Source organism: Lemur catta, chromosome 3 (assembly GCF_020740605.2).
Source record: "Lemur catta isolate mLemCat1 chromosome 3, mLemCat1.pri, whole genome shotgun sequence".
Taxonomy (NCBI): Eukaryota; Metazoa; Chordata; class Mammalia; order Primates; family Lemuridae; genus Lemur; species Lemur catta.
In genome coordinates this window covers 46,146,565-46,207,512 of record NC_059130.1, presented here as the reverse complement: position 1 = coordinate 46,207,512, position 60,948 = coordinate 46,146,565, and the positions used below count along the sequence as shown (strand labels likewise).

General features: G+C 35.5%; 1 protein-coding gene across 1 annotated transcript; it reads right to left on the bottom strand.

Annotated features, from left to right (window-relative positions):
- Window positions 1-1,453: 1,453 nt before the first annotated feature.
- Window positions 1,454-39,660, bottom strand: DPH5 (diphthamide biosynthesis 5). The gene is made up of 8 exons (XM_045547432.1): window positions 39,554-39,660; window positions 39,195-39,352; window positions 33,436-33,560; window positions 23,841-23,949; window positions 11,802-11,922; window positions 6,495-6,534; window positions 4,625-4,728; window positions 1,454-3,145 (listed from the first exon to the last, which is right to left on the bottom strand). The coding sequence occupies exons 2-8, from the start codon at window positions 39,327-39,329 to the stop codon at window positions 2,949-2,951; spliced, it is 831 nt and encodes a 276-aa protein (XP_045403388.1). The 5' UTR covers window positions 39,330-39,352; window positions 39,554-39,660; the 3' UTR covers window positions 1,454-2,948.
- Between the last annotated feature and the right edge of the window lie 21,288 nt (window positions 39,661-60,948).

The window sequence follows — 60,948 nt, the reverse complement described above, 5'->3', positions numbered from 1 at the left end:
GTGATACAAACCTACAGATTCAAGAAGCTTGAGCAAACCCAAAATAGAATAATACCCAAAACACTGACACCATCTCAAACAATCCCCATCAAAATCTCACAAGCTCACAAAATGTCAGTAAGCTCATTCTAACATTTATATGGAAAGGCAAAGGGAAGGGAGAGACACATAGATCAACACAGCAAGAGTCCAGCAATAGATCTACACAAATATGGTCAAATGATTTTTGACAATGGTGCAGAACCAATTCAATGGAAAAAGAACAGTCTTTTTAACAAATGGTGTTAGAAGCAACTGGACATATATGCAAAAAATGAACCTCGACCTAAAACTCACACTTCACACAAATATTAATCTAAAATGTATCACAGATATAAATGTAAAATATAAAACTGTCAAACTTCTAGAAAAAAATAGGAGAAAATCTATGTGTCCTTGACTTCAGTGATGGATTCTTAGGGTATCAGAAATATACTCTATATAATAAAAAACTGATCAATTGGATTTCATCAAAATTAAAAAACTTTTGCTCTACTAAAGACATGGTTAAGGGAATGAAAGAACAAGCTATAGACTGGGAGAAAATATTTGCAAATCACATAGCTGACAAAGAACTTGTACCCAGAACATATAAAGAATACTCAAAACCTAACCACAAGAAAAAAGTCCAGCTAAAAAGTGGGCAAAAGACATAAAGAGATGCTTCATCAGATAGGATATAAGAATAGTAAATAAGCACAAGAAAAGATGCTCAACATCATTAGCCATTAGCTAATATGCCATAAGCTATACTTTCTTGTTTTTTCGGATACTTCATAATATTTTGTTGTATTGGGGTCATTGATATGTTATGGAGACTCATTTTGTTATCATACTCTGAAGAGTGCTAAGCTCTGTTCTAATTTAAATTTTTGACTAATCACCTTGATTTCATGGAGGCTTGATTTTACATTATGTTAAAGCTTTTGTCCTTAGTTCTAGCACAAATCCCTAGTCCTCAGCACAGTCTTTACTAATAGATGGGCAATCTGGGGTTTTGATGGGAAGCTCAAGGTTCTTAGCAACTTGTCAAGGTTGATATCAACTATCAAGGGTCTTATTAGCCCTTCTAACGTGTCAGAATTCAAACTCAAAATTCTATCTTCTCTTGTAATAGAGAGCAGCAATCTCTGTTCAGCTTCTTCAGTCTTCCAGCTGTGGCTTTCCACCAGGGTCCTTGGAGTCTTCCCTGGGTATGTACAATTCAGGAGTTAGCCAAGGATTTAAGGAGAGATTATAAGCAGATTGGAAGGATCCGCCATCTTTGGCACCTTCATTTCTAGGCTCTGCTACTTCAACTTTCAGCTCCTCTAGCAGCTCCCAATTCTATTCTCCAACAGCTCAAGCCCAGTAAGACTGCAACTTCCTCTTGAGTTCTAACCAACCCTCACCAGTCTGGAAATGACCTGAGGAGAAAAGCCACACAAGCATACTTTTCAGCCTGCTTTCAGTGACTCCCTAGTATCATTAGACAATTGTTTATTATATTTTATTATATTTGGTACAGAGTTTATCACTGGGAGGGTTTGTACATTGCAAGCCATTCCACTATTACCAAAATCAGAAGTCTTTCATTTAATAACTCTTAAGTGTTTAGTTCAACACCTCAGAAGAAAATAATATGAAACTGGTACTTAAATATACTTGGCTCTCTTCCCTTTTGTCTAACAGATTGAAAATGGAATGTTTCATATACATTAAAACATATTTTATCCAAAATGAAATAAAATCAGTCAAAATAATCTTTAGCTAACTGATGATTCCAGGAAGCAGGAAAATTTTTGTTCAACTTTCAACAAATTTACTAAGCAAAAAGCTCAGATAAATTGATTAAGCCGTGAAAATACTCAGAGTTGGACCAACTGAACTATCATGTAACAAAGCTATTTTTATTCTGAACTGACAAAAAGTATAAAACTCTATGGCCATGAAATATAATAAATGGAGTGTTATTTAAAACTATAAGAACAGTATGACTACTTTGCATGTGTGTGTGTATGTGTATAGATTATCAATATATAAATGACATAGTAACTGAATTAAGTGCTATGACAAATCTTGACTAATCCATTATTACCTTCAAACTTAAATTTTTTTAAATTTTATTTTATAGTCAGCAAGTTTTCCATTTAACTGCTTGGATGTGAAAGACGCTATTTAAAAACAAACAGCATCTATACATGGCTGGCTAAACATTTATAATTAAACAATTACATAACCTCTAAATACAGCAGAATATGAGCCACATAATTAGGATGTCAGCTAACCAAGACAGCTAATTCAGAAAGGTGTCATTTTGTGGCACGTACTGAGCTGAGCTTTAAGTAAGTAAGACAGCTGGGTAGAGACTTATTCTTGCAGCTGCTATCAGGACAACGCATCTTGCAGTCAGGACAGCTGACTTTTTAAGAAAGAAGAAAATTATAAAAATATTATGTGAACTGTTAGTATTATCTTTTATTTGCTTTTCTTGCCACTCTTCATATTTCTTACCCTTTAAAACTGGGATTTAAGTGATTCACATTCCAGTTAATCTCTAAGTTATACTCTGTAACAACCATCTTGTATAAACTGGTTTCATAAGTAAAAACTGCTTTTAAATGATCTTGTCTAATGGCTGTCAATCCACTAGTTTTCCAGCTTGGTCTGCTCCTTGCGTGTGTATCCTCAAAAACTGTCGAAATAGCAGCAACAATGAATGATATCATAGGGAAAAACTCATTGCCACAGCAAACCAAGCACTGTTGAGTCAACTTCTTTTTTTTTTTTCTGTCGTTTGTTTTACACTTATTAGATACACTAAAATACCTGTTTTATTTGTTATACAAACGTGTACACCCATATAGGGCTGAAATTAACATAAGATTATAGAAAATGTCTATGTTCAGAATCCATCGATGCTTTGGGACTCAGCTATTTTCTGGTATGGAAAACAGACTTAACATCTCCATCTCCAGCGGATGCATGCTGCCTCCTGTGATTATCAAGGAATGCAATGGTTCTCCCAAGTCCACAGTACACATTTGCTGTAAAGTGCCTGCTGCAATTTTCTGGTCCTCAGCTCCAACTCTGGCTAAGCCAACACAGAGTGTCTCCTCAGTAACTGCTATTTAAAAAAAAAACAAAAACAAACAAAAACAAGATACTGCCATTCAATTCAACAAATGGATCATTCTGTCAATCATACACTCAGACTTACATTAGTACCACAAGTACATTTAAAGAAGCCCCAAATACCTTAAATATCCTTAGCTACTCATGAACCAATTATCCATTGATTCATCTAAGGTTTTTTATAATCATTTGTGCTACCTGACATATAAAAAAGTACTTCCCAATTTTACCCTTTCAGAATTCCAAGGGCTTATAACGAGTTTAAGTTTTAAGGACTTGATAAGCTATATCCATACTCATTACAATTGCATGGCATTTGTCTTTAGATTCTGAGTAAACAATGTTTATTACATATGTATATTTTTAATAACTTGCTTGAGATATGTTCCTATCATAAACACACAGATTTGAGTTGCTACTTGGCCACATTAGACAAACTTAAGTCTTCTCATTTTTTAAAATGTATACTATCTTAGATAGTGGTTGTGAGAGCTAAGATAATGGATATGAGAGTATTTAGTAAACTATAGAGCCCTTAACAAATAATGGGCATTTGGCATTACTTATATGTTTAAGCTCAAAATAGCCAACCTTAGTGAACTTCAGTATTATTCAGTCTGGTACCACAGCTAAAGGACAGACCCTTTTAATGGTTTTGTTTAGTGGGAAAAGTCCTGACTGAACAATGATCAACGGGGGCAAATGATTCAGTCAAGAACAAGCAGGAATAAAAGGAACTCTGTACAAAGTTATGGATATAGAACACCCTTGTTTCACAACTATAACAGGGCCTACTAATGAGAATAAAATAAGCAATGGCCACTCAAGAATCTCTTATGTATCTTCCCATTAGGGTACAAGTGCCCAAAGGCAGTCAGCGCCTTATGACAGAATATAATGACAGGTTCATTTAAGAACTTTTTTTTTCCTGTTGCTCCCCTAGAATATGACATTTAAGAACTTCTTAATAAAGATTTACTAACAATAAACATTTTAGTATATTCCACAAAATGTCACATATTAAGAATATAAAAATAAATTCTCTTATCTTTAAGCTGAAGAAAACTATTCCTAGTCTCAGTGTTGAGAATGATAAAAAGTAGAATAAATAGATTTTGCAGGATAGATCTCACCACTGATTAGGGCTAAAATGAAAGTTCTATATTTTATCAAATATATATTACCATATTCACATCAAATTTGATTTATATTTGTGAAAAAATCTTCACTTTCTGGAATGGTGTTAATTTCACTATATAGAACTCCATTATTTTTTTTTTTTAGTACAACTTGAAGCCTGTGGGATTTAAATTAAAGTTAGAAAAAAATGACAGGAAACAGTACAATGCAAAAGCACTACCTCTTGCTTCAGTGGTGGTGTATTTATGTCTGTGTCATATAGTAATTCATATATACATCTATATGAGGCAATAGAGGAATAATATGAGAGCCCCTATAGGGTTGTAAGTACCTGGTTCTTCTCCTCGTTTTCTCTGATTTTGAACAATCTCCAGAAGCTGCTGGGCTGCTTGGTTTACACTCATATACCGAGGAGGTTCATAGATCTTCCTTCCTCTGTAAGTATAAAACTAGATGCCACTGTTCTTATCCATGAAATTACATGACACATTATTAATGCAATTACTCCCCCAGATATACTCAAGTACCAGAGCCTACATTCTGCTTGAAGTTTTTACATGATAACCACTTTAAGTATATATACTATAAAGCATGCACACAGTGATTGTTTAAGTTTCATAAGCTTTTTTCATTGTTTTACTCCATCTGTCCTCTGATCTCACTGAAATGATGGCAAGTTTAAAAGTGCAACAATTTAAACACAGATGTCTAAATCAAAGTTATCTTTATTCAAAGTGATGCCTTATGCAAAAATAATTCAAAATAAGTAGCAACTTGGTCTATACTCCAACTTAATGAGGTTTTATAGTACTCCTTTTATTACCTCTAAGAAAAGTAAACTAAATCATCCTGGATTCTTGAAAATCTTGGATGGTTACTTCTGTATGCCTCAAAAGCCTACCGGGTTTGCCCAATGATCATAATAATAAAAATATAGCTTTTGCAGCTTATAAAACAGTTCATATAGATTATTTTACTGGCTTTCAAAACAACTCTTTAAGTCAGGGCTACACAGTAGAAATATAATGCAAGCTACAACATAACCTTAAGTTTTCTAGTAGTTACATTAACAAAATATTTCAAAAAAGGCAAAAATTTAAATATTATATTTTATTTAATCCAATATATCTAAGCTGTTGTAATTTAGCATTTATTCATATAAAAATTATTAAAGAGATTGTTGTATACTAAGTCTTTCAAATCTGGTTTGTACTTATAGCACATCTTTTTTTTTTTTTTTTTTCTGAGACAGAGTCTCACTCTGTTGCCTGGGCTAGAGTGCCGTGGCATCAGCCTAGCTCACAGCAACCTCAAACTCCTGGGCTCAAGCAATCCTCCTGCCTCAGCCTCCCAAGTAGCTGGGACTACAGGCATGCGCCACATGCCCGGCTAATTTTTTTCTATATATATTTTTAGATGTCCATATAATTTCTTTTCTATTTTTTAGAGACGGGGTCTCGCTCTTGCTCAGGCTGGTCTCAAACTCCTGAGCTCAAACGATCTGCCCACCTCGGCCTCCCAGAGTGCTAGGATTGCAAGCGTCAGCCACCACGCCTGGCCTGTAGCACGTCTTAATTTGGATAGTAAATTTTCACTGGAAATATTTGATCTGCATTTAAATTTCATAAAATTTACGGTTCTAAAAGTATACTTATATACTGAAGTTGTTCCAAACATATTTAAAAGTGTTCCAATAATTGAGTATCAGTTCTAAAATAACTAAAATTAAATGAAAAATTCAGTTCCTCAGTCACATTAGCCATGTTACAGGTGCTCATTGGTCACATGTGGATAGTGGGTACTATACTAGACACTGCCTCTCTCAGCAAAAAAGGATTAGTACTACATTATACATATGAAGAAAATAAGGCTCAGAGATGGAAGTGACTTGCCTAAGAGCACACGGCAGACTTGGGTCTCAAACTCGTGACTTCTGAATCCCAATGCATTAATTCATCCCACACAAATACTTACTGAGTGTCTGTTAGATGCCAGCCACTGTTCTCAGTATTGAAATCTATGAAATCTATTTCCACTCTAGAACACTGCTTATCATTTCATAAAAATAAAAGTATTAGAGTTTAAACTATTAATGAAAGCTGATTTTCAACAATCTTTAGAACTCATGTCACTTAAGTAGAATTTATTGAATTGTTCAAGTAATTAAAATAGATGTAAGCATTCTCAGAATAAGAACTTACTTGATTAGATTTTCCAGAGACTGCTCCTTTACTTTTATGTCTATAGGAAGTAAAAAACAGTTCTTTTAAGTACTTTATCCAAAACCCTATGTGTAAACATCAGTTAGGAGTCGCTTAAATTTTGGGAAACATTCTTCCCAAGTCTCCAAAATGCTCATCTGACAGTTTGTGACAGTCTTTCCTCACACTAATATCTAGTCACTTTCTTATAGAGAAGAATGGAAGCTTGTGCTTGTGTATAAAGGCCACAAGTTAGAGAACAAACATGAGCTTGGCCCTGAGACCATCCTGCTGGGATCTAATTTCCTGTTGGAAAAGAAGACAAAGGAAAGAATTAGATAAATATTGGCATATACACCACCTAACAGCTAATCAAAATCTTTGTTTTCATTTTTATTAGCTGGTAACTGCATAGACCTAACTGAAAAACCTTGTTATAATATATTCACTATTACTACCTATTTTTCAGGCACCAGACGTAAGCTTCAGTGGATATAACACAAATAGAAAAAATCTTCTTATCAAATTCTGAAAAGAGATTTTTTTGCTATTATGAATAAATACTTGAATATCAAGTATTCATACTTTTAGCCGGGCTTTAGAGCACCGACTGTGTGTCAGCCACTGCAGAGGTAATGGGATACCAGGGGACCTGACCAGACATAACATCTGCTCTCAGGAAGCTTGACAGTCCAAGCATCACAAATATTTGATTCTTTACACTTTTTAATCACTACTGCTCAGCTGAACTATTTGGTAAAAAGTAAAAAAGCAGAATCACTCTACATCCTCACAGGAACTCAGTACACAACAGCAAGAGCAACAGCTGCTTCCTGTTTTACATGCTGGAAACAAATGGTTCAGCCAAAGTTTGTTTTTGCAAAAATAAATACAGTGTAACTGAGGAGTCCTTGATAGACTTTAGCAGCTTTCCTAAGTGATTATAAGAGTTTTTCTTATAAAGGATACTAAAGAGTTTACTTGGAAATTATACCAGAGATTAATCTTATAGGTGTATCTTTAAATGTTCTTGGATCCAGCATTGACAGTATTTTTCAGGTTAGAGATATCATTACCTATTTCACTTTTCTATTTGTCTGGCACACAAGGGGAAAAAAATGAATATATGTTATTGAAAATGTGGCCTCCAATACAATTAATGGTGTAAGTCAACTTTTAGATTTCCTTTAAATCATGTAAGTTTTTTTAAGTTTAACACATTTACTAATTCATTTACCTTGAGTTTCTGAAATGTTGTGATAGTAAGATTTTTTCATATTTTCAATTTTTTTTTACTTTTTTAATGACATGCTCTAAAGAATCTGATTTTAAAAGTGAAGAAGGTTGAGAATTTTTTACAAGTTTTAAATCAAGCATAAGACTGCATTAGTGAATTAGTCTAAAGCCAGACCAGTCTTACTACTTTTCCCTTGTCTTCACACAGCCCATAATGTTTCCTCTCTATTTCTACTTGCTAGAATGTAAACTAATACACCTATTCATCTTAGTACCAGGACCTAGCGTAATGTGAAGTACCCAGAAGATACTTCACAAATGTCTACTGAATAAATTTACTCACATGACTATCTACCACCCATCTATGAGCACATCTTAAACTATCCACCCTGTAGGCAACATAACTCCCAATTCCTTCAGAAAGTTGTTGTTGACTTCATCTCAAATAAATGCTTTTTTTCCTAGAACAATCTATACAATTAATTTTATTAACCTCTCATTACATCACATATATTGGTCTTGCCTCTCTAAGTAAATTTTAAATTCTCTGTGGTTTCCTACCCTGATTTATTCTCATTAATCCCTACAGGGCTTGGCCCATAACAGGCATTTAGTAAATACCTACTAACTTAAATAATGAGAATGCCAGATGATTAAATGATGAGAACTAAGGTTTGAGGATTTGGAATCATGACATCCTATACTTCATATCCTGTTCCTGCTTTTGTTAATGGAACAAGGAAGATATATTGTTTAACCTTGTTTGTCTTTTTCCAGGAAAGTCAAGAAAAGAGGCACCTCTTAGAGAACTCCATAGCCAAAGTTCTGATTTGTCCTTCCTGCCTCTCCATACAAAAGAACTTAATTGTTCTTTAAACTTTCATGTGCATAACAAATTAGTTCCAAACTAGATTTCAAAATTCTGAGGGCAGGACCTGAGTCTCAGACTTCCATAGTATTCCAAAAGAGCCACAGTGGGCATAGACTAATTACTCAATACATACCTGTAAACTGATTTTCTACCTGCTTTTCCAAAGTTTTCCTAAAGATAAATGCTGCTTGCTTGCTCTCCTTCCCCCATTTTTAATGGATATATGGGGAGGTTTTCAGGTAGCTTGCCTCTCAGACTCTTTGCTCCCTGTTATATTTTAAAAAACTCTCTGTCCTCTTGTAAAACACACGCATGCACTTTTGGGGGGTTGGGTGGCGGGTAGGATGGAGTCTCACACTGTCACCGTGGCTAGAGTGCAGTGGCATCTTCATAGCTCACTACAACCTCAAACTCCTGGGCTCAAGCAATCCTCCTGCCTCAGCTTTCCCAGTAGCTGGGACTACAGGCATAGGCTACCATGCCCTGCTAATTTTTTCTATTTTTAGTAGAGACAGGGTCTCACTCTTGCTCAGGCTGGTCTCGAACTTCTGACCTCAAGTGATCCTCCTGCCTCGGTCTCCCAGAGTGCTAGGATTACAGGCATGAGCCACCATGTCGGCCTGTACATACACTTTTGTATCCAAGCTCCAATCCCCGTTTTTCATCCCTTCCAGTAGAAGTTACATATACTTCTCCTCCTTCCTTTAACAACAGTCCTTTTAATTGCTATGCTTCCCTCATCATTCTACTTTGACCTTCTACCAATTGCTGGCCTTAATTGGATCCAAGTTTGGGATAACAAGATGGATATATCTGATGGCATAGTCCATACCGATTCACAAGTGCCTTATAGTGATGTTCTTGTTAGTAAGGACTACAAAAAAGTAAAGATCAGCCTCTTTTCACATAAAAAATCCAAGGACAAAATTATGAAGCTATTAATTATTAAGAAAGCACTAAATCACACTAGCAATATACTAAAATAAGAAAACCCCATCATATCAGCTAATTGTGAAATATAGGCATAAGCCAAAAGTAAATGTGTTTGAGAAGCATTTATGGCCTGATCTAGACCTAAAAGTAAGTAGATGTCAACGTGAACAGAATAAAAAAAAAATGTACTGTGGCTGAAATTGAATGAACTAGAAAGAGTTAAAAATTTTTTGTGCCAATGGGTAATAAGACCAAGTCTGAGAAAATAAACTAAGCAAAACTTCAACCGACTGACTTCCATAAATATTTATTGAACAGCTACAGTGTGCCAGACTTCTGGACATTAAGAAAAGAGCAATGAGCAAGACAAAGGCCTTGCTCTTATGAAGCAGGGAAGAAGTCTACCAAGTTAGTAAGATAATTCAGATGGGTGGTAAGACAAAGAAAAAAATAATATATGGTAATGGAAAAGAGTCACTGAGGGGATTCAAGATGTAGCACATGACATTAGGATAAAATTTTACTCTACACCAGAAGTCTGCAAACCTGTCAAAGGCCAGATAGTAAATATTTTAGGTTCTGAAGGCCATAAGGTCTCTGTCACTCATCTCTGCTGCTGTAGCACAAAAGTAGCCACAGACAATACACATAAGTGAATGTGTGTGGCCATGTTCCAATAAACCTTATTTACAAAACAAGCAGCAGGCTAGATGTGATCCATGGGCACTAGCTTGCTACCTGCTGCTCTAGATATTAATTTCCAAATTCTACCCCATAAGAAAGCTACCATTAGTAAAACTGAGTTATCTTTTCTGTTAAGACATACTGACTGGGTTTCATACTGACTGGGTTGCTTAAAATTATATATTATTAAATAATAATTTAATGGAGAACTGGCTATATTATGCAAATAATGTAAACATTTTTGGCAAAGAGAAATCTTTTCTAATGTTCTGAATATCTGTACTTACTATAAGAGGCCCATATCATGGGTTCATTCTCTGCCCTGATCCTGTGCTATGTGGTAGACATTCTGCTGGGTGATTTCACACACAGTATCACTAAGACAGTACAATTCAAAGTATGATCCGAGGAACAGTGCTAGTATGTGAACTTTCTGTTACCAGTAAATGATGAAGTAATACAGGAGTGAGAATAAATACAAACATTTATAGTAATTTGACACTGACACGAAAGGTTAAAAATTAAAAAACTAACATATTGAAAAAAAAAAACACCCAACCCTAGTCCTTTACCACAAACAGATTGAGAAGTACTGCTCTAAACAACTCCATGAGGCAGGAGGGATTATTCCTATTTGAAGAATATGAAGGCAAAGGTTAAGGAATGTTCACAATATTCTCTAGCTAGTAAGTAGTAGCGCTGGGATTTTGCCTCCTGACTCCACATATAAGTATCATTTCAAAGTTATCAAAGATGTCAGTTAGCTGTGTTCTGTTCATCAATCACAGATTAAAGCTTTGCTACCAACATTGTTTTCTACAACATATACTAGTAGAATAGAGCTGACTAGCGAATGTGAATCAGTGCAATTGCAGTGCATCAGCTGGAAAGCAAACCCCATGCCCTTCTGAAGCTCAGTATCATTATCTTGGTATTCAAAGACAGTGCTCTCAGCTCTTTCTACACTAAATAGAAAACAGAATTTGGATGGGATAGTACAGTGAAAAGAGTGGTGAACGACAGGTTATCTGATTCTACCAGTTCTGTCACCAATTAGCTGGATGACATTGGGAAAATGATTCAATATCCTGGGCCTCAACTTCACCTGTAAAAAAGACCTCAATAAGATGATCTCCAGAGTCTCTTTCAGGTCTATCATTCCATGATTCTGATAGCATCAATACTGCAGTATTCAAAGAATATCCCTAGGAAGAAGCAGGGTGGTGCTTGGTAAGAATAAATATTCAATGCAAGTCTGTTGAATCACAGTAAAGTGACAAGAAGAGGGCCTTCATGGACACATGGGTAAGATATGGGAGATTGAAGAGGATATATTAGGGCATAAGGAGGAGCAGCATGAATTATGGCATGTATGCAGGAACAGCCATGTAGTACTTGAGGCAGAAGATGTATGTCTCCCTGAGAATATGGCAAAGATTGTGGCAAGCATAGAATGGCTAGACAGTGTCCTTTCCTACCTCTAGCTAGTTACAATAGAACAGTTTTCACCTTAACACAAAATCAAAATGAGAACAATATGATGATTCTACATTATGACTTTAAGAAAACTCTAAAACCCTTACCTAGTAAGCATAATGTGTGCATGTCATTTTGTCTGTTCTTCTTCACTTTGTCAAAGAAGCTTTCTGGTCTCCAAGTGTCTGTCCAAAAAACAATAGAAACTGTCTCTCCAAACTTATACAACTAGGAAAAAAAAAAAAACCATTAATTAATGATGGGACAATTCACTAACTACGATCTCATAGGAAAGCAGTGAATTTAATCCTTTGCAACCAAAAACAAAAAGTGAGAACAAGATTTGATATGAACTGGGGATCAAATCTGACACAAAAAAAGTGACAAAAGTTATCTTTAGTTCACAGTAGGTGGTGTCTTTCTGATGTCCCTTTCAGTAGTAAGCTTCTAGTATTTCTGCATTCTGTATAGGAACATATGTAACAAATTCATAATTTAGCTATATAGTTGCTAAAAATACCAAAATACCAAGAACCCAGAAGTAAGCAAAAAAGAAAAGAAAAAGGAAAAGAATAAGACTTCTGAGCAGTCAGAGTAGGTTCACAAGGTTAATATTATTCTCATTTTACAGATGAAACCACCAAAGGCTTAGAAAGATCAACTAAAGTTATATTAATCCAACTAATTAATAAAAAAAATACTGAAACCTAGGTCTGAGAGAATGCTCCTTTCCATCACACCACCTCAATAAAATGCAAGAAGTGTATACTTACTCCAGCCATTGCTCCACACATATACTCTCTTAATTTAGCAAGATTCTATTTGTTCCCTCACTGGAGTTCAATGAGGGCTTTTTCCCAACCCTCTTCCTTTCTCCCCTGCCTACTCCACTTCACCACCACTACAACCAAGAAGCTTACTTCTCTGATCCAGGCTGACTTAAGTAAGTCTAACTCCAAAATCTTCTGCTGAGCAAATCTAGTTTTGAATTTGGCTTTGCAACTTGTTAGTTGTGTGACATTACTCTAAGTCTTTCTCTCTAAAACAGGAATAGTAATAAAATACTGTCCCCTTCCTACCCCTAGGGTTGTGAGGATCAAATAGCATATAAAAAGTTATTCAGACTGTTAAGTAATATGCTAATATTAGCTCTTCCGTAGGCACTGTGCAAAGGGTATTTATTTTCAAAGACTTAACATAAAACATCATTAAAAAGTTGTTATGTAAAGATTTAATTTTTCAATTTAAACAGTGCTTGAAAGAATTTATAATAGAGTTGAAAAGCACTAGACTCTGAAAACCACATCTAGTCCTCTGCCACAAATTAACTGTGTGCCTAAAATAGCTGTGTGACTTCAGGAAGTCACCTAACTTTTGTAAACCTTGGGTTCTCCATTTGAAAATGAAGAAACTGGAGCCAGGATTCATCATCCTCTGCTTCCAGTAGCCTAAGGCTTCTCAAACCAGTTTCAGAGGCTGCTGCAAGAGGTGAGGGGAAGGCAGACAGGAAGGAAACAGAGAAGGTGGGGCATTCAGGGTCCTTCACCTCTACTTCCTTAAAAAAGCTCAACATTTCTTTGCTTGTATATACTGAGGTCCTATAAACTATAACTGATACTCATAACGGTGACCTTGAGTTCTAAAGGGAAGGTTAATCATGTTCCTCATAAGCCACAGCCTCCAACTTACTAACCAATGGGCTTTATTCCCAGAGTTCATTTGAAAGCTGTCTAAAAACATATTCTCTCCTAGAAGCCATGCTATTCAGTAGCAATCAAATTCACAGGTCAGTGTACAAAGACCCATGTAACTCCAAGTATTCAGCATCACATGTAACAAGTTTTCTCTGTGAAAAATGTATTTCAAACTCCAATGTGGGATTCCTGGAATACATTCACTCTGTGCAAAGCTATTAGGAATGGCCCTGGCCCTGCTGAGGGGTTGTCATTAATATTATTTAATATAATTGTTCTATGAGAGGCAAATTTACCCAATAAATATTTATTATAGATCATCTACTATGTGCCAGGTATTATGTTAGACACAGGTTTAAAGTGATAAGCAAAACACAGCTCTGGCCCTCACAGATTGTATAGTCTCACTCATACTTCATATAGCAGGCAAAGGCTCTGAAGTCATGGCATTGGTTCTTACTATTTGGGTGACCATGCACAAGTCAAGTAAACTTCCTGATCCTCGGCAGGAACCCTTCTGCAAAATGGGTATAATAACTATAAACATAAAATGTGGTTTTTAAGAATGAAATGCTACGAAGTATGCAGAGTGCCTAGTGGTCCCTTACACACAGTAAAGATTCAGTAAATGTTAGAAATTTGATGATCTAATAATGATAATGTTTATAACAATGACATGAAGATGTTCTAAAATGCTGTGTCCTGCTATAATCCAACTGCTTTTTGTTATTGCAATGAACTCAAAAATATTACTGAATTTTTGAAACTACACTTATGATTTAATTCTGATAAGTTCAACTATTTATATTCTGAAAAGGATTATTCACATCCCTGATCAAATTTTGAAATATTAGTAATATTCAATGAAAAAACTTCAAGGGAAAACAAAGCTAAAGAAAATTATATATATAATTACATACAAATACTTTAAATAGGTCTTAACTATTTTAAGAGTCACAGAAATAGTCAATGGAAGTAAATAGCTAAGTTCTTCATTCAAAAAGAAAGTGATAGACCATTTAAAAGAGAATTGAGATGCTCATCACATATAAACACTAACTGCAGAATTCTGTGTAAAAAGTGCCTTTGAATTGTCTAATTTGGGTGGTTATGGAAAACCTCATGCAAGTACTACTTTATAGGACCTTGATTTATAAACTGTAACCACTCCTGTGGCTGTGGTACAAACTTCTTCAATGAATCCTGGAACATTAAGCAAACAGTTTCACTATTTAGTTGTTAGTACTTCAAAGAACACAAGAATCAGTGCTTTGTGTTTCACCAGGACTTACCAGTAAACTATAAAAAGAAACTGGAACTGGAACAAAATCATACAATGATGAGAACTGAAGTTGCAGAAGCCTATGTGTTGAGTTGTCCTATAATGTAAGCCTTTTATGCTGGGATCATTTTTCCCTAAATCATGACTGCTACAAATCACATTTAAAGACTACAAAAATAGCAGTTTTCTAAGAAACAGTAGGCAAATACAGGCCTTTTTAATTTTAACCTGGAGTAACATATACAGAAAGCAGTTTACTAAACTTGATAAACTTAATACATTGAAGACAAATTAAAAAAAAAACAAACCTCAAGTCAAAACCATCTGTTCATTATGTATAAGGCACTATCTAGTTAGAGTGAAAGATGCACAAGAAAGGCAAATAGTATTAGGTAGTAATAATCTCATACCAGATATGAGAGATAGACTCTAGTATTTTTAAGAGTTCAACATTTCTCCCACTTAGCAAGCAACTGACAGCACTTCTGAAGAGGTAAGATATAGATCAGACCTTAAAAGATAGATAAGATTGAGACTGGGAAGTTGAACACAGTAGAAAAATGAGATAGTATGAACAAAGTAACAGAGATGGGAAGTCTTGAGCAATGTTTAAAATGGCATTAAACAATTATCTAGAAATAGCCAACTATACCTGATTTGCCTCTAACATGTGTCTCTAATTCCTAGCATCTTGCCAATCTTGCCAAGTGCCAATTCCTGTCAATTACAGCTGTATAATTTATGTAGAAACTGACTATTTCTTTTCCTATCACCTTAGTTTGAGCCCTCAACATCACTTGCCTGAATGACCTTAACAGTCTCCTAATTCATCCTAACACTACCAATATTTCCTTCCTTTCAGAAGCATAGATGCTTTATAAAAATCCACTTCATGTTTTAATGTCTTTGTTATTTTATACTACAAATAAAAATATTTGTTTAAAAATCTGTTAAATTAAGAAATGTTTTATATAGACAGGGAAAAATTGGAAAATTAAACTTAAAAACTCTATTAAGCCCCACAAATATCATGTATACGTATATTCTAAATCAAATCAGTTAAATCTGTGAGGTGAAAAAAAGCTGAGCCAGCAGAATTGTCAAAAAAAATATACCACAAAACCACATAATCAAGAGTGACTGGCCGGGCGCAGTGGCTCATGCCTGTAATCCTAGCACTCTGGGAGGCCGAGGCAGGTGAATCGCTTGAGGTCAGGAGTTCGAGCCCAGCCTGAGCAAGAGCGAGACCCCATCTCTACTAAAAATAGAAAGAAATGATCTGGCCAACTAAAATTATATGTAGAAAAAAAAAAAATTAGCCGGGTATGGTGGCGCATGCCTGTCATCCCAGCTACTCGGGAGGCTGAGGCAGTAGGATCGCTTAAGCCCAGGAGTTTGAGGTTGCTGTGAGCTAGGCTGACGCCACGGCACTCATTCTAGCCTGGGCAACAAAGCGAGACTCTGTCTCAAAAAAAAAAAAAAAGAGTGACTAATTCTCTCTCCTATAGAGAATACTGGTATTGAGGTTGGGTTTTTTGTTGTTGTTGTTTTTATTCCCACATGCGTTTTGCTTAACATTAACATAGCACTGATTTTTGCTGACACTAAGAAAGATTACGCACATGGCCACACCCTAGGTAAACAGGTAAAGCTGAATGGCTATGTAGACAGAAGAGCTATAAGATTTATATCCTTACACATAAATGACAGAATCCATTTGTGAATTAAATTAAAAAATTACAATTTAAAGCATATAATTTCAAAGATAAGGTCCAACTCTGGGGTGGGGATTGGGGGAGAAAATAAACAAATAAGAAATCCAACTCAGCAAATATTTGCTGCATACTGATTATGTGCACAGCACTGCAATACAGTGCAATGGAAGAGGTGCAGATGAGTAAATCAAGGAGTTCATATGGTGAAAACATAAACACATACACATAACTGAACATTCTGGAAAGGATGCAGATTTATCAGAGTTGTTTGTTTAGAAGAATGGCATAATCAGATCTAAAATTTAAAAAGAAAACTGTGAAGTGGGCCGGGTGTGGTGGCTCAGTCCTGTAATCTTAGCACTCTGGAAGGCCGAGGTGGAAGGATTGCTTGAGGCCAGGAATTTGAGGGTGCAGTGAGCTGTAATGATGCCACTACATTCTAGCTGGGGCAACAGAGCAAGACTTTGCCTCAGAAAAAAAAAAAAAAAGAAAAGAAAAGAAAAAGAAAACTACGAAGTAGAAAAGAATGATGGTAAGGCGAATATTAAAAGTGATTAGAAACAGTAAAAAATGGAAATGGAAAGCAAGGGAAAAATTTTTTTAATATGTCCACAATTTAGCAGGTGGTCCAAAATAGTTCCTAAGTGACTAAAAGAACAGAAAGAGCTTAGATGGGTGCTTCTAAGGTTACTGAACAACATAGAGCTCTGATGTCCTTATTACCTAGTTTAGTGTTCTTTGTACTAAGCTGGGTTTTATTATTTCTACATTAGTCCCTGGACAACAGTGAAACCAACCAATGCTTCTGAAAACTAACAATAAGAGCTACTACAAGGTCAACAATGCTGATTATCATGATGAGTGTTATGGTATGAAAAATAGAAAGGAAATGAGCTGTTACTTTTTGAAAGTAATATTTTTCCAAAGTAGAAATGTATTATATAAACAGAGAACATATAGCAATAGTCAAGGTCACTCATGCAATAGCCAGAGAAAGTGGAAGCATTTCATAATGATGAGAAAATTATACAATCTTTTTCCTGAAGTCAGCCACAACTGATAACACAGCTTTTATCCAGAAATCATTGCTACCCAGTTTCATGGAACTATCTCATTTATCCGTCCTTTAAAATGTCTCAAAACCATTTCAGTCACCCAATTTTGATTAAAAAATTAAGATATTATATCACACAAATGATTAATAAAAATGATCAATACCACAAAAATAAGTATTTCAGAATTTTGTAATTTCTTCTAATTTTTCTTTGGCCTATAGAGTCAAGTAAATGTACACATACTAAATGTTGAATAAGAAGACTGAAAGAAAATATACTAAAATTGTAACTGTGGATACCACTAGGTGGTAGGAATACAAATGCTTTTTAGTTTCTTCTTTATATTCGTTGTATTTTCCTAATTTTCTATGAGAATATAAGTCATTTATTACCAAGGAAAAATATTATTTTTTTAACCAGTTCTTCTAAAGCGGGGACAATGCAAAATGGATGCAATTCTGATCCTATATGACTAAGCTCCTAAGTGCTTCCGCAGAAATGTTAAACTCAAAGAATTCAAGAAAAGAAAGACTTTATTCTTCCTGTCTTTTGTGTATTGAGAAAAATCCCTGATTTGTTAAGACTTATCAGCAATTTATTCAGCAAATTTTCGTTATCAGGAAGTCTAAACACAACCAACTTGCCTGGTTCTAGACAAATAAATACCTCTCCTTCATTAAGAACACGTGTAAAATACTAAATAATACAAGTATTAAAAATATCTGTTACTTAGGAATTTAAAATAACACGATTTTGAAGTCTACGTGTTTGTAACAAATATTTTAATTGTGAAAAATCCTAAAATTTACTCAATAAGAATTTGAGTACCTAATGTATCTTGGTCAAGGTAATCTTTGCCAAATGTTGGAAACCAGGCCAGCTTTTTAGAGCTTCCAAATCTATAGGATATTAGAGCTTATCTCGTTTAGTAATTTTCATACATTTTAGTGCCAAATCTTTTTTCCAAATAAACTCTTAAGTAAAACATCAATGGAGTTAAAGATAATGGCTGGGCTCCTACATGATTTACATCTTCATTGTTTGGTGTTATGTCATTACTTCATCATCAGCAGAATCCCTGAAGCATCTTCATAAATCACGGTGAAGTTTGAAAACCAATGACCTTGTTCAACTTTCCTCCACATCCTTACCACATACACTTATAGTTAAGGACCTTAAGATTCAGAGAAGTTAGATGATTCCTTAGTTACTGCCTGGACAAAAAGTAAAACCAAGACCTTTTCATTTGTAGTTAAACTGTAAATCTTTTCCATTATATTTTTCCCCTACCAATTCTACCCAATAGTCAGTCAATTTTGATGCAACATATATAAGTCTTGTGTTAACTAACACAGTAGACAGCCAAGGTTTCTGTAGTATGTAAGCATGCATTTGTGCATGTGTGTATGTGTTTCTGTAACATAACACAAATCCCCCAAAATGTTTCCATGACTCTCTCCTTTAACTACTTTTCTCTCTGTTGGGAACATCTGTCCTCTTGCTCATCTAGCAAACTTCTTGTAATTCATTTTTGTAACCACTTGGTTAGAATTAGTTATAATTTACATACCATAACATTCACCCAATTTAAGTGTACAATTCAATGATTTTTAGTAAATTTACCAAGCTCTGTAACCATCATTATACTCAGTTTTAGAACATTTTCATCACCCCAATAAGACCCCTTATGTCCATTTATAGTTAATCCCTTTAATGCCCAGCCCTAGGCAACCACGAATTACTTCCTGTCTCTGTAAATAGGCCTTTTGGGGACATTTCATATAAATGGAATCATAAAATATATAGTCTTCCATGTCTGGCTTCTTTCACATAACATACATGTACTTAACATCTATGTCATAACTATTGACTCTTCACAAGACAATAGTAGAGACTTCAGGGCAACATACATACCCTCAAGAGTCTAGGAGTCAGATAAACCTAATCATATGCTTCTACATAATCAATTCTATGATTAATCATGGTCCTGAAACCACAGAAAGACTGGCACAGGGTTCTTAGTGACAGTAGGTAACTCCTCTGACAATGGTAAGTTAATAGAACCAACCAAAACAGGAAGCCAATTAAGCAATGGTAATAGAACAGTTTAGCCCCACAGACAAGTCTTTGAGGGCAAGGATCATAATAACTGGTAGTGGAGATGGTGGGAGAGGACCCATTAGCATATAGAGCCCATTTCCTTTCCTAGGATTATCAGTAAGGGAAAAATGGCTCTCTACATCTCTCCAAATCTCAATTTTCTTATTAGAAACTGCTCTTATAGGTCCACTTCTTTGATCTTCTTTTACACCCCACTTCCTCTATGCAGCACAAGCCACCATCATCTCTCCTGTAAATGACTGTATATAATTAGCCTCCTAATTGATTTCCTCAATTCCAATCTTGCCTGGCAGTTATTCAATCTCCACATACCAACCAGAGATATCTTTTTAAAAATTTATTGGATTAAGTATTTCTACTGCTTAAACCCCTCCAATGGCAATATATGTCACTTAGAATAAAATCCAAACTCCTAATGTTGAATTAGAGAGCCCAGTGATCTAGCCCCTACCCACCTATCCAACCTCAGGTCACTCTTCCCATTCCCTGCTGCAATCCAACAAGCCTTTCTTTGGTTCCTTTAACAAGCCAAGCTCAATCTCACTCTAGGGCCTTTGTACTAACTGTTCCCTCTGACTGGAATATGCTAGTCCCTTCTTTATTCATACCTAATCTTAAATGTCAACTTCTTAGAGATACCTCCCCCAATCTCAGTAGCAACCTAGTCACTCTCTAACATATCAGTCTACTTGAATGTTTTATACTTCCCACTATCTGACAATTATCTTTTTATTTATTATTGTCCCTTCTTCCTACTAAAATAGAAGCTCTTTGAGAGCAGGGATCTTATTGGTCAAGTTTATCACTGTATCCAAAGGTATTTAGTAAGCAAACAGTAAGTAGGTAAATAGTATTTGTTGAATGAATGGATCACTATTCCCCTTACAGATGTCTAACTTGGAAGTCTCTAATAAGCTTGCCATTTTACAAGGAAAATTTTCATAATGAATATGGTGTTTGTGGTAATAAATTTTAATTTATGGGCTGGGCACGGTGGCTCACACCTGCAATCCTAGCACTCTGGGAGGCTGAGGCGGGTGGATCGTTTGAGCTCAGGAGTTCGAGATCAGCCTGAGCAAGAGTGAGACCCCGTCTCTACTAAAAATAGAAAGAAATTATAAGGACAACTAAAAATATATGTATAAAATTAGCTGGGCATGGTGGCACATCCCTGTAGTCCCAGCTGCTTGGGAGACTGAGGCAAGGGGATTGCTTGAGCCCAGGAGTTTGAGGTTGCTGTGAGCTAGGCTGATGCCACGGCACTCTAGCCTGGGCAACAGAGTGAGATTCTGTCTCAAAAAATAAAAATAAAAATAAAAATAAATAAATTTTAATTTGTGGTATGCCTGTAACAGAATGCACATCAACAGGCTAAATGTGTGTGTGTATATTATATACATATGAAGTACTAAATGGTTATGCAACTATTTACCATTCATTAATACTAATAAACAAGAATTTTCTGTTGGCTAATATACTATAAGACAAAGTTCATTAAAAATATTCAATGGTTGATTCTGAACTCTTCATGCTGTTTCTTTAGAAAACAACACCATGGTACAAAAGAGTTGATAAACTGATAGTTTAAAAGTTTGGGCCATTTCTAGGTTAGGAATTTCATACTACTAAAGCAAAGAGGTTAGAAAGCATATACTACTCCTGTCTGTCACAGCATCTAAAGTAGTACTTCTGTTCAGCAATTTGATGGGTGCTTTTGAACTCATGGGAAAGCTCTTTCACAGAGATGACAGAATGCCTTTCAAAAGTAGTGCCTACTTCCCTTCTTAAAAATTGTGCAAGAGGGCATGATAAGATAATCTGCTAACATTCTACATTTAGCAAGTGTGTTCTGAAAATTAAAATCTAGTCTTCCAATCCTGCCATGCTAAAAGAAAGATACTACAGTTCTTTCACTTTCTAAGATTTTTATGTGTCTAAGTTTGTGCTTCTCAAAGTGTGGTACCTGTACCAGCAGCTTCAGCATCACCTGAAAATTTGTTAGAAATGTAAATTCTCAGACCCATCCTAGATCTACTATCTCAGAAACTCTAAGGGTAAGACCCAGCAATCTGTCTTCCAACCACTCCAGGTGATTTTGTTGAATGCTACAGTCTGAGAACCACTAGTATAGATTTTGTTTCTTCCATAAATACTAGACCAAATAGTAAAGAGAAAAAGGTCAGCTATTATAAGGAAGGGGACTTTGCAAAAGTGTTTGCCTTATAGAGGATATCTATACACTTATTTTACAATTTAAGTGTGCTATGCATGTAACTATTTTTAAATGCCTTTTACATTAGAAAACTATACAACATGGATTAATAATTACTCCTTTCTCTTGGAATATGATGAATTTGGGTGGTATAGAAATATATGTTCATAGAAATTTCATCAAGAAACAAGACAGAACCTAGAAAGGTACTTCCTGTTTTTCACACTAGTAAGTCATTTCACATCTAGATTAGATAATAAAACTAAGATAGGGTAAAAATGATCTGTGGCTGCTTACAGAAATCCCATATACAATGGTAAGAAAGTTAAATCTTTTGAAAAATATATTAAATGTGGATGTAACCTTAGGGGCTTATATGGAGACTGCCAAATGTCACAGTAGATTCCCTCTCAAATACCTTCATCCATTTTAGATACAAGAAAAATTAAACTTTATCTATCAGGGTGGAGGATCAGAAGGATAGGGTTACCTATGTTTAGTTCTAGCAGGTCTATTTAACAGATTTACATGGGATGTGTTTTATTTTTATGCTTAAAAGAAAGCAAAACAATTTTAAATAAAAATAGTTACAATTAAGAGCAAAATAGGATGAAGAAAGGGCTAGTTAATTTTCCTCACAAGACATAAAACTATGTGAAATATGAAAAGGATGTATGTTCCATTACCTTAAGGTTTATATATCTTTATCTATCACATGATAATTTATTCCCCTCTTTTTTCCTTCCTTCTAGCAATAATCAATTCTTAAAAGGTAGCAATTTCTAAAGCAAAGATTACCAGACTAAGAATCAAGAGTTTTAACTCCATTTTTGCTACTACCTATCCAAATGACCTTGGGGACACTTTGGAATCATTTTCTCCATCCCTAGCATTCCTTGTAGCACTAACATTTTATAGTGCTATGAACAGTATTCAACTTACTCCAACACAGAAATGTTCAGAGGGGTTTTAAACTGTAAAAAAAGACTTGAACTGGCAAATTTTAAGTATGCACATTAGACAAAAAAATTACAAAATTCTATGCCAATTTAAACATAATAACCAAGAGCAAGTTGTGAAAGCTGAAAGGTGAATCATTTATACTTTTTCTCTGGTCTTTACAACCACAGGCAATATTGTGAGATGAATGGCCAGTATTAGTCAATTAAATTGAGCTATTCTTCCCAGGTCAAGGAGAAAATATAGACTCCTTTAAAGCTATACACATAGCACCGATGCCTGATGCTCAGGTATCTTCTTGTAAGTATCTATTTTTAAATTATGTATTTCAGGAAGACATACTGGCGAATATTTTATTTAGTAGATTCTAAGGTGCACATTATATTCCTATTTTAATATATCTGAAATAGGAATGTGTCTTAACAATCACTGAAATCTTAAAACCACTGTTGGCCATGAAGCAGTCATAGTTGTCATAGATTATGCATGTGTGAACATCAGAACATAAACATCAAACTTGGAAAATGAACATCCGCAGCTTGGAAGAAAATCTTGGAAACAAGTATGGAACACTCTTTTAACTCCTCAGAACCAAGATCATTGTAGATAAAAATAACTAACTTTACACATCAATAATTGCAAAGCTGGCTTAAAAGTCTAACATCACTTTACTGATTTTTTTAAGAAATGCAGAATCACATTGCTCTCTATGGCACAGAAAACAATACTGTGTGGAAAAACATGACCTCAATGATGCGAGTAAATCATTTGGAATAATGTAAAAAGGTTTTGGGACTATTTAGCCAACTTAATTAGCTTATATTTTCCTTTTATGTATGTAAAAGTTGGATATAAGATTAAAATCATTAGCTAAATCTAAATGGCCTATTCCAATGAGAGGGAACAACCCCCTAAATTACAGGAAAATCTAGTATAAAACGTTAGTATATACTAAATAGTCTAGTATCAAATAATAGCATGTTTTCTAATTCATGAAATACAATATTTCTCTTCAAGTAGAAGCAAAAAAAAAAAGAATACAATAAAATCTACTTGCACTTTTTAGAAAAATAAAACATTTTTGCTTAATTCCATTAAAAAATTTACCTGTAAACCACAGCAGCCTACAGCATTCATTATGGAAGCATTGTGAATAACACGATAAGGGATTCCCTGCTTTGTCGCTCTCAGAACAAGATCACTGTGTGTTGTAGCCCTGCAGGGAGAAAAGAACAGGTTGGATTAAAGGAAACAACACTGACTTTTTAATACAGTAAAGCCGTAGTATTCTATGAGTTCAAGGTAATCAAAGAGTCAAGAGTGCTATATTTTTTCAAATTCTAGATGCCTGCATAAGGCTTTCACCTGAGCTTTTTAGCAAGAAAATGTTAACACTACACATGCCCCTCACAATTTTAAACTGCAACTACATCACTCTTAAAGCAGCCTTGACAGCTGCTGGAAAAAAACACATTGACTTGCTCGATGTCCTATTAATACCTGAAAAAAACATCTGTGGGAATATAAGCTCAGCAACTTAACTCAAGCAACAATTAATTACTGCTCTAGAGTTCTAAATTATGGAACTAAACCTTACTTCTTTATTTCCACTATATTCTGAAGGTTTTGTTTTTGTATCAAGACAGAATATACAGACACACCTCATAGATATTGCAGGTTCAGTTCCAAAGCACCACAATAAAGCCAATATCAAAACAAAGTGAATATCAAAATAAAGCGAGCCACACTAATTTTTTGGTTTCCCAGTGCATTTAAAGTTATATTTACACCATGCTGTAGCCTATTAAAGGTGTAACAGTATCAATTCTAAAAAGACAATGAATATTCCTTAATTCAAAAATGCTTTATTGCTAAAAAATGCTAACAATCATCTGAACCTTGAGTTAGTCATCTGAGCCTTGAGATAGTCATAATCCTTTTGCTGCCAGAGAGCCTTGCCTCTGTGCTGATGGCTGCTGATTGGTCAGGGTGGTAGGTGCTGAAGGTTGGAGTACTGGAGTAGCTGGCAATTTCTTTTTTTTTTTTTTTTTTCAGAAGGAGTCTTGCTGTTTCCCAGGCTAGACTCAAGCTTTTGGGCTCAAGCAATCCTCCCACCTAAGCCTCTCAAGTATTTTTCTTAAACTAAAATAATAATGAAGTTTGCTGCATCAACTGACTCTTCCTTTCGTGCAAGACTTTTTTGTAGCACCCAATGCTGTAAAATGACAGCATTTTACCCCTACAATTTCTTTCAAAATTGGAGTTGAGCCTCTCAAACCCTGCCACTGCTTTATCAACTAAGTTTATGGAATATTCTAAATCCTTTATTGTCATTTCAACAATGTTCGCAGCATCTTTACCAGTAGATTTCATCTCAAGAAACCATTTTCTTTGCTCATCCATAAGAAGCAACTCCTTGTCTGTCAACGTTTTATCATGAGATTGCAGCAATTCACCCGCATCTTTAGGTTCCATTTCTAATTCTAGTCCTCTTGCTATTTCCACCACATCTGCAGTTACTTCCTCCATTGAAGTCTTAAACCCTCAAAGTCAACCATGAGGGTTGGAATCAACATCTTCCAAACTCCTGTTAATGTTAATATTTTGACCTTCTCCCGTGAATCACAAATCTTCTTAATGGTATCTAGAATGGTGAATACTTTCCAGAATGTTTTCAATTTATTTTGTCCAGATTCATTAGAAGAATCACTACCTATGGCAGCTATAGCTTCATAAAATGTATTTCTTAAATAATAAGACTTGAAGGTCAGAATTACTCCTTGATCCCATCCCAAAATGGATGTTGTGTTAGCAGGCATAAAAGCAAATAATCTTACAATCTTCATCAAAACTCTTGGGTGACTAGGTATATTGTTAATGCACAGTAATATTTTGAAAGGAATCTTTTTTTCCTGAGCAATACATCTCAACAGGCATAAACGCAAATAATCTTACAATCTCCATCAAAACTCTTCAGTGACTAGGTATATTGTTAATGCACAGTAATATTTTGAAAGGAATCTTTTTTTCCTGAGCAATACGTCTCAACAGTGGGCTTAAAATATTCAGTAAACCATGCTATAAATAGATGTCCTGTTATCTAGGCTTTTTTGTTCCATTTATAAAGCAGAGATTTAGCATAATTCTTTAGTGCCCTAGGATTTTTTACTGGCTTCAACTTAAGTTACCAGCTGCATTAGCCCCTAACAAGAGAGTCAGCCTGTCCTTTGAAGCCAGGAATTATCTTCTATGAAAGTCCTAGATGACATCTTCTTCCAATGTAAAGCTGTTTCATCTGCATTGAAAATCTGCTGTTGTGTAGCCATCTTCATCAGTGATCTTAGCTAGATCTTCTGGATAACTTGCTGCAGCCTCTGCATGAGGATTTGCTGCTACCTACAGCTTGCACTTTTATGTTATGAAGACGTTTTTCCTTAAACCTCCCAAATTGACCTACTAGCTTCAAACTTTTCTTTTGTAGCTTCCTTACCTCCCTCAGCCTTCGCAGAATTAAAGAGAGTTAAGGCCTTACTCTGTTTTAGGCTTTGGCTTAAGGGAATGTTGTGGCTGGTTTTATCTTCTATCCAGATCCCTAAAACTTTCTCCCTATCAGCATAAGGCTGTTATGCTTTCTTATCATTTGTGTGTTCACTGGTGTAGCATTTTTAATTTTCTTCAAGAACTTTTCCTTTACAGTCGCAACTTGGCTAATCATTTGGCACAAGAGGCCTAGCTGTTAGCCTGTTTGGGCTTTCAGCATGCCTTTCTCACTATGCTTAATCATTTTTAGATTTTGATGTAAAGTGAGATATGTGCAATTCTTCCTTTTACTGGAACACTTCAAGGCCATTGTAAGATTACTAATTGGCTTAATTTCAATATTGCTGTGTCTCAGGGAACATGGAAGCCTGAGAAGAGGAAGCAAGTCGGGGAATGGCCAGTTGGAGCAGTCAGAACACAAACATTTGTCAATTAAGTTCACCATCTTGTATGCATTCAGTTCTTAGTACCCCAAAATAATTACAATAGTAACATCAAAGATCACTTATCACAGATCACCATAACAGATGTAATAATAATGAAAAAGTTCAAAATACTGAAAGAATTACCAAAACATGACACAGAGACACACAGTGAGAACATGCTGTTGGAAAAATGGCACAGATAGGCTTGCTTAACACAAGGTTGCCATAAACCTTTGATTTATAAAGAATGCAATATCTGTGAGGCATAATAGAGTGTAACAAAACAAGGTATGACTGTACAGAAATTTCCATAGCCTGTCATTCTTTCAGTCTTTATATGAGAGTTCTACTTGATATAATCCTAATTGGATTTTACATCTAACAGTCATTTTATTTATAACTGTTTCCATTGGTTACTGTGCATGATTTGTGTGTGTGTGTGTGTGTGTGTGTGTATGCATATTCTGCCTGGTGCCTTTCCTTTTTTGAGATAAATCTCATGACTATAATTAAGTAGACTGGGGTAGAAAGAAAATGTATATAAATATGGATACTGTGAAATGTAATGCCATATCAATTTACAACCTCCTTTTAAAGGCCTTTTTCCCTCTTAGAAAAATTTCAGGCCCTACTGGGTAAAGCAACATTTGCATGTTTGAGAAATTACATATGAACAAGCAGAACTTGTCAACGATCAAGGCATACCAAGCAGGAAGATCAAGGGCTCTCAGCCCATGAGGCAGTCAGATTCAGATTAACAAATATACACCAGGGAAGTCTGTTTTCAATCATATACATAAAATAAAAACTAGTGTGAAAAATAATCATTAAACTGATCTAGAGCGAGCTTTTAAAAAATAACATGAATGCCAATTATAAAGAATGTTTTTCATATCACTTTCAACAGATTCTTGCTATTTAACATTAAGAATAATGAAAACTGAATTAGTTACTTGGCAAGCTATTTAAATAGATGAGGAAAAAGAAAAAGTGGTTTAAAATTATATCTCTATCAACAAGGTCATTTAAAATCATCACATACATACACAAATTTGCTATTTCTAGGAATGTGGCTCAAACCAAAATCATGTGTTTATATGTATATGTACATATGCCCAGAAAAAGTAACAAACTTGTCTTAATTAATAACGTGCTTGTTACTTGGAATTATTCTAAAGGCAATTTCAAAAAAGGAGATCCAAAAATTTTTTCATAGAATCAATAAAATCAAGTATATAAAGGTGACCAATTTAAATGTATGACTAGGTAGGTTTGTTTTAAATTTTATTTTATAATAACATCAGTTTGCAGATATAATATCATATTTGACTAAGATATTAATGGTGGCCCCAAAATGCACTGACATTTGGAATGATACAGTGAAAATGATGTTCTCATGAACTACTGGAAACAGTATAAATTGGTGCTAACCTTTTGAAAAATAATTTGACAATATGCTTTATACTAGAAAATGTCCATGTCCACACCTTTTGTTTTTTGTATCTTAAAACCTATTTTGCAGAATCTACCATGAGAAAACAATCTCAAATGAGGGAATGAAGAAGTGGAAGAGGCAGAAGGGATTATATACATTAATTTATACATAGAGACTTTATAAAGCCTAATGATAGGCTTTATAGGAGATAAAAGTGGCCTAATGATAATAATGCTGACATTCACTGGACAGTTATTAGGTGTCAAGAGTTGTTTAAACACATTACATGGAATGGAAGCAATCAAATGCCCTATGTTAGGGCACAGGTAAAAAAAAAAAAAAAAAGGCATATTTTTTGTATGCATATGCCACTGATGAAAAGGTACACAATGTTGGGATAAAAATTATGTGGTTCATTTATAACAATACATATAGTTAAAGAGCATATTAAGATACAGAATGGAATATGGAATAACAAAACAGAACTATCATTAGAAAGAGTTCATTTGACAAACTTTTTGGGAGATTTAGGAATAGAATGTTTGAGACTATCAACTCTCACAATGATTGAGTCAGAGCTATTGGTGTAGTATTTATTTATAGTCATTCATGTTCTTTATGTGATTAATTTCCACATTCCTTTCAATAGCAAGTATAAAAAGGCAAAGATGAGCACTACATCAACTTACTTTACCATGACCTTTAATTATCTTCTTAAAGAACTTATGATTGCTAGAGATGGATAGTGGCGATGGTTGTACAACAATGTTAACGTCCTTAATGCCATTGAACTGTACACTTAAAATGGTTAAAATGTAAAGTTTTGTGTTATGTGTATTTTTAAAAATTTAAGGAAAAAAGAAATTTAAGATTGAGCATCCCGAACAATTTTTCCTTTTATTTAATATGTTTTATTCAGTAGAAAGGGGCTTAAAATTAAACAAGGGACTTTTTTTCGTCATATGTAGAAAAGAATTTCAGTGCCTTGTTTCATTCAATATTCCTTTCCTGGTTTCTCTATTTAATCCATTCAAATTCTAATTCTTCAAGGCCCAATTAAAATTACTCATTCCCCATCATCCTATTTCTAAGCACTACATCCCAATAGTAATCCAGTGGTAAATAAATAACTGAAGTACAGTAAATATTTCTAAAACCTGAAAATAAATACAGGGTTATATATGAGTCACTGAGATAGAGCAAATTAATTGCCAAAGAGTTTAAAAAAATAAATAAATAAAATAGCACTTACTCCTGAATAAAATAGGAGTAAAATCTGAGCTGGGTCCTAATTTTATAATTAGTAAAATTACATGTTACTAATTAGAAACTGGGAAAAACAGTCTGTTTTAAAGAAGCAGCATGAGCAAGGACATGGTGTAAGAATATTACAAAACACTTATGAAATGGAAAGTTGTACAATTTGCTAATAGCAGTCACAAAGAGTAGCTGGAGGAAAAAGCACAAAAACTTCAAGATTTAAGGTCATGAAAGGTCACTGAATGTTTTTGAGCAGAGCAGTAACTAACCAAGGCACTTTCTCTGAGCCTCAGTTTTTTTCATTTACATGGAATTTTCCCTTCCCCTTCCTCTTGACCCACCCCATAATCTCCACTCGTTAAACCCTATCTAGACTCAACTCACCTACCAACTCCTCCATAAAGCCACCACTGATGAACTCCAAACATGGTACTTTTAAATTCATGCACATTTTCCATCCTCACCTTATGCTCAAACTCTCAGCACTGTATCAAAGTTGGCCAGTCTTTCCTTTTTGAAATGGTCTCTTTTTTTGGCTTCTGTGACTACATACTCTCATTTTTTCCTTCCCCTCTAGCTCTAGATAGACTATGAAATGCCAAAGTTTCCTAGGGCTTGGTCCTAGGCCCTCTTCTCATCCTATTCTTCTCTCCTAAAGTGACTTTATCTGTTCTTCCTGCTTTAAATACCATCTCCATATTTATGACTTCAAAAGCTACATCTTTAGGATGCCCCATCCCCTAAGCTCCAGCAGCAGCTATCTAACTGACTATCTGACATCTTAAATTCAACACATTTCTAGAACCAATTCTTGCTTCCTCAAATCCTGTTCTCTGCTGGTTTTCAAGTGGCACCATCAACTACTGCATTATAGAACTAAAAATCTGGAAGTCAGATTTACTTCTTTCCTTTTCCTCATCTACCACATCCATCCCAGCATTTTTCCTTCTAAATACATTCCAGACTGTCCTTTTCTCTCTTCCATCAGAGACACTCTTACCTCCCCCTAAAATCCATTCACTCAAGCATTTAGAGTGACTGTTTTAATCATGTTAATCTGATTGTGATTTTTACTGCTTCAAATCCTCCAAAGGTTTACCACTGTATTTCAAGTAAAATTCCCAGTCCATCCAAGGCCTTACGTGGTCTGGCTCCTGCCTACCTCTGTAACACCTTCTTCTCATCTTTTCTCTCTCACTCACCCTGCCCCAGCCACCCTGGCCTTTCAGTTTCTTGAACACATTCTTGATCTTCCTTCTGCTTAGAATGTTCTTCCCTTCTGCTATTCCTTTTCATTCTTCAAATACTTACTTAAATATCACCTCCACAGAAAAGCTTTTCCATATGACCCTACAATAAGAAGTCTCTTTCTGTTGTTTCCTTTTTTTTTCCTTTATAGCCCTATCAAAACTTAATTTTTTTTCTTTGATTACTCTTGGCCTTCCCACTAAACTATAAACCCATGTGTTTTACCATCCAACATGTAGAAGTTCCTTGCACAGGACAGGTGTTCAAAAGATATTTATTGGACGGATAAATGTCAGTTCAAGATATGTGTGGTCTTTCTTTTTTGACCTTAGGCAAAAAAACCCAGAAACTCCTTCAATGAATATTTAATTAGTATGTACAGTATGCCACATACTGTGAAGAAAGCTAGGGAGATAAATGTGAAGGATAACCTATAAATCTAAGGAAAGAGTAGATGTACACAGTTATAAAAAATACGTTGTGAGGTTTTTATATGAAAACTAACATGAATGCTACATGTCAGCAGTTAAGTGGATATATAACTTCAGGTTGGGGTAATTAGGGAACACATCACAGAGAATGTGATTATTTGAGCTGAGTTTTGAAAGATGGGAAAGCTTCTTCAGTCAGAGATAGGTCAGAGGGCATCAGAAATGAAGGAAGCAGTTTCAACAAAGGCAGGAAGGAGAGAAATCATGATGATTAAGGAGGGGCAAACTGGTTAGCATGATGTGGGCTTTAGTACAAGAGTGGCAGCACATGCGTAGAAGGGCAAGTTGGCTGGTACTTTTAATGTCTGGCTACTGGTGGAGATAATAAAGTTCTCATGTATGAGCCCAGGTGAAGTTTCCAAACGATTAGGTAGAATAGTGGCAACTAGAGTGGAAAGGAATAAAGGGACGTGAAAAAGTTGATAAAATAGAAGTCAATGGCAGTGCTTCTCAAACTATGGTGAAAAGACAATCTTTGGGGTTCTAAATTGTCACAGAACAATAGTTTCATAAAATGCAATAAAAATGAACTACAGTTATGTGCTACATAATGACATTTTGGTCAAGGAGAGACCACATATATTATGGTGGTTCTATAACATTATAATATCATATTTTTACCATACCCTTTCTATGTTTAGATATATTTAGATACATAAATACTTTCCATTGTGTTACAATTGCCTGCAGTATTCAGTATAGTAACATACCGTACAGGTTTGTAGACTAGGAGCTACAGGCTATACCAGACACTCTAAGTATGTAGTAGGCTACACCATCTCAGTTTGTGTAAGTACATTCTATAATGTTCACACAATGACAAAATCACCTACCAATGCATTTCTCAGTGTATCCCCTTTGTTAAGTGATACATGACTATATTAGAAAAATAAAATATAAAATAACATAAAACCCACGCCCCCAATTTTTATTTTTATATTCAGCAGACATAAATTATACTTTTTAAAATGGCTACAAAAGTTTCTAAATGCTAACTCCATTTCTGTATTTATCTCATCATGGACTGGTAATAGTTTGTGGGTCAGCACCAGTCTGCAAACCTCACTTTGAATAGCACTTTTGTTGTTCATTGGACATTGTAAATGAGTGGATGCCATGAAAATCAAAAGCAACTCTGAGATTGCTCATCTAAGTGACTGTAAGAATTGCAGTACCATAAAGTTCAGGAGTTTGGTGGGGGGAGGTCTCACTGTAGAAATCATGGGTTTTATGCAGTAGTAGTCACTGTCTTCATGAGAAAATCCTATAAGAGTTACAAGACATTTTCTATACGGGATTTTTCATTACCCTTATTTTATTTTATTATTCTATGGCTACTAAAAAAAAAGAAGATAGGTACAGCTAATTTTAAGAAAGCCCTAAGTTTACAGGAAACAATGTCAAAGGCTAAAACAAACTATTTAAATATTTTAAAATGTGTATGATTACCCACTGTCATTTGCAATCAAGTATAATAAAGATACACAATCTCTGGCACCTCATATTCATATAAATTCATATAATTGATATAAATATTCATATAATTCATATAAATTGATATAAATTATTTTCTTTTTGACAGACACATGCTCATGTAACTCCATTCTTTTGAAAAACATTTTTGGTGGTGGGCTCATAGTGATTTAATTGTCCTTATGTTCCTTAAATCTGTGACATAAATCTTGGGTCACCAGCTGTAGACAAAGAACTCTTCTATTTGGCTTTACATAAGAGATTGATGATGCTTGACTAGGCAAGTAGATGCCCATCTTCTTGGTAATGAGAAAGAATAGAGCTCCCAATGGATATAAGAAATTGAAATCAGAGGCTTGATAAATGACAAATTCAGGGCAAAAAAGTGACAGCGGTCCTGTCAAATATTAGATGCTTAAAAAGGGGGGGAAAGCCTAGGAGAAAGGAAGCCAAATATGCTTGTAATTATCTTAAGCAAATGACAGGCATGACTTTTGATAATATAATGAGATATTTGATAATGATATACTAATTAAGACATTTGCTGCCCCACATGACCTTCTAAAAAAACAGCAGAAGCAATGATACAAACTTTATAGTTGACACCTGATAATGCCATGATACCTCTGATGATGTATTTACCAAACAGATTTTCCTCATTAATCTCAAAGGTAATGAAAGTTTAAGCTATGAAATTTTAGACAGAGCTTAGATAAACAGAGTCCCTCGTCAAGACCTGGCAGGTAAAAATTTTAAATGTAATAGAATAATTCTTGCTGATTAAAAAAAAGTAAATGAATTAAAAACTCAAAATATTTGCTTTGACTTACCCAAATGGATCACCCACCACAAGGAATGCAACATCACTGATATCAGCATCCTTTAAAATATTATCTGCTTCTTGTTCCACTTCTTCTCTATCAGCAAGAATCAATTTTCTTCCATAAAACTCTTCCTACAGATTCAAGTCCAAGATCAAAACAAGAGACAGCAGGTGACCATATCAATACACATACACAACAATCTTTGGGTGTAATCTTTGTCTGGTACAAATCTTGGCAACCATCCAATATAGTTCACTCAATACTAGCACCCTACATCATATTGCAATTAAAACTCTGTCTTTGGGGCTATCTTAATATCCCAAAGGAGACAGACCTCTTAACATCTGAGGCTTTTTTGCATTTTAAATGTATCTCTAAATATGGTTCTGATAGACTGGGAAGAACATTGTAGGATGAACAGAGAATATGTATTCATGAGTCCCACTTTAGAAACATGATATAATACAGAATAAATATATTAAACAATAATTATAAAGAAATATGGTAGTTTAGATTTTAGTAAATTTTCTACGAAAAACTGTGTGGTATCTCAGCTAAAATAAAAAGTAACACCAATGAGAAATAATAGAAAATTAAGATTTAGCTATTTAGCTATTTACAGAACCAGTGAACATTCTTACTTAAATGCAGAAAAAACTAATTAAAAACTGTATTCCCTAGTTATTGCTAAAAAGGCAGAGTTGCAGGGGAAAGAACTGACTTTTAAATCCATAGGAAGTTTCCACATAACTGCTTTTGAATTAATCCCCTGCAGTTCAACTTTAGACAAAAAATCCAGCAGAGAGTGACTTAGTAAGCTGGTGGTCATGTGGTAGTGGTTACAGGCTATTATGCAAGATCATGAATCTTCCAACTGATTTCCTGTGGAGTAATGTATAATTGAAATGGAGTAAAAATGGATGCATAGATAAATAATATGGTTTCTTATATATTGAGAAGTTTGTGTGAAGTGTTAAAAGTTATAAAGATTGCTGTCCTGGCAGAATATCTGACACTCAATAACATTTGTCAAACAAATGGGTAAATGAACAAATGATTAAGCGTCCAAAGATAAATGCTATATAGTTCTAACTCTAATAATTATCTCCTAATACTTAAACAGAATCTGTTCCTAAAATATGAAAAAGATCCCTTCCTTTCTCTTCATACCTTAAGAGAAATGTTCCAGAAGTCCCCAATGACAATGTTTTTATAGATGAATCTCTTTATTTTCACTTTTACCATGTACTTTTTCCTTAATCACTAATTTTTATGTTTTACTTTGATTTTATGAACCCGGAAAACTTAATAGTTGCAGAACATTTATATTCACATATCTAAGAGGACACATGAATGTTTACTGGAAACTAAAGGAAACTATGGCTTTTTCTAAATTTCTAACATTCCTTAGAAAAAACCAAGAAGTTACAGGCTACTAGTTTAAATGCTAGTAGCAATGCTATCCCATACCTACCTTATCAACGATTTAACAGAAACAATAAAACCCATTTTCTCTTCAAGACTTCTATCATGCATCACTCTGTACTTAACATTTATCCTAAGAAATATTTCACTAACTGAGACAACAGAATGTTTATTCACACACTCAAATATCCCAATATAATCAAACAGCTGATCCTCTTGAAATAACAATGTTTAACACACTGACTGCCACTAGAAAAAAAATTTTTTTCCTTGGGGCCACAGTGTTTTATCATGAAAATAGAATAAAAGCTTTCAAAACAAAACAATCCTTTCTAATTAATGAAAAATTTGTTATTTTTTATTGTTTTCTGTGAGTTATATGCAATTAAATTGTCAATATTAATTGTATCAATAAGAACATCAACAAGAAAGATTTTCAAGAAACAACTGCAGGGTTTTGCCCAGGGGGCCATATATCATGTAACATGTACACTACAGCATGGCAGCATGAGTTGCCTGACACCACGTGGCTCCCAAAGTAAAGAGACATGTGAGTTACATATGCTTCACAAGGCCCTGGGCTCAAAACTAGAGAGAGTTAAATACAACTCACATGGCAGTTAATGTGTTAAAAAAGGGAAGAGATAGCAAAACCAGTAAGAGACTGGTACTACATTATTTTTTAATTTACCCACTTATTTATTCGTTCACTCAATCACCATAAAAATATTTCTTACTCACGTCTTCTGTGCTGAACTCTGTGCCCAATATTGGAAGACAATGATGACTAAGACATACATAGCCTCTGCCCTTGAAGAGCACACTGTCTAGTGGGAAATTAACTACCACATCAAATGTACTACAGGAGCATCAAGCCTACTCAGTGATCAGAGATGGAAAATAAAAAACAAACAGTACAATTTAACAAATGATTTTAAATTTGCATCATATATATATATATCCAATGACTGATTAGCTAATTTTTTTACAACCTCAGCCCTAATCATCTCTCATTCATGAAAACTTAAGGTAAAATTCAAAATTCATTCTTTGGCTGAGCACAGTGGCTCACACCTGTAATCCCAGCACTCTGGGAGGCTGAGGCAGAAGGATCACTTGAGCCCAGCAGTTTGAGGATGCAGTGAGCTATGATGATGCCACCACACTCTAGCCTGCGCAACAGAGCGAGACCCTGTCTCAAAAAAAACAAAAAAAAATTCATTCGTGCTCTAAGTTGGCAGTTTTTCTATATGAAAAACAGGGTAAAATTAAAATTATTTTCAGGTATTTCTGGAAGGACATACAGGAAATTAGTAATAACTTCCTCCAGGAAGAAAAATTGGGATAGAAATCTTTTGACATATATATATATATATATATATATATATCTTTTAGTACCTTTTAAATTTCAAACTGTTTAATGGATTACCTAGTCAAAAAGCAAAAGAGTAGAGGCTCAAAGCAGTATAAGGAAACAAATGCGAGGACAAAATCTTTAAAAATACTACATTTAAAAAAGGAAAAGAGAAATAATGAGTTTAAAAGGGGGAGTGAGAAGAATGGAAAAGTAGGAATAAAAACAAGAAAGTCAGTTTCAAAGAATGGTTAACCACATCAAAAGAGGTAAAACACATAATGATTCAAAACCATTACCCAAAGTTCTTGGCTAGTAAAGAAATGTTCAAAAAATAGAGAAATATTCTCAAGGAATGGAAGTGAGCCTGCAGGGATCTGAGACCTGAGTGGAAGTGGAAACAGTAAAGGCATGCTTTTTCACAAAGTTTTGGACAAAGAAAAGATAGAGACAGAATAATAACTATAGGGAAAGAGGTTTAAGAGAATGGACAATGTTTAAATATGGTTTCAGGATGAGGGGAGAAGGACGTTAATACAGGTTGAACATAAAGAAGAAAGAGGGTGGGGGGAGGGGATGGGGGCATAACTACATGATGAGTGCGATGCGCACTGTCTGGGGAATGGTCACGCTTGAAGCTCTGACTCGGGGGGATGGGCAAGACATGGGCAATATCTATAACCTGAACTTTTGTACCCCCATAATAAGCTGAAATAAAAAACTAAAAAAATAAAAAAAGAAAGAAAAACTGATACATTTCCAAAGAAGGGAGAAGAAGGGGTTTTACAAAACACATTTACGTGGAGTTATGTCTTGGACAGGAAGAGAACCTCATCTTACAAGTCACTTTCTAAGGCTAGAGGGAAGACAGATTCAGATTTACGGTAAGGGCAGATGAGAAGTTTATAAAGTTCATAGCTGATGGCCTCATCTTTCTCCTTTACTGTTCTCTCCTCTGTGTCCCTGATCTCAATTCACAGCAGTTAAACAGGAAGACAAGGTAATAGAGGGAGCTGGTATCCAGGTGACATAAGTTAGGAAGAAACCCCCGTCTGGACAGCTAAAAATATATATAGAAAAAAATTAGCCGGGCATGGTGGCACATGCCTGTAGTCCCAGCTACTCGGGAGGCTGAGGCAAAAGGATTGCTTGAACCCAGGAGTTTGAGGTTGCTGTGAGCTAGGCTGACGCCACAGCACTCTAGCCTGGGTGACAGAGTGAGACTCTGTCTCAAAAAAAAAAAGAATACAGACATACAGAATACTAAAAAAGTCAAGAGTAGTAGATCTCAACTCCGGGCTGTTTTGGTTGATATCCTGGGGCTCTATCACTTACTATCCATATGACCATGGACAAGTTTCTTAACTTTTCTGTGCCTGTAAAATGTGAACAGTAATTATAGATTAATAATCCTAATCAACATGTCAAGCATTTAAAACAATACATGGTAAATGTTCTATAAAACTTATTATGGAGGAATAGATATTCTAGCACCCTAAAAAAGTATACATAATTTACCTATAGTGATATTGGGCTCAGCCCAAGCCTTTACTATATAACTAATAACCTTGCAAGTATGTTTTTGGAAAAAAATACTTTAAAAAATTATAGCAACCAAAATTAATATTTAGCTAGCACTTAAAATTTACAAAGCACTTACACACATTCACTGTAATGAAACCCTACATAACTCTCCAACTGGTTATCCCCATTTGACAAATGAAGAAATTGAGATTCAGAGAAGTTTGAAAATGTGACTGCTGAAAAATACCATTTTTAAACAATTTTGTGCCAGGCACTATGCTAAGAAACTACAAAGTGGGTGTTTTTGAACCCATTTTGCACAGTAAGAAATTCAATGACTTGTCCGAGGTCACATTAACATGTAACAGGGCAAAGATAAAACAAACTTTCCTCTGTGCCATGCTCTGACACCTTATGCTTATAAAACTGCCGTTTTATTATGTGTCTCTATTCTCTTAGATAGTTTGAAGTCCATTCTAGTTTTCTATGATCATTCATTAGAGAGACATATTTCCATCATTTTGAGATTAGATATTTTGGCTCCATCCTAACAGTGACAAAAGTGGGAGCCAAATCAAAGCAGGTAATTAGATACAACTTTTATTTCAATGAATGGCCAATTCAAGTAGCACTCCTTAATTCCTTCGTCAAGATTTTAAACTCTGAGACCTTCAGAATTCTCTGGATTGTGAATCTTAGAGGACAGAAGACCTGAAAACCTTAAGTCACTTTTTTGTTTGGAACACATGACAAAGATAACTCTAAAAATCTACTCCCTTCTCCCATAGCACATCCATTAATCTTTTGAAGTTAATCTATATTCTACTTGGAGTTTGACAATGAACCTGAACTTAACCCTACGTCCAAAATTTCCTGAGCCCTTATCAGGGCCAGCTAATGTATTAATATAATACACTAACAAATCCCCTGGTTACTTAGTCCCAGGTTCACTCAATATATACAAGTGTATGAGTATAAGCCTTATTGGGAGATGTCTATCTAAAAGGCAAGAGCTCTCTGAATATGATACAGACAGAAAGGCAATGACCATTCCTTATGGAAATACTTCCCAGGGGTAAGATTTCAGCTTGGTTTTTGAATATCTAACCACCTCATTAAGGTTGAGTCAGCACCTCTTTAGCACTCAACAAACGGTTTCTTGGCTCTCTCATGAAATAGGGGATTTTGATAACTATCCCCAAGAGTGTAAAATAACTTTCCTGTTTACTGGAAAAAGCTGCAAAATTAGACTTGTAAAGTAGGACAAAGCACCCTTTCATTTTCCAAGTCACTTAGCTGGTGTACGATTTCCATTCTCCAACTCCTCAGATCCTTAACGATCAGGGGATGTATTTTAAAGGGTTTTAACAAGCAGACCTTAAAATTCTGTTCAGCTGAGTGTACGAAAACCAAATGTTAGATAGCTTTCTTCCCAAGAGGCTGGGGAACCTTAAGCACCTACCAAGGCTTCCTTCCCTACAGTCAGGACTGAGGTGTAGGCTTCCAGATACACTCGACTGCAGCTTCTTACAACTTCCAGGCCTTTGACTGTGATGTCCTTGGCATCTCCCAGGCCCAAGCCGATGAGGTAAAGCATTTCAAACTCCAGGGGAGGAAAGACTGCAGGACGAAGTGAACAAGAAAAACAATGTCAGCTACACCAAGGATACCTAAAATCCAGTGATCAACACGAAGATGAAAACCAAAGCACACGAGGAGCGGCATATCACAACGAGAGAGGTTTGGGAACTTTATGTTAAGTGTTTTAAACAACCCTACAGCTTTGTCTCTTGATATGCAAACCTAGGAGCAACTAATTACCCGCTGAGAGAATTATAGCTCGTTCCCAGTCCTCCCCAAATTCCTAACTGCCGCCTTCCCGCAGAAGCAATTGTCAAAGAGCCGGATCTGCGCCTAGCAAGGACGCACGCCGCTAGCCTCACCTACGGTGCCGCAAAACGCAGGCTCGTTTACTGCACTTTACGACTAGTCGGAGAGGCGGGTGAGCGGGTTCCCGGAGAGGGGAGACCAGATCCCGACTCCCCTGGCAAAGACCCTCGGGCCTCTGGGGCGGGGAGACGAAAGGTCAGTGGGCTGGGATGAGTTGGTCAAGCGCCTCCTGCAAGGCTTCGGGGAAACGACCTAGCGCGCCCACGATCCCCCTAACCAAAGGTTTAAACTTCCCCTTCCTGGGCCCAAGTAAATGCAGTAGCTGTTCGGCGGGGAGGAGCCTGAGTCGACGGTCAAGCGCCCCGGGAGAGTCAGTAGGGGCGCTGCGCCCTGCGACTCTGCTCCTCCTGGTAACAGAGGGTCGCACGTGGGAGGGACTTCCCTAATTTGCCCCGAGTCTGCCCAAGTGCACAGATTTTAATCCCCGGCTTCTTATCCTGGTGTAGTTTAACCAGCTGCCTCCCTGATGAGGCGTCAGATGAGCAAACCCGGTGCCAAGTGTGATTCTGATTTCTCAGCAGGGCAGTGACTCCTCGGGTTTGTCCCCTCGACCTCAGGCCGGAATGCCCCAAGGGTCTCCCTCAGTTATCGGCAGTGTTGGGAATCCCAGACCCTCCTGTGCCTCATAACCTTTAAGGGTGCGCAGGGATTTCAAAGTGTGAAGTGCTTCCACAAAGGGAATTCTTATAAAGTGGTTGGTTAGATATGGTTTGATATTGGAAAGGTTTGTTTTGACTGAAAAGTGCTGTTCCTAAGGTCACTAGTGACCTCATCCAAGTTAAAAAAAAAAAAAAAAGTAAGTTCCCGTTTGTTATCGTAGACAGTGTTGATATTCAGAATTTTCGTGGTGCTTCGTCTACAATGTCGTGTGTCTTTTTGCCCATCTCCCTTACATAAACGTTGGTGGGTTTTATTCCTGGGTTCCATCCGCCTTTGCATTTCTCTATATATTTTCTTGACTGATTCTATCCCCTCTCATTACATTGATCTATTTTTCACACCACACACACACATACCCCCCCCCAAAAAAAAACGTCAAAGTGGATTATAGATGTAAATGGAAAAACCATACCAGAGGAAAACTTAGGAGAAAATATTTGTGACCTTGTTTAGGCAAAGATTAATTACGTGCGACTCCGAAAGCATGATTCAGAAAAGAAAATATTGTAGAGCTGGGCGCTGTGACTCATGGCGTGTAATCCCAGCAACTGAAGAAGCTGAAGCAGGTGCGTCATTTGAGGCCAGGAGTTGGATACCAGCCTGAGCAACATAGTGAGACCCCCATCTCTAGGGAAAAAAATACGAAAAATTAGGCTGGTGTGCAGACTTACACTTCCAGCTGCTCAGGGGGGTGAGGCAGAAGGATCGCTTCAGCCCAGGAGTTCCAGGTTGCAGTATGCTAGGATCCAGTCACTGCACTGCAGCCTGTTGGACTTCAACAAAATAAAAACTTTTTACTCTTCAAAAGACACTAAGACACTGTGAAGCCGTACACTGGAAGAAAATATTTGCAAAACATGTATCTGATAAAGGACTAGTATCAAGAATATATGAAGAACACTCAAAATTCAATAATTAGAAAACAGTTCGGTTTTTTTACATGGGCAAAAGATTTGAACGGATACAAAAAGAAGATGTACAAATAGCAAATAACCATTTTAAAAAATATTAAACATCATTAGGAATTAGGAAAATAAAAATTTAAACCACAATGAGCTACCACTACACACCTATTAGAATGGCTAAAATTTAACAAAACCTAAGAAAAACTGTTCACTCATAATTCCAGGTAGCTCTAATGTTTTGCTGACTCAAATTTCAACTTCCCATTGGGACCTCTTCCCTTGGCCTCATATATTAACTTTCTGTTGGAAATCTTCACCTAGATAAACCTAGAGGTGTGTTAAATTCAACACATCCAAAACTGAATCCATCATCTTTGCTTTCAACTTGGATTTTCTTTCTATATTATCTACTTTGGTTGGGGAATAAGGGGGAGCATTGCCAGACACTTGGGAGCCACCCCCACATCCAATCTGTCATATCTGCCTGTATGTCTCCGCAGAGACCATACCTTCTAATACCATCCTGGTTCAGGTCCTCATTTTATCACTTGTGTAGCTGGTCATCATGTCCGTCTCACATTCATCCTTCACTCAGGGGCCAGGGAGTTCTAGCTAATATAAAATCTGAAAATACTGCTCCCTTTCTAAAATCCTTTTGAGGCCAAGAGAAAGTCCAGGCTTCTTAACATAGCCCACAGCATCATTCATGGTATGGCCACTGCCTGCCTCTCTAGCCTCATCTCTCTCCAGTCCATACCCTGAGCTTTTTTTCCAGCAGTACTGAATTGTTTGTAGTTCTGTGGCCACAACATGCTGCTTTGTGCTTCTGTGCTGCCACCTCAGCATGGAATGCCATTTCCCTTTCTCTCCTGCCTAGGTCACTGCTACTCATTCTTCAATACCAAGCTCAGAAAGCCTTCCCAGAGATCCCCAACCTGTAAGCTAATTTAAATGTTTCCTCCTTATTACAGTATTACTCTGCATATACTCATCAACCAATATAAATGTTTTTATAATTGCTCATTTGTATTCTTTATTACCAAACCATCAATTTCATGAAGTCTTATTCATATTCTCATCCCTAAGGCTTAGCATTATGCCTGCCACATAGTAGGTATCCAATAAATTTTGTTTAATAGATCATTATTACCTACTAGTAGCCAAGCAATTTCTTTGAGTTATGTATTTTTCTATCTTTATGAAATACAGAGGGTGTTGTATTTTAAATAACTACAGTAAAGTGATTAATGGAATACCAAACATAAACATGTCTTGCTCATGCCACTTTAGAAAGTCATTTATGTTAAAAGGCTTATGACACATATAACATATACTTCATATGCATACTATTGAGTAGGTAAACAAACTTTCCAATATACTGATCATTTTTATGTGTTTTTTATTTTCAGATTTTTAAAAAATAATTTTAGGTAGATTTACCTAAAGGACATTGCAAAAAAAAATGATTAAGTAATTCAAAGGAAGATGTGCTTTATCTCCTTTCAGGAAGTAAATCTATATTGAAAATAAAGTTATTCTGGGTAGGCAGGGAAGTGAAACATTATCTGAAATACAGAAATATCAGTTTTTACTCTTCAAAATTTAGCCAGAGGAACTGGCTTTCACTATACAGAATTCTTAAAAAATGTTTCTACCTACCTTCATTTCTCAATAGGATTCTAAATATTTTGGCATTTTCTCGAGGTAGACAGATAAAGTTAAGGGGTTATGGCAATTTTTTTTCCTCCCCAACTCAACAAACATAAACAGCAAAGTCTTGCCTAGTGTTTTTTGCAGAATTTTTCTGTGAGATTTGCCATTTAAGACAAGTTTCAAATGTGATTGCATTTTCCTCAACAATTTATTGTGGAAAATTTCAAACATATAGAAAAGTTGAAACAATCTCACAGTCAACATCCATCTGTATAGTCACCTCCTAGTTTCTACTCTTGTTGACATTTTGCTGTGTTTGCTTTTTCACGTATTTGTCCATTTGTCCAGGCATCAACCCATCTCATTTTTAATGCATTTCCAAGGAAATTGCAGACATTGATACACATGTGATCACATTTTGCTTGAAAGATAAACTCTTCATCTAGGTAACAAATTAACAAAACATGCCTAAGCATATAGCCGATTAAATGATATCATTGCTTCACCTAATTTAGGCAGGGCTTTGAAAATTTTACTTTAAAACAGTTTCAAATTAGTTTTTAACAAACTTGTAGCATTGTTTTAATGATAATGAGAGCAGTCAGATTACAAATTTATTTATAATGTCATAGCAAATTTGAAGTTTCATGTCTACCAGAAGAGAGAGAGATGGTGATAGAGAAGGATGTTTATAGGGCCAAAAAATAAAAATAAAAATGATGAAGTAAAAAGCCTTTTTTAGTTTAAAGAATAATAAGGATAGCTGAAGCCTCAAGAGTTTTCTACTTTATATTCCTGCTTTCAGGTAGGATGATACCAAATCATCCCTGAGGGTGAACAGTTATGCTTTTACTGAAAGATCTTTAAGATGTTTTTATAGCTTTTGTCAATAACTCATTTTTAGTACCCTCACTGTTGGAAATTCTTCCTTATATCTGAGACCTTCAGGCGGTAGTTGTAAAATGTGAGAGAGATGGAGATAGTCATAAGAAGTTAATACTGATGGCTTTTCCATTCCATTGTCATAAACACATCATATACTACTTTTATTTTGAAGTAATAACAATGTAGTTGGGACACTGCATTACATTATGGACAAATTGAAATTACCTTACATTTAAAAGAAGTCATCCTTCAGTTTTCTTATTTGAGTTCCTTGGTTGTCTGTTGAAAAGAAGACATAAGGATGACTGACTAAACTCCATCTGACCTGATTGTGAATGGAGAATATTATTTTACTCAGAAGATAGCTTTTTAACCTACATATTTCCAGAGACTGCCTTTGTTACAGGTTATCTTGATTAATATTCATACAGCTCAAAGACCTTGAATTGATTTATAGTAATTATTTTCTAACAATTTATAAACAAATGATAGTTACAGATAGCATTGCTTTAGGAGAAGGAGTTATATTTGCTAAGATTAAAAAAGTTTGAAGTTCCTTTATGGTACATTTGTTTACTTGGAAAAAAATTTTAATTCAGTGATTTTGTTTACCCATCTACACATTTTACATTAATAATGTGATGATGTAAAATGTGTAAATAATAAAACAAACAAATGTAAAGCTATTTTCTGTGGAAAATGTGGAAATTTTTGTCATTAATCCTTGCTTAATAGATTGAGAGAATAACAATGTGGACTGATTGTAAAGAAGTCTCCTACAGCGCATGTTTTTGTATAAAGTAGTTCCCCGTGATGTTCCCTTATGTGCTTGTGTGTGTATGTATGTGTATAGACTTGCTGTTTGTTTCTACCCTGTTTTTTACTTGGATATTCCTTCCTCCAAAGTCTATTACTAAAAAGGTAGAATCAGGGATGCATGGTTCGCTCTTTCTGTGCTGAAAAAACTACATAGTATCCCTTTAAGTTTTATTTGGGGAAACATACCTAAAGTAGCCAAGATTTGGTGAGAGAAGGGGAGTGGTTTCCCTTTCACTCAAAAGCCAAAGTTCTTAAAAATGGCCTACCAGGCATCCCAGAAGGCTCCCTTTTGTCCTCTCCCAGTAAATGCCCTCCCCTCCCAAGGTAACCATTATTTGACTTCTAAGACCATAAATTAATTTTGCTTGTTCATATACATGGACTCATATAATTTGTACTCTTTCGTGTCTTGCTTCTTTGGCTTGGCTTCATTCATGTTCTGTGTGGCAATAGTTCATCCTTTTTCTTTGCTCACTAGTATTATATAAATGTACTACAATTATGTTTTTTATTATTGGTGGACATTTAAGTTGTTTCAGTTTAGAGCTAATATGAATAAATCTGCTGTGAACATGGTTGTATCTGTCTTTTGTTGGACATTGGTACTCATTTCTGTTGGGTTACAGCCCTCGGAATTGGAATCGCTGGGTTATGGGACATATATAATATGTTTTCACTTTCATAGATTGTGTCAAACAGTTTTCCAAAGTGTTTGTACAGTTTACATTCCCACCAGCAATGGATACAAATTCTAGTTGCTCTATGTCCTTGCTGACAATGGTATTGTGAGTCTTTTCAATTTTAGTGGGTGTGTAGTGATATCTCATCATGGTTTTAACTTACAGTTCTCTGATGTTAACCACCTCATATATAATTTATCTTTTTCTTGAGTTGTTTTTAATTTCTTTATTCTTTAATATTAATAGAACCAGTATCACTTTTTGTATTAGATGAAAGTTTTTAAAGTTAGTATTGGGCTGGGAGTGGTGGCTCACGCCTGCAATCCTAGCACTTTGGGAGGCTGAGACCAGAGGATCACTTGAGGCCAAGAGTTTGAGAGCAGCCTGAGCAAGAGTGAGACTCCATCTCTACAAAAAATAGAAAAATTAGCCGGGCATGGTGGCATGTGCCTGTAGTCCCAGCTACTCAGGAGGCTGAGGCAGGAGGATCACTTGGGCCCAAGAGTTTGAGGTTGCAGTGAGCTATGATGATACCACTGCACTGCAGCCTGGATAACAGAGTGAGAACCTGTCTCAAAAATAAAATAAAGTTAGTATTAATTAAAACCTCTTCTAAATAAATTTATTAATTTTTAAGACAGAAGTATTTAGTTCCCTTATCACAATGTTATTTAAGTGCGAAATCTGTACTTGTAGATGAATAAATCCATTTGCAAATAGGTACTCTCTTTAAAGAGGCTGTAATAGGTGCACCTGTGACTATGTGTGCCTAAAAGAATATAGTATACCTGGAGAGAGTACTTGTGGTCAGAATACCCACTTCTCATTCTATCTCTGTTGCCAGTGACTGTGAGTTTGGAATGTTTTTTGCTATTAGCAAAATGAATGCTTTTAGTTAGATGATTTTTAAGTCACATTGTAGGATTTAGTAATTTCCTTGTGTGGAAGAAGTGGACTAGAATGGAAAGAACACTAGATCAGAAATCAATTACAGTGAGATCTTTGCACTTTTGCTCTTGTGGACCTTTGCTTTGTTTCAGTTTCTAAACCTGAATAAGTCTCTTTTTCTTCCTCCTGCTTTCCTACCTTTCCTCCTTTAATAGGTTTTGATACGAAACAGTGAGCAATACATTAATTCCTCAAGCCTGGAAATTAGCATAACCAAAATATAAATTAAAAAAAACATGTAAATTGTTGTTATTAAATTTTTACACTAGTAGACTTCGGTAGACCTTAAGTGATTCTTCAGATTTAGTAATATGGTCACTTATGATACTTACAGTGATTTTTTCATGATAAATCTAGAAACTCTTTCAACCGAAATTAAACCCCTGTCTGTATCAAGTTGCACAATTTCTGCAAACTTAATTTTCTTGAAGTGGATTGATTCAGCCTACCATTATTTCCTTGCATTTTACTTTATTTTATTTGGATTTTTTGTTTGTTTTACAGTAATATTTTCTGTTAGAAACTTTGAGTAGTGTTGTGTTTTTTCAGCAATTTTTAACACCTCACTATCAGAGCTCATTAAATTTTCTGAAAATAATAGTTTATTGGGATTTAGACTCATATAGAATCTATTTTAATATCTTTGCTTCCAGATATTGCTTTTCTGGTATTTATTAAATAATACTTAATGAAATTCTATCAGTAGTATCAAAAATATTGTTTACGATATGCATACCAATTACAGAAGCAGTAAATTGCAGCGGTTAAGAGCCTGGGCTTTAATGTCATGGGCTTTGGAGTCAGACTATAGGACTTGGATTCTGGCTCCCTCCAACTAGCAGTGTGACCTTAGGAAAATTCTTGAACCCTTAGTTATACTACCCATAAAATGTGATCGCTTCTTGGACTTTTGGCTAAGATCAAGTGTATTACCTATAAAATATGGATAATAAAAGTGCTTATCTCATAGGACCATCATGAGAATGAAATGAGGTAAATACTGCATATAAACAGTGTCTTGCACTGTTCAATAAATGTTAACTATCATTATAAACATTAATATCTTTAGCGTTTTTGTGAGGATTAAATGTTACAAGTAAAGTTTATGTCAAAAGGCCTGCAATGTAGTACACATTAACATTAGCTAGAATTACTACCAAAGATATTCTCTGACCTGTTGGTTTTACATAATTTCTGTATGTTCTAGGTAACATTGCACTTTAGGACCATCTCTCCCTTTGACACCATAAAAAAGTAAATTTGTGATTAGAGTACTTAGAAAACATGAATTTCAGGCTAAAGCTCAGAGCTTTTAAAAATTATATTGTAGTTGAAATGTTATTTGCAAAGGAAGCAGAAAGTGGTATCAAGAACTAAAAAATAAATAAATTTAAACATTTTTTTCTTGAATAATGATGTGATGACATGTTTTTGTTCCTAATAATTTTGCCCTACAGCCAATTAAACTCCATCAGTAGGTTTGAGGTGTTTAGAGCATGGTTGTGTGAGACTCTGGAGCCAATCCTTTTCTTAGGCAGAGAAACTATAAGAAATCTCATGTAGAAATTATTAAATATCACAGTAATCTTGATATTTGCATCACTCAAACATTATTCACTGTCCTGTTATCTGTGCTTCTGTCAGGCCTACCTGTGTTCTCAATAATAGAGTTCTTTGCCTTTTACCTAGTCGTCAGAATCTACATCTCTGCCTTGTTATTTTAAGAGATTGAACCTTACAATTGACTTCAGTCTTCTGAGAGACTTGACTTCTTGCCCTTCACCTCATCACTCCATGAATGAGTTCCCTTTTACAAAGCTAGACCCCCACAAAGGTTGGCACTCACCTGTCTGAAACTATCAGGATCACTGAGCACTTTTGAACGGAGTGTGGGCACAACTTCAAGAGATGCAATTTACACAGACCACGTACAGCCTGCTCAACTGTACATGGTGGCCCAGTGGCCTGTTGCCTATATCTTGAACTGTTGTCCACCACCTGCTTGGTGGTCTTCACTGGACAGCATGTGCTAAGATTCTTGCCTCAGTGTTACAGTCTTCAATTTCTTTAATTATGTGATCTCATCTGCTTTGTATCTTGCTTCTGGTTAATTTGTCTCAACTTTAATGGCCACCCATTGCTCCATGTTATTGCCTCTACCTAGGATATTCTTTTCCTACTTTATCTCATCCTTAAAATTTTATCCTTAAAATTCTAGTTTAGAAGCCTCTCATCCATAGGGTTTTCCCACTTTACCTAAGATGTAATTTCTTTTCTTCCTTCTTCTTTTGATTTTCTTTAATATTTTATTGCTATTATATGTTTTGTTTGTTTTGGTTTTTAGTTAGACTGCAGATTTTAAGGGCAAGGACAATGTTTTATCTTTATCCTTTCTGTAACACCCCTATAGGTGCTCTGCTCATAATACGTGTTAAATGAATATGTGTAGAATGTCTTAGTGAAAGTGCAATTTAACAAGAACTGGCAAGTAAAGATACACTAATGAACTGAGAGGGGAGAAGCTAGAAACAGAAAAGTGATTTGATAAACTATTGCAGTGATCTGTATATGAGGTGATAATCAATCTTGAGTATACTCAATGGCAAAATAAATTGAGATATGTTGATTATGTAAATCAGTGTGGATGACCGTGAACATAACTAAATGGGGGAGGAGAGGGCAAGGATTGATTAAAACCTGAGGATAATCCAAACTGGAACCTACTTCTTACTTTTGGAAGTTTATTATCAAATGTCAAGAAAATAAATGTAAGTTTAGATCTAAATTAACAGTATTCAGCATTCGGTTTAATAATGTTTAAAACCACAAAGAAATGGATCTTGGAAAAGTTCTCATTTAGTCTTTGTAGAGCTGTCATATGTGATGGCTATAAACATATACTCCAATTAATGGTGAAATTTCAATAAAACTAGATTGAGCCATGAAATTTTTTTTCCTTTTTTTTTATAAGCAGCTAGACACAGAAATAAATAGGCAGAGAGAGTTGAGATTATTACTCATTTCTGCAAATCATTTGAATACTTTTAAACTCCCCTCCCAAAAAACCTTTTGAGAACTAGAGTAATTTATTTTTGGAGGATCACATTTTGACAGATTCTTGCATATTCATGAGTGGTCATCACATGCAGAGATTTAGCTTAATTCTTTCCACAACTAATTTGAAGCCTTGTGGTACCTAGTTGGCCTTAATTGTGACTTGTTCAATCCAACATATATTTATTGAGTGTCTGTCATGCATAAAGCTATGTGCTCTGTATTCTCAGGGGTAAAGAGAAGCATAAGTCACCATCTGTACCATCTAGGGATTATATTCAAGTAGAGAAGACAGCATCAATACCTGTGCTCTATAGGGATAACACAATATGTGCAGTGACACATGCTGTAATAGAGGTATAAGTGGTAAAGCTGGAGAACAGGGGGAAAAAGATTAAGTAAACTGGATATTGCTCTAATAGCTTGGTCTAAGTCTATTCTTTTTATAATATCTAGGTAACGCCTGGAAGCTCCTTCTGGATGCTTGATGGCTTAGAAGATTGGTCACCAGATAACCAAAGTTTATTTATGTCATGGTTTGCAGAGACTGTACTGGTGGAATGTTTTCCAGGGAGCCCAACATGTTGAAGATGGGACAGCATTACAGATGGCCTTCATCCTTACAAACATGTTAAGTGGATTTTTTTTAGGATACCCACAATACGAGTTTCTTAGTAATGGCCTAATACTATTATATCTGTGTTTACCTGTTTCTGGTATACAAAAATCTGGCAGCCATTTTGTCCACTTCTATTAGAGTCTGGAGAGAGGTGAGTAATATGTATTGTTAACTGGAACATCCCTTCTTTCAGATACCAGTTTGAAGATTACTTGATGAGCATAAAATCCAAACAGACAAATGGGTATAATTACCTAGATGATGGGAAGACATGAGGAAAATATCTGTCTTCCGTACAGCAGGCTATTATAGTTAATGAGCCTCATATCTGTAGTTTCCCTTTCTGAACCCTATTTTATGGACTGACCTTTTCGTAGTTTTTCTATTCGTTGAAAGCACTGTTTAAGCTAAGGTCCAGTTGCTGTTTCTGAAGGTGTGAAAGAGTTCAGCCTCATCCCATTATGTGTGGATATATTTTACCAGCTCTCAGTCCTCCTACGCTCATCCCTTTATTGTAGTCTGTATTTTAAGTTTTGATGTTTTCTCATTTATTCTTTTCTGGTACTGCTTAAAAAGCCATAGTTTTACTAGTAATAATAAAAAAAGATTCCAGCTACTACACAAAAAATGTGTTTCAGGTTAGTTTGTTGGCTGGAACTACGGTGGCACTAATATAACACTTCTGTGATCTCCACTTTAGTTACTCACACAAGGATGCATCTATTACCCAAATCAAAGATTCTGGAATCACACTGGGTGCTCTCTTACCTCTCAATTAATTGCTATGTCTTGTCAGTTCTGTCTCCTACCTATCTCTTGAATCTTTTCAGTACTCTCCATGCCTACTGTATGTAGCTCAAGCTTTAATTCTGGCCTTTGTCATTTTCACCTGCACTATGGAGTAGCCTCCTAACTAGTCTGCCCATCTCAAGTATTGCCCTAAACCATCTTTTACACTGCAATAGTGTTTTTTTCTAAAAAGAAATTTCATTATGTAATCTCTGTAAAAATATTCAGTCCTTCTATAATATCATATAACAGTGCAAATTCCTTAGAATAATATGAAGACTCTTCTTATTTAGACATTGCCTATCTTGCCAATTCTTTCTCCATTCTCCTGTTGCTTGTCTTTTACTCCAGCCAGGCTGACCTCACTTTCCAGAAGTCAGGTTTTTCTTGCCATCACCATTTTGCACATTTTGCACATGCTGTTTCCACTCTCTAGAGAAACCCCACAACCATATACCAGGTAGATTCCTAGAAGTCACCTTATTTTCAAGAGTCAGCTTAAATGTGCTTTGCTCCAGGAAATTTTTCTTACACTCAGACATAAAGTGGTACATTTTCTGTATCTTCCCATTCCTACATCTACTAGTACATGCCCTCTTAACAGCAACTAATTATTTGCAAGTTCACCAATGGAGTTTGTACTCCTGGGAAGTACAGGCAGTGTTCTCTTGATTTTTGCAACTGGTACGATACCTGGGACACAGTAATAATATTTCTTTTGAATGAATGAAATAGAGTAGACATGTGGTATTCTGGATTTAATTTCCTAGTTTACAGGCAACCTTGAAGATCCATCACATGTGGCACTTTGTAATTTGCAGAGACATAAATTTGAATAAGGTGCCCTGTGGGGTTGGTATGCAAGAATGAGCCACTCACCTTGTAAGGATTCTTGCCAGCTACCTAACACCATCATTTCAGAGTGGCTTTGTTTTTTTCTTCATGAAAACTGCCAGAGTTCTATTGTAAAATTTTAGGTATAGGTTTAATTCGTTCGACTTTTGCAGATTGTTTTTACGAAACTGTTTTCATAGCCTACATCTCCATTTCAATAGTTGAAAGAAAAGGATACATGGCATGAAAATATTTCTTTATATTTTTGGTCCTGATATTTATGCATGGTATGTCTCTGTAGATAACACACATAAATTGTTCCTTGTTTTGTGTCATTTTCAAATATTTCCATTGTCAGTGAATTCCTTGTCCCAGTAAGTAGTTTATCTTTGAGTTGTAATTTAAGTGTTCTCTTTGTAATGTCCTCCCCCACCATTGTTTTGTTCTGTTTTCACTCAGGATATAGTATTCCTCATCTTGTTGAACCAGATCCCTCTACTCCTTTTCTGAATTTCTTCTTTAAATCTCTTCCACTTTCACAGAGACTTTGCTTCATCTATTATCATTTTCCATAATTTCATTCCCCACTAGCTTTTTCCCTTCAGCATATTAGAATATTCTCATCTTAAAAATAATCAAAGCAACATTCCTCTAATCATTGCCCCCTTCTAGCTATTTCTCAATACTTTCCCTTCTTTTCATACACACTTGATTTGAAAACATGTTCACAGATCATCTCAAATTCATTCTTAATCCCTGCTGTGTTTCTTAATCCATTTTTATCTAATTTACATCCCTACTACCATGAAACTATTCTTGCTATGACTCCCAGTGATCTGTGTGTTATTAAAACAGGGGACATTCTGCTACTGGATCACTCTGCAACTTTTGACTCTGTTGACTAATCCTGCCATGGTTTTTCTGACACCATTTCCTTTTGAATGTCTATCTGTTCTAATTCAGTGTGTTCCTGAATACTGGTATTCCCAGCATTCCTATTTAGTTCTTATTCTTCCCTCATTCTACAGGTTCCTACTTGGTGATCTTATTCACTCCCATGGCTCCCAAATCACTTTTAAAGTTATGGCTTTCATATTTGTATTTTCATTTGGGATATTTTTCCTGAGCTGCATCCCATACATCAGCTGCGTGTCTGCTACACTGGGATGTTCCACAGCACCTCAGTATTGTATGCACAAAATTGAACTCTCCTTTTCCCACTGTAGGCTTTTCTTTCTTATTTCCCTTGAGTGAAGAGAAGCACCATCTAAATCACTGTTGCATCCCTAGGCCTTACCCTCTCAAATTCAATGAAATCCAATTCAATTTTACCTTTTTAGTATCTCTTGATTCTAACCCTTCTTTCTATCCTAATCCCCAGGGCTTATGTTTTTCCTTCAAAATTGCCTCATTCCCTTCCTGAAACTAATTCTAATCTCATCTGACATTTAATCTATTCATCTTTATCACTGCTTCCAAAATGTTTTTCTTTCCTGAAACACATCTCTGATTGTTTCATTTCCCTGCTTGAATCCTTCAGTGCTTCCCCATTACATTGAAGACAAAATGTATGTAAGTATACATACACAGAGTATATAAATCATTTTATGATCTGGCCCCAGTGTTTGTCTCAAACCCCACAACTCTTTTTTTTTTATTTAAAAAAAATTGAATTTACTTAGAAGCATTCAGAATGTCAACAAAACAGCTACAACTTTTTTTTTTTTTGCAATTACAGAATGGTATTTAGTTAACAGAATAGCAACTATTTTGTATAAGCTGCATCAGAGACAACTGAAGATAAAAAATTCTACCATCCCCATATATAACTAATTTGTGCTATATACCACCAAGAACCTGCTTTAAATTTCCATGCCAATTTATAACCCCTATATTGTACCAGGCAAGGTTGGTGGCTATTGAAAATAACCACCAGGACAGGGCTATCTAAAGACACATTAAGTAGTGTGTTAACTACACAAAAAGACACTGTAAAGTTTAAAAACAAATCTTACACAGCCTTACATTTCAATTTTTTTTCTTTAAAGTGAGTGAATTGTGTATACTGGGGCTAAATTCTTTGTAGACAAGAAAAAAAAACTGCGGTAGAACCAATTCATTCATCTTTTTCATCTTCCTCCTCTTCCTTCTTTTTCTTGCTTTTTTCAACCTTGATGACTCCCTTTTTTGCTGTATCAAGCATTCCCTTAGCTTGGTATGCAGCAATATCCTTTTTGTATTTTTCCTTCAGTTTAGCAGCCTTCTTTTCATAAGCTGCTTGTCATCTACAGCAGTGTTATTCAACAACTCTCCCAGTTTCTCTGAGATGTTCTCCTTTGATTTTTGGGCAATACTCAGAACATGACAAGAAAAAGGTGGAAGAAGGCCTCTTGGTTGCATTGGGATCCTTGAATATCTTTTTTGTTTCCCCTTTAGGAAACTATTCTGTGTGACCACTTTGAGTTTATATTTGTGTTTAAAACTTAGAAATAAATAGTACAAACTATAAAGTATATATTTTTGTTCAGTATAAGATTTGTGCATGAAATATTTTGCTGAGTTTTAATATCTTTACAATTAAAATACATTCTTGTTAACTGTTAATTTTTTAAAGCTAAAGAACAAATCAAAAAATTTTTTACAGAGGGCACAAAAAAGCACTAACTCTAAAAGAAAAAATTGATAAATTGGGCTTCATCAAAACTAAAAACTATTTATCAAAAGATAGTTAAGAAAATGAAAAGTCAAGCCACAGATTGAGAGGAAATATTTAAAACACCTAAATCTGACAAAGGACTTGTATCCAAATAAATAAATCCTACTACTCAAAAATAAGAAGACAACCCAATTTTATAAACGACTTGAATGACACTCTACCAGAGGAGATTTATTCATGGCTAGTAAGCACAGGAAAAAGATACACAGTGTAATTAGTCACTTAAAAAATTCAAAATAACATGATACCACTTTGTACTCCATTAGAATGGCTAAAATTAAAAATATTAACACCACCAAATGTTGGAAAAGATATAGAGCATGCAGAATTTTCATGTATTCCTGGCATAGTGTAAAATGGCAAAAGGACTTTGGAGACTTATTTGCCAGTTAAACATGCATTTACTCTATGACTTACTGACTACTAGTATTTATCCAAAGAAGTAAATACATATGCTCATAGACTTGCACAAGAGTGTTTGTAGAAGTTTTATTTATAATAGCCCCAAAGGGGAAACAACCTAAATGTCAATCAAAAGGAGAATGGATTAAAAAAAAATAGTGATACAGTCACATAATGGAGTGCTATATACTATAAGCAATTTAAAAATGAACTACAGATACACATTGAAAGATGGGTGAATGTCAGAAACATTATATTGATCAAAAGAAGCCAGACAAAGGAATAAATACTGTTTGATCCCATTTATGTGAAATTTAAAAACAGGAGAGTCTAATCTATGGTGATAGAGTAAGTGGTTGCCCATGAGAGGTGAGGCTTCCCTGGAAAGTTTCTCTAGGGATCTTTCTAGGGAGATAATCTCGATTAGTTGCTGGTTACATAGTATACACACTTGTCAGAACCTATACAATTGTACCCCTAAGATCTGTGCATTTTACTGTGGAAATTTACTGAACAAAACAAAATAAAAACTCAGTAACTCTAACTTAGAATCAATACATTCCTAGAACTAACCCAGAGCAATTCTCTTGCTTAACACTTTAGTTATTAGTACCTCTGAATACCGTTAATAATATTGCATTATTTTTCAAAATGACGTTATGTGATAGGATCTAAAATCACTTCCAAGTGGAAAGCCATTTGTCTAAAAATAACTTATCAGTAACTCAATCAAGTTCTCTCCAATATACCTTTATCATAAATGAAATGCCTATCATTAAATGAGTAATAGAAATAAAGAAGCAGGAGATCAGCATCAGACTGCCAAGTGAAAATCAATATCACAGGAGGAGTCTTGCTAAAAATCTGCTATCAGTTAGGTGTTTTATGTTCATTACTTCCATTAACTCTTACCATTATCATAATCCTGGTAAATAGGTTTAAGCTCCATTTTACAGATGAGTATGTTGAGGTTTAGAAAGGTTAAGTAACTTAATCACAGACACAGAGGTAGTAAGTGTCTAGCCCAGTTTTTGAACCTAGTTCAACTGACTCCAAAATGTAGGCTCTTTCCATAGTATCCTCTGTTTCAGAAATCAGCAAGGAAGGGATGGAAAAGCAGTTTAAGATTTACAGGCTGGACTACCACAGGGTCTGATGGATTGATCCCATCAGTGAGGCCTGAGGACCCTGACTTCTTGGCTGCCCCTTCAGAGTCTCTTCCACTGCCAGACCCAGGCCTCCAAGTAATCTCTGTACCTCATCACTTTGCTTTAGTTCCTGTGAAAGTCAGGTAATATCAGTAGTTCAGTCACAGTTCCACCAATGCGATCCATCGACACTGAAAATAGAGATGAGCCAGGGGGAAAAGTGCAGGTAAAGCAGTGCAATACAGTCTTCTAAAGCAGGGAAAAGAAACTGTGTCTCTATACTGTGGTAAAGAGTAGTAGAAGAGGAAAGCAAAGAAACAGAGGACAGAAGGGAAAGTAAGCTCAAAGGCAATTGAAGGTGTACTGAAACAGGTGTCTTTTCCTGTAAAGGTTAGCTTTTTCTTTTCTTAACCTACGTTCTAGTGAAAAGCAAAGGAAAGAATTATGATAGTTGCTGACATGAGATAGAATATTGATATTTGTACAGGTCTTGAAAAGGAAATAGAGAAAATTGTGGCTTATTGTTATCTTAGTAAAAGTATTATCAACTGATTACATTTTTTGAATGCTTAGACTATTGCAAAATATATGAAAAATGCGTTAGCACACTTTTTGCAAATGCCTAGTTCTCAGAGTGAAGTCCAGTTTCCCCAGTTAAAGCACAGTGGGTTTTATTCCTAGCTAGTCTGCTCACTAGCCTTAAACATTCCTTTGGAGTTTCAGTGTTTTTATTGTCTATTAAATGAGAGGTTTAGACTAGATGTTCTAAAAATAATAATTACTTCCTTTTATTGATTGTCTTCCATATGGTAGGAACCATACTAGATGCTTAGAAAGTAAGTTTTCTCATTTAATTGGCATACCTTATGATGTTATATATATGTATAAAATATTGGCTGTCTTATTAATTAAAATTCAGAAGCTCCACTTGATTCCAAAGTTTTTAACCACTTTGTTATCCTGCTTATCTATGTGTCCTTCAACTTTATTATGCTAAGATTCTATGTCTGTGCGTCAGATCAACAAACAGACCTAGAGTTAGATGTGAATCCTTGAAAGCTAGAGGACTTGATGAGTGTCTTACTTTTCTCTTTATTGCCATTGCAAAGCACATTTTAGGCTTAGTTGAGTAAAAGTGAAAAGAACAAAATAATAATAACCTTCTCAAGGAGAAGGATTGTATTTTATCATTGCACCCTGGTGACCACTACTCACTCTTTCCACCATGTTTATTATGGTATTTTGCACATGATACACACTCAGTAATTTTTGAATGATTACAGGTAGAAAAAGGCTCAAAAATGATTCTTCTTGGTAAAAAAATTATACTTAAAGCTTTCATCTAAAGCTTAATATGGGCAAACTGATAATTAATAGTGAAGAGTTTGAGGTCAAAGGTGACTTTTCAGAACCAGGGGAGGCTGCTGCTGCTGCTGATGAGGGTGTGAGGAAGAACAGTTGATGCTGCATGCCAGTGCACAGGCCTGAAGTACAAATTGTATGTGCCTCCTTCAGAGGACAATTCTTAGTCTCTCTGATGGTGAGGTTTTTAGATACCTTCAGTTATGATAACAAAGTCCTTCCTGCATTATTGAGAAGGTATTCTGTTGCTGTTTATTACAGTGGCGCTTTCCTTGCCCTTGATTGTGCTGTTGGATAGTATTTGTTTTTACTGTTGCCTTCAAAAAATATTTCTCAGCCCAGGTGCGGTAGCTCACACCTCCTAGCACTCTGGGAGGCCGAGGTGGGAGGATTGCTTGAGCTCAGGAGTTCGGGCGTGGTGGCATGCACCTGTAGTCCCAGCTACTTGGGAAGCTGAGGCAGGAGGATCGCTTGAGCCCAGGAGTTTGAGGTTGCTGTGAGCAAGGCTGACACCATAGCACTCTAGCATGGGCAACAGAGCAAGACAGTCTCAAAAAAAAAGTCTTCCTTTTTTCAAGGAATTTTGTCTTACTTAGTCTTTTTCTTTTAAATGGTAAATAGAAATAAAAGGCAGCCCATTTATTAAAATATTTGCACATGCTGTGTCTGTGGAAATATTTATTGAATTAAATAGAATCTTCATGGATATATTCCACAATGGAGGTAAGGAAAAAGAATAAAATATGCTAAACAAAAATAAAATTAAAAAAAGAATCTTCACCAATAATGAAATCCTATGTATCACAATTAGCTTATGTATTACGTTTAAGTCTTCTACTCCAATATTAATGTCAAAAAGAAATATTTTGTAAATTTTTTATTTTAATTTATAGACCCAATGGGCCTTCTCCTGAATGCTGGAAGAAGTCCCTCCGGGAGGACCAAATAATTTATGTATGTATTTTTAGTAAGAAATACACATAAGATTATTATTAAATAGATATTAACATATGTCAAATTTCCACCAATTTTGAAATTCAAGTATTTTAGATGGCATTTTTATTCCAATTAATACTTCTCCTTGACTTCATTAAAAATAAACCAATCTTACCTTCATAAACAACCAATTTAAGTTCTATTTAATTATCATGATAAAATAATCCTATGCACTCATTTGTCCTAAATGTACTGTCTATTAATTGTACTTGTCTTTAGTCAGCCAAACTTTATAGCAACTTAACAAAACTGGGCATGTAAAGGTAGTTTGACTCTTTCTTGATACCAGAAAAGTATACAGATGACACTGTTTTTTTAAAGTAATATTATTTAATAATGAATACATTTGCATGTCTTTCTGCAAAAAATTTAAAATGTTCTAGAGATTCTCTTATATATGTTAAAGCATTGCTAGTATTTCTATTGTAATACTAATTTGTCATCTGTGACATGAAACTCATTTCCAAAATGCTTGGCATCTAAACAGCCGTGACTGCACCTGTTGCTGGGCTAGCCCCTCAGGGAGCGGTTTTAGCCTTGGGGAAGACCCAAATGATTTGGTAGTGGGGAAGCCTCAGCTGAAGGAAGGGAAAATGATTTTTAGAACATTTCAATTATTGTTCCTACGAATATATTGCAGTCATGTCTTTACTTCCTCAACTCCCTTTCACTTTTCAACCCACTGCAACCTTGCCCCTTCCCTAAACTCCACTGAAAAAGATCTTGCTAGGTCACAATTAACTGTCAAAGTCCATGAACAGATTTAAGCTCTTCTCTGATGTGACTGACCCCTTAATAGTGCTTGACAGTGTTGATCATCTTGATGATCTCAGCTTTTTTGGCTTCTGTGATCCCTTTCTTCAAGTTTTCTGCCTGAGTACTTGTCAGTACAGATGATACCTGACTTAAAATTGTTTGATTTATGGTTTTTCAAATTTAAATCTCTTTAAAAACACACACTCCCATATATATATGAGGTCTGTCCAGAAAGTATCCACCCATGTAATAGGAAAAATATCTTTGACTCCAGAATATTTACCCTACTCTGTTATCTGAACTCTTAATCACATTTTCAGCTACTAGACATCTCTACATCAATGTCCCAATCCTATCTTAAATCCAACATGTTCTAATGTAATATTTTTTTCTCTCCACCTCAACTCTCCTCTCTCCTCATTTCCAATCTCAATTAATGGCATCTCTATACCTAATCATCCTATGTAGAAATCTCTGAGCTGTTCTTGATTCCTTCCTCTCTTATTTTGAGTTAGTCAGTCACCAAGGTTGGGTAGTTTCTTCTTCCTTAGTAACCCTTAAATCTATTTTTTTGTCATCACTTCTACTGCCTTAGGTTGGAATCTCCTTCATCATCTCTTGAATGGATTTTTTTTACTTGATCTCCTTATTCACCACTGTTCTTTTCTTCCATATTATTCTCCACAGGCCCACAAAGGCTATGTGCTCACCATAACTGTTGCATTGTATCACAATTATTTGCTTACATGTTTTGTCGTCTAGATTTGGAGTCATTTGTGTTGAACAAATGAGCATGATCTTCACCATTTTCTTTTATGATAAAGAACTACTAATTTGCTAAAAGCAGAAATTATACTTACCTAGAAAATGAAATTGATAAGTAAAATTAGACTATTGAATCCAGCTATTTTTTCTTATTACTAGTATGTTTGTAGTGATTCAGGTCTTTCCAGTACAGATGTTCTTAATCTAGCATCCAGAATCTAGGACTTCTAAGAGAGGCATGAACTCTCTAAAATTTTATGGGAAACTTTTTGTATATTTTTCTGTGGAGAATGACTATAGCTTTCACCAAATTCTCAAAAAGGTCTGGGGTGCCTAAGTGCTTAAGACCTACTATGGTGGGTTTGTATCCCAGCTCCATCACTAAGTGTGGGGCCTTGGGTTAGTTATTTCACCACTCAGTGCTACACACAGCTTTCTCATCTTTAAAGGGGGGATAACAAGAGTACTGGCTTCATGCAGTTGTTGTGAATATTTAACAAGTTAATACATGTAAAGTGTTTAGTGCACACACTGGGTGGCTATGTGGCTCTTGTTAGAAAAAATGCTTGTAAAAATAAAAAAATACAGAACTAAAATTACTGTTATAGAAACATAGGATTTAAAGCTCAACATTTTGAATTTGAAGAGTTGAAGATTTAGGTTTAGAAGTTATCTACATAGAAGCAGTGGCTGAAATCACAAGCAGAGGAGTGGGCCAGTGGGAGAAAAGAATGAAGAAAAGGGCAACAGGCTACGGATCAAGCCCACAATGAGGTAAAAGAAGAGGGAAAAGAGCCCGTGAAGATGTTAGTGGATTCTTAAAATTAATGCAGGAATTTTATTATAAAAGGTATGGTTAAGCCTTCCTTAAGCCAAGGAAAATGAAAAATATGAAGGGACTATAGATTTTGTGATTAGAATGTACAAGTTTTCTAGAAACAAATGACTACAAACAGGATGATTTAAAACAACTGGCCAGGTGCAGTGGCTCATGCCTGTAATCCTAACACTCTGGGAGCCCGAGGCGGGAGGATCGCTCGAGGTTAGGAGTTTGAGAGCAGCCTGAGCAAGAGCGAGACCCCGTCTCTACTAAAAATAGAAAGAAATTAGCCAAACAACTAAAAATATATAGAAAAAATTAGCTGGGCATGGTGGTGCATGCCTGTAGTCCCAGCTACTTGGGAGGCTGAGGCAGAAGGATTGCTTGAGCCCGGGAGTTTGAGGTTGCTGTGAGCTAGGCTGATGCCACGGCACTCTAGCCAGGGTGACAGAGTG

What these genes read in the sequence shown, in the direction of transcription:
- DPH5 (XM_045547432.1), bottom strand. Translation starts at nt 39,329, where the DNA reads ATGCTTTACCTCATCGGCTTGGGCCTGGGAGATGCCAAGGACATCACA. An exon ending in CTGTAGGGAAGGAAGCCTTG is followed by an intron (nt 33,561 to 39,194) that starts GTAGGTGCTTAA and finishes TTGAATCTGTAG; the next exon opens with GAAGAGTTTTATGGAAGAAA. An exon ending in TCTCTGGAAAATCTAATCAA is followed by an intron (nt 4,729 to 6,494) that starts GTAAGTTCTTAT and finishes TTATACTTACAG; the next exon opens with AGGAAGGAAGATCTATGAAC.